Genomic DNA, 72,089 nt, shown 5'->3' with positions numbered 1-72,089 from the left:
TAGGTATGCCGTCGGAGCCTTGCGAGGGTTAACAAGCTTAAATATCTTACTCACATCGGCCACAAAGAAGGACAGCCTTAGTCCTTGATAGTGGGCCGCATCGGTGGCACTGTGCTAACCTCAATGTGGGCGAAGAAGGTGTTTAGCTTGTCCGGAAGCAAGGAGTCGGTGTCCGCGACGTGGCTGGTTTTTCATTCTGATGATACATTTTGAGAATTGCTCTATCACTTACACCGATCCATTCCATAATGAGTCTTTCCACAGTAATCCTTTTTTAGTCCGAAAAATATGACATATTCCTAATTTCTAAGAACACTGTTTCCTGTTGGATAATTTTTTTATAGGGGGTTTTAAAGTAAGAGTATTATTTCAAAAATTATATTAAATGGCCAAAGACATCTTTTTGGTGTGTTTTTCCCCTGATACACAAATAATAATAATAATTTATTGAAATTTAGTGGACACCTTTTTAGGACAGTCAAGAATGTTACATTAAAGTAGGCCTACATAAAATTAAGTGTGATACATAAAGTCATAGAATCAAGTGCATCAATCAACAGTGCAATATAAAATTGAAACAATATAAAATCAAAGGTCCAGACAAAACAGGACAGATACATTGAGGAGGGAGGGGTTGGGATGAGGTTACAAGTCCAGTTTAGGGTAAAGGTTTGGTTTAAGGTGGTAGGGTTGGTTTAGGGTAAGGGTTTTGTTTAAAGTGGTATGGTTGGCTTAGGGAAAGGGTTTGGTTTGGTTTAAGGCGGTAGGGTTGTTTTAGGGTAAAGGTTTGGTTTAAGGTGGTAGGGTTGGTTTAGGGTAAGGGTTTGGTTTAAGGATGTAGGGTTGGGAATAGGAGCTAAAGGCCCGGGCACCCATGGTGGAAAGGTGGAATGGGGAGGAGACAAGGAGACCAGCAGAGGAGGAGTGGCCAGCTGGAGGGGGCATAGACTGGGAGAAGATCAGAGAGGCAGGTGGGTGCCAGGTTATGGAGGGCTTTGTAGGTGAGGAGTATTTTAAAGTTAATACAGGATTGCACAGGGAGCCAGTGTAGATGGATGAGGATTGGTTTGATGTGTTCAGTTGATCTAGTGCGGGTGTGGATTCTGACAGCAGAGTTCAGAACCAAGTCTATTGATGAGTTTGGTGGGGATCTGGTGAGGAGAGTCTTACAGTTGTCCAGTCTGGAAGTAACAAAGGCATGGATGAGGGTTTATGTACTGGAGTGTGACAGTGAGGGACGGAGCCTGGAGATTTTGCGGAGGTGGAAGAACGGGTGCTGGTTTTTATGTGGGGTTCGAAAGACAGGAAACTGTAAAGTATAATTGTAAAACAGATGTCACGCCCACGCTTTGGGTGGGTAGTCTACGTTCTATGTTCTATGATTTTCTATTTCTATGTGTTTGGCCGGGTGTGGTTCTCAATCAGAGGCAGCTGTCTACCCTTTCCCCCACCTGTTTTGTGGGAAGTTAATTTAGTCTTTGTTCAGGGCACATTTTTTTGTTCTTCGTTTTGTCTGCGTCATTTTTGAAGAAAGAGAAAATGTACGCTTACCATGCTGCACTTTGGTCCAGTCCTTCAGCCAGCCGTGACAGAACTTCCCACCACCAACGGACCAAGCAGCATGGTTAAGGTGGACTCCTGGACATGGGAGGACGTTCTGGACGGCAAGGGAGTCTACACATGGGAGGAGATCCTGGCAGGAAGGGATCGCCTTGCATGGGAACAGGTGGAGGCAGCTAGGAGAGCAGAGGCAGCCGGAGAAAGGAACCAGCGGTATGTGGGAACACGGCTGGCAAGGAAGTCCGAGAGGCAGCCCCCAATTCTTTTTTTTGGGGGGGGTTCACTCGGGGAGTGTGGCAGAGTCAGGAAGCAGACCTGAGCCAACTCCCCGTGTTTACCGTGGAGAGCATGGGACTGGCCAGGCCCCGTGCCATGGGGTGATGCTCACGGTGTCGAGGCGGAGCATTCACAGGCCGGTGTGCTCAGAGCCAGCAACCCGCATTTGCCGGGTGGAAGCTGGCATCCAGCCAGAACGGGTGGGGCCAGCTCTGCGCTCGAGACCCCCAGTGCGCCTCCAAGGCCCAGTGTATCCGGTGCCTCGGCCAAAGGAAGAGGCCTCCTGGATGTCTCCCCAGCCCGGTGAGTCCTGTGCCTGCTCCCAGAGCCAGGACTCCTTTGTGCCTCCCCAGCCCGGTGAGTCCTGTGCCTGCCTCCTGTCCAGAGCTGCCAGAGTCTCCCTCCTGTCCGGAGCTGCCAGAGTCTCCCTCCTGTCCGGAGCTGCCAGAGTCTCCCTTCTGTCCGGAACTGCCAGAGTCTCCCTCCTGTCCGGAGCTGCCAGAGTCTCCCTCCTGCCCGGTGCTGCCAGAGTCTCCCTCCTGCCCGGGGCCCGCTACAAGGGTCCCCTGTCCAGGGTCGGCGGGGAGGGTCACCTAAGTGGTGCCGAGCCAGAGGTGGAGCGGGGTCTAAGTCCCTTGCCAGAGCCGCCACCGCGGAGAAATGCCCACCCAGATCCTCCCCTATAGGTTCAGGTTTTGCGGACGGAGTCCTGACAGCCAGAGATCCTTATTTATTCTCTGTGTTTGGTTAGGTCGGGGTGTGACTCGGGTGGGAGAATCTATGTTTTCTACTTATTTGTTGTTTTTGCCTAGTGTGGTTCCCAATCAGAGGCAGCTGTCTATCATTGTCTCAGATTGGGGATCATATATAAGTTGTGATTTTCCATTTGGGTTTTGTGGGGGGTTATTTTCTATTAGCTGTTTAGTTGCCTGATAGAACTGTGCGCTTTTGTTTTTTCTAATTTGTATTTTTGTTGCAGGATATCCTGCGCCGGCTCTGCACACTGTGTCTCTGGTGCGTCTGCACAGCCCAGTGCGTCCTGTGCTAGCGCCCCGCATTTGCTGGGCGAAAGTAACCATCCAGCCAGGACGGGTTGTGTCAGCTCTACGCTTGAGACCTCCAGTGCTCCACGGCCCAGTGTATCCGGTGCCTGCTCCACGCATCAGGCTTCCAGTACGTCTTCTCAGTGCGGTGAGACCTGTTCCGGCTCCGTGTACAAAGACTCCAGTGATAATCCATGGCACGAAGCCTCCAGTGATGATCCATGGCCTGGAGCCTGTAGTGATGGTCCATGGCACGAAGCCTCCAGTGATAATCCATGGCCCGTAGCCTCCAGTGATGATCCATGGCACGAAGCCTGTAGTGACGATCAATGGCAAGGAGCCTGCAGCGACGATCCCCAGTCCGGAGCCTCCAGCGATGGTCCCCTGTAGGTAGCCTCCAGCTACGGTCTCCAGTCCGGAGCCTCCAGCGGCAATCTGCAGTCCTGAGCCTCCAGCGGCGGTCTGCGGCCCAGAGCCCCCAGCGGCGGTCTGCAGTCCAGAGCCTCCGGCGATGATCTACGGTCCGGAGGTCCCGGCGACGATCCCTGCACCGTAGGCGCCACCAAAGTGGGGGGAGCCTAAACCGGGGTGGGGTCTGCTTCCTGCACCGGAGCCCCCACCGAGAGTAGATGCCCACCCGGACCCTCCCCTATAGGTTCAGGTTTGCGGCCGGAGTCCGCACCTTTGGGGGACCTTAGAGATCCTTATTTATTATTTTTGTTTGGTTAGGTCGGAGTGTGACTCGGGTGGGAGAATCTATGTTTTCTATTTCTTTGTTGTTTTTGCCTAGTGTGGTTCCCAATCAGAGGCACACACACCTGTCTATAGAAGGTCACACAGTTGACAGTGCAAGACTCTTCCTGGAGCTGGCCACCCGGCCTAACTAAGGTATCGGGGGAGAAGGGCTTTGGTCAGGGAGGTGACAAAGAACCTGATGGTCACTCTGACTGAGCTCCGGTAATCCTCTGTGGAGATGGGAGAACCTTCCAGAAGGACAACCATCTCTGCAGCACTCCACCAATCAGGCATTTATGGTAGAGTGGCCAGACGTACAAGCACATGATCCCCATTGGAGTTTGCCAAAAGACCCCTAAAGGACTCTTAAATCTGAATGCCAAACGTCACGTCTGGGAGAAACGGTGAAGCATTTTGGTGGCAGCATCATGCTGTGGAGTTGTTTGTCAGCGCAGGGACTGGGAGACTAGTTAGAAATGAGGGAAAGATGAACGGAGCAAAGTGCAGAGAGATCTTTGATGAAAAGCTGGTCCAGAGCACTCAGGAACACAGACTGGGGCAAAGGTTCACCTTCCAACAGGACATCAACCCTAAGCAACAGCCAATACAATGCAGGAGTGTCTCTGGCCCAGCCAGAACCCGGACTTGAACCATGATCGAAAATCTCCGGAGAGTCCTGAAAATAGCTGTGTAGCGACACTCCCCATCCAACCTGACAGGGCTTGAGAGGATCTGCAGAGAAGAATGTGAGAAACTCCCCAAATAAAGGTGTGCCAAGCTCCCCAAATAAAGGTGTGCCAAGCTTGTTGCGTCATACCCAAGAAGACTCAAGGCTGTAATCACTGCCTAAGGTATATCAACAAAGTACTGAGTAAAGGGTCTGAATACTTACGTAAATGTGTATTTAATTTTTTTTAAATAAATGTGCAGAAATATCTAAAAAAACAGTTTTTGTTTGTTTGTCATTATGGAGTATTGTGTGTAGATTGAAGAGGGCAAAAAACGATTTAATCAGTTTTAGAATAAGGCTGTAACTTAACAAAATGTGGAAAAAGTCAAGGGGTCTGAATACTTTACGAATGCACTGTATGTTGTCCATGCCAAGCTCTCTGTGTCCTCCCTGTTAGATACATGTGGTGAAATGGTTGGTTCCCCTTCGCTATTTTGAGGAGGGGACCATCGTCATTTGATGTCTGGGCCATGAGTTAACCATCAAGCGACCATCATTTTTTGGAAACAATCAGCTGGAAGACATGGCAAAAGTAGTGGACTTATTATTAATGGCAGTAATGTCCTGTAACTTATCATTTTGCCTTTTTATTCAATATTCACATTTGATATTCATCTTTCAGATCTTTCTTGATAGCCTGTTAGACGTGGCAAGGAACAGTCTGGCCTCAGCCGACCTCCGGGCCCACCAGACCCCTAGTTCAATCTACATCTGATCGGCTGGAGGGTCGACATTCTCCCCTTTCATTTAAAAGTCTGTTCAAAATATGCTTTGCAACCACATTGCAGCTAGCGAAGACCCTGAAGCAACAACAAGAACAGAGTTGTTGACACCAAAATGTTCAGTTGAGGCCAATCATATTACTGTAGTGGAGGTGTTGAGGGGGCTGAGCTACAAAGTAGTAGTGCCTATTGTCTGTGAATGAAGGGGAAGGCTATGGGCCATATATAGCTGCTATGATGTATAATTAGCAATTTCACATTCTTTGTTTCAGACCTTTGTGGTTTCTTCGGGGGAACCTGTCTTGAAGAGTTTCCTAGTGGGTCCACTTCGCTGGTGGGTACAGTTTCCTCATCATCCTTGCTGGTTCAGCTTGTAGTCCACTACACCTGTCACTCATATAAACAACCCTGAACTCTTTACAAATCTTTGTATTCAAGACCAAACCTTGGCTGAAGTAGCCCACGGCGTCTGAATCTTCAAGTGGAATGCAAGTTGCAAAATAATAGAACATTAATTGCCGTGGATTGGAGGACAAGGTCTCTGTACCAGTAACAGTTGGTTGTATTCGTGCAGGTGATATGGGGTGGAAGCTACATCATATTATTATGGCTATAAATAAAAGGCAGTTGCTACATGATGAAATGGTACAAGAGTATACTCTGCTGGACAAAAAGTTTACAGCACTTGTTTTTTTCAGGCGATCTCCCATCTAAGTACTAACCAACCAGCGGGGGCCAGTCCTGTGTAGCCGTTGAACAATTTGGTGACCTTATTTAAACTTTTCTGCTGAAACTTGTTTTAATAAAGTTGAATCAGTTTTAGATTTTTTTATGTTCAATTCTTTATTAGAATAAAGTGTATTCCCTCAGAGCAAATAGTTTTACAGAAGAGGAGGGGCCCCACTTTGATTAACCAGTTTTACAGGAGAGAGGGGCCTCACTGTGATCAACTCAGTGCCTCTTCAGAGCAAGGCATATAGATCCTGTCAGATGTAAAGTTTTACAAAATCTGAAGATAAACACATAAAATGGAATGTTCCACTTTCAATATTCTACCTTGGCAGTTACATGCCTCTTGATCAACACCTATTTATTAATTTCTTCATGTCACAAACCTGGATAGTTGTTTTAAGTCTGCTTAGTGTAAACAGTTTGATATGTAAATGACTGCTTTATATTTTCATAAAATGGCAATAGTCTCTTTTGTTTTACGATCATTTAACTTGCCTTTGTTCTCTGTTGCTCCTCTATTGTTCAAATCAAATTGTATTTGTAACATGCGCCGGAATACAACAGTTGTAGACCTTACAGTGAAATGCTTACTTACAAGCCTTTAACCAACAATGCAGTTTTAAGAAAAAATACATGTTAAGTAAAAAAATAGATAAGTTAAACTTAAGAAATACAAGTAACAAATAATTGAAGAGCAGCAGTAAAATAACAATAGCGAGGCTATATACAGGGCATACCTGTACAGAGTCAATGTACCAGTACAGGGACAATGTGCGGGGGCGCCAGTTAGTCAAGGTAGTTGAGGTAATATGCACATGTTCAGTGCCTTGTAAATGTATTCACCCCCTTGGCGTTTATCCTATTTTGTTGTGTTACAACCTGTAATTTAAATGGATTTATATTTGGATTTCATATAATGGGCATACACTGAATAGTCCAAATTGGTGAAGTGAAATTTTAAATATTATTTGTTTTAAAAAATTCAACAAAAAAAACTGAAAAGTGGTGCGTGCGTATATATTCGCCCCCTTTGCTATGAAGCCCCTAAATAAGAGCTGGTGCAACCAATTACCTTCATTAACATAATTAGTTATATAAAGTCCACCTGTGTGCAATCTAAGCATGACATGATCTGTCACATGATCTCACTATCAAGACCAAGGAGCTCTCCAAACAGGTCAGGGCCAAAGTTGTGGAGAAGTACAGATCAGAGTTGGGTTATAAAAAATATATTAGAAAAAATGTAAAGAATATGGCATCACAACAAACCTGCCAAGAGAGGGCCGCCCACTAAAACTCACCAACCAGGCAAGGAGGGAATTAATCAGAGAGGCAACAAAGGGATCAAAGATAACACTGAAGGAGCTGCAAGGCTCCACAGCGGAGAATAGAGTATCTGTCCATAGGACCCCCTATAGCAGTACACTCCGCAGTGCTGGGCTTCATGGAAGAGTGGCCAGAAAAAAATAAGCAAACACGTTTGGTGTTCGCCTAAAGTCATGTGGGATACTTCCCAAACATATGGTCTGATGAGACTACAAATTAGCTTTTTAGTCATCAAGGAAAATGCTATGTCTGGCGCAAACCCAAAACCTCTCATCACCCGTGGAAGCATGGTGGTGGCAGCATATTGCTGTGGGGATGTTTTTCATCGGCAGGGACTGGGAAACTGGTCAGAATTGAAGAAACGATGGATGGCATTAAATACAGGGAAATTCTCGATGGAAACCTGTTTCAGTCTTCCAGAGATTTGAGACTGGGATGGAGGTTCACCTTCCAGCAGGATAATGACCCTAAGAATACTGCTAAAGCAACACTCAAATGGTTTAAGTGGAAACATTTAAATGTCTTGGAATGGCCTTGACAAAGCCCAGACCTCAATCCATTTGAGAATCTGTGTGTATGACTTAAAGATTGCTGTACACTAGTGGAACCCATCCAACTTGAAGAAGCTGGAGCAGATCCCAGTGGCTAGATATGCTAAGCTTCTAGAGATATAGTCAAAGAGACTTGCAGCTTTAATTGCTGCGAAAGGTAGCTCTACAAAGTATTGATTTGGGAGAGGGGGGGTGATGAATAGTTATGAATGGTCAAGTTTTCTGTGTTTTGTCTTATTTCTAGTTTCTTTCACGATAAACGTATTTTGCATCTTCAAAGTGGTAGGCATGTTGTGTAAATCAAATGGTACAAATCCACAAAAAATACATTTTAATTCCAGGTTGTAAGGTAACAAAATAGGAAAATGCCAAAGTGGAGAATACTTTCGCAAGCCACTGTAGGTAGAGTTAAAGTGACTATGCATAGATAATAAACGGAGAGCAGCAGCATAAAAGCGGGGGGGGGGGGGGGCTCTTGGACCTAAACTTGGCGCTCTGGTCCTGCATGCCGTGCGGTAGCAGAGAGAACAGTCTATGACTAGGGTGGCTGGAGTCGTTGACAATTTTTAGGGCCATCCTCTGACACTGCCTGGTATAGAGGTCTTGGATGGCAGGAAGCTTGGCCCCAGTGACATACTGGGCAGTACGCACTACTCTCTGTAGTGACTTGCGGTTGGAGGCCGATCAGTTGCCATACCAGGCAGTGATGCAACCAGTCAGGATGCTCTCAATGGTGCAGCTGTAGAACATTTTGAGGATTTGAGGACCCATGCCAAATCTTTTCAGTCTCCTGAGGGGGACAGCCTTGGTGTGCTTGGACATTGATAGTTTGTTGATGTGGACACCAAGGAACTTTAAGCTCTCAACCTGCTCCACTACAGCCCCATTGATGCGAATTGGGGCTTGCTCGGCCCTCCTTTTCCTGTAGTCCACAGTCAGCTCATTTGTCTTGACCACATTGAGGGAGAGGTTGTTGTCCTGGCACAACATGGCACCACAAGGTCCTCAAGCAAGGGGGGGGGGGGCTGATAACCACAGATTACCATTAGACGAACTCCATGAATGCCCTGGCCTGAAGTTTGCAGTTTTGTCTAAAAAACACTATTTTTCACAAAAAAAATGTTTTTCACACTTTAGTGTGTGCAATGGTGGAAAAGGTATCCAATTGTCATACTTGAGTAATAATAAAGATACCTTGATATAATTGTATATCTTTTTTTACCATTATTTAACCAGGCAAGTCAGCTATGAACAAATTCTTATTTACAATGAAGTCCTTCCCCGGCGAAACCCTAACTGGGACAATGCTGTGCCAATTGTGCCCCGCCCTATGGGACTCCTAATCACAGTCGGTTCTGATACAGCCTGGTTGTATCAGAACATGCTTTGTATAAGACCACTCGGGATGCCAAAATGACTGAAGTAAAAGTGAAAGTCATCCAGTAAAATATTACTTGATTAAAAGTCGGAAAGAATTTGGTTTTAAAAATACTTAAGAATCAAGAGTTAATGGCCTCCCTTGTGGCACAGTAGTCTAAGGAACTCCATCACAGTGCCAGCTGTGCCACCAGAGATTCTGGGTTCAAGTCCAGGCTCTGTCGCAGCTGGCTGGAGCGGCGCACAAGTTGCCCAGCGTTTGGCTGGTAGGGATGTCCTTGCCCCATTGTGCGCCAGAGACTCTTGTGGCGGGCCCAGTGACATGGTCGCCAGGTGTTCTTACCTCCGGCACATTGGTGAGGCTGGCTTCTCGATAAAGAGGCTTTGTGGTTCTTGGTCACCTCCCTGACCAAGGCTCTTCTCCCCTGATTGCTCAGTTTGGCCAGATGGCAAGCTCTAAGAAAAGTCTTGGTGGTTCCAATCTTCTTAGTGATCTTCAATGCTGCTGAAATCTTCTGGTACGCTTCCCCAGATCTGTGCCTTGACACAATTCTGTCACTGCGCTCTACGGAAATTCCTGCATTTAAATAAAAAAATGTAAAGACAGCCAGGGGTACACTCCAACACTAAAACATCAATTACAAACAATACATTTGTGTTTAGTGAGTCTGCCAGATCAAAGGCAGTAGGGATGACCATGTGTTCTCTTGATAAGTGTGTGAATTGGACACATTTTCTGTCCTGCTAAGCATTCAACGTGTAACAACAACTTTTGGGTGTCAGGGAAAATGTGTAGAGTAATAAGTACATTATTTTCTTTAGGAATGTAGTGAAGTAAAAGTTACATTTGTCAAAAATATCAATAGTAAAGTAAAGTACAGATGCCCCATAAAATGACTTAAGAAGTACCGTAAAGTATTTGTTCTTAAGTGCTTTACACCACTGGTCTTAGACTCTACATAGACACCACTGGTCTTAGACTCCACATAGGCACCACTGGTCTTAGACTCCACATAGACAGCACTGGTCCTAGACTCCACATAGACACCACTGGTCTTAGACTCCACATAGACACCACTGGTCTTAGACTCCACATAGACACCACTGGTCTTAGACTCCACATAGACACCACTGGTCTTAGACTCCACATAGACACCACTGGTCTTAGACTCCACATAGACACCACTGGTCTTAGACTCCACATAGACACCACTGGTCTTAGACTCCACATAGACACCACTGGTCTTAGACTCCACATAGACACCACTGGTCTTAGACTCCACATAGACACCACTGGTCTTAGCCTCCACATAGGCACCACTGGTCTTAGACTCCACATAGACACCACTGGTCTTAGACTCCACATAGACACCATTGGTCTTAGACTCCACATAGACAGCACTGGTCCTAGACTCCACATAGACACCACTGGTCTTAGACTCCACATAGACACCATTGGTCTTAGACTCCACATAGACACCACTGGTCTTAGACTCCACATAGACACCATTGGTCTTAGACTGCACATAGACACCACTGGTCTTAGACTGCACATAGACACCACTGGTCTTAGACCTTTTACATGTTTATTAAACTTAATATAAATTGTGACAAAATGAACAGTGAATTATTCAAAGAGAGAATGTAATGTGTTATTTCTGAAACAATCTCCATTCTTCATGTTAGCTGATTAATCCATTTACACAGTAATACTCTTATTTAAACATCCCCACACCCAAAAACAATAATCATGTTTTTCAATACAATACTCAACAATCCCGATAAAAAGTTCAAATACCATATAGTTCATAATGAATCACTTTGTGTTAGACATAACCACCAATGACGTCACTGAGAGTTGGGGTCAGATCTTAGTGGCAGTCACTTCAAGGTCACACTCAAGGTGTTAGCTACTGTAACCTAGTGCGTCAACTGATGATGTGCGACAACGCCTTTTGATTGTCAGATTATTTCATAATAATCACATTTGTTGCATTGAGTTAAGTGTTGATGAAAGTCTATGATCCACCAGTAGTGCTGGATGTTGGAGCTGCTGAAACGTTGAAAACATCTGGAATAGTAGGAACAATAGGTCAAACAATGGCACAATGTACTGTAGAATAAGGGCAACTTAATGTGAAGTTGTGCCCAATTGCCTAAGAGTATTGCTTTATACTATAGACCTACTTCTCCTCCGTATCCGGAAAAATCCCAAACCACTTGACGATGATGTTGCAGCACTTGTGGACTGAAACGAGAATATAATATAAAACATTCGATACTAGCTTAAAGGTAGTAAATTCCTGACATGTTCAACACAGTGATAAATACAATAAAATGGTCATATGAGTAAGCATAGACAATAGTGTAATAAACCTGTTGTGGCCAGCAACAAATCATTTAGATTTATAACAAGTTGTACTTAATTGTAAACATGATCATACTATATTATGCAGCCGTGTGGTTTGAAAAAGCCCTTACCCTTGTGCGGTTGGAGGACACTCGTGACCTTCCTGTCAGAGCTTCCCGGATCTGAAAGCACAGACAAGGAGTTCATCAAATATATTAATTGTCATTACAAAGCACATTCCAATATATACAGTAATATGAGAGGTATCAGTAAGTGGGTCATGAACATACCTTTTTGTCCAAAAGTGTTCCAAATACCAAGATGAACAAACCCTTTGAATGATAACATGGTGAAGGATGGAATTACTACACCATAGTCCAGTACATGTAATTGTAAACATTCATCCAAATCTTCACTTAGTATAACATGCCATTGGGAATTTAATGCATTTAAATAAATATGTCAATTGTATTTCACTGAGGACCAGTTAGTTACAAATGTTATTTAACTGAGTTAAATACCTGTAATGAATTGAAGATTGCAAACACAATATGGATTCCTAGATTGTTTGGTGTAGTCATGGTTCCTACTCCTAGTCCCCAGGTAGTACCAAAGAAGGGAGTCAGAATGGCCAGACACCTGGCGATGACCACCAAAGCATTTCTCTCATCTGGCTGAGTAACATCCCCCACGCCTCTCCTCAGCATTTTGAACAGAACCACAATCAGGATCAAAAGGTTGATGACCACTATGGTCAGGGCAGGGATCACAAAAGCCAGAAGGGCCTTTGACTCTGTCCAGTTGAGCCAGCAAACCCCATCATTATCTCTGATGTATTGTTTCCCTGGGGCTGTCACTGCGATAGTTATGACAGCAATGATGAGGGGAGCTCCATAGCCCAAAGAAAAACTGATGGCCAACATTGCTGGTTTAGACATGTGAGAGAACACCATGATAGTCCGGTAGAGCAGCAAAAGGCCTGAGACCAACATCCAGAAAAACAGAGCCAGGTAGAAAAAGTGGATGAAAAATGTTGCTGTGGAACACGCAGGTAGATCTTTTTTTTCATTGTCGGAAATTGCTGCACCAATAATGAACCAAATGTCAGCAATCAGAAGGGAAACGGCGATGTTCACTATAGAGACATGACGCATGTAAGATGTGTTGTTTCCAGTCACAGCATTCCATACCAACATCTCAATGATGAGACACACGACCAAGCAACCCATTGATATGCCAACTCCAATGTAAGTGATAAATTCCAAAGCGACACGCAACACAGCTGGAATGGAAGGCGACATCAAAATGGAGAAGGACGTCAGATGATTACAGTGACAGGTGACAGTGCCATTCTTTTCAGACTGCAGTTCACATCCTTTATCATCCCATCCTCCAAGGCCGTCAAAAAGGTTGAAGTTCCAGAAAACACACTGAGGATTGGCCAGTGCCTTGTTCAGTACATCAAAACTGAACGTCACATTCTTGATTGTGCCATTCACCTTCACCAGAACCACTTTTCCGTTGATGGTGTTGACACTGTTGACACTGTTGTTCAAACTGCTACTGTTTCTCGCAGGTAAAACATTATCCAAGGAGTCAAATGTTATTATGGTGATTGAATTGAAGGAAGCTTCAGATGCCGGTATTTCTATCAGAACAGACGAGTTTAAATTGAATAAGTTGTTGATTGAGTTGTTGACTGTGGTTTTGTTTAAAATAATCCTTGACGTTTCTATGTCAAAAAAGTCATCTGTAAGGAAATTGGAAAGTGTTTCAACGGTGCCCAGAAAGGCTGAGCTTTCGCTTTTGGTGAGGTTGCTGTTTAGAACACCCCAGGAATCTTTTGCTCCTTTGGAAGTAAGTACACCTGCCGTTTCCAGGAAATTCTAAAGATCAAGATAGAAATCAGAATTAGTACAGGATTATTGCAATCCTAATAAAAATGATGCTGTAGGGTTTAATAATACATTAGCATTAGAATATCTTTGAATGGATTTTTAAAAAACGATTTAAAGTGATACTGTTGATGTCAACATACCGTCATCAATGGTTTGTTTATTGGGGTACTTCGGGATACATTTGCAACATTTTTAAGAATATTAACAACAGTAGAAATAGTTGCAGGTGATGCAACTATTCTACCTAGGAGGTCAAAAGTGCTGTTGCGGAGTCTTTCCAAAAAGACTGGAAGACCAGTCCCCACTAAAGCCTGTGTGGATTTAAAGTGATGAAAGAAAGATAAAATACAAATGTATTTCAGGATTGATGCTAGACACAGAACTGTAACAAAGAATTACCATCATTACTAAACAATTTTTATATAGAGACTATTTTATATCCAGTGAAAATTGTAAATATGTTAACATATTACCTGAGATATAGAAAACAGGTTATCAATTTCTTTTAAGACACAGTTGTCCACACGATTTGAAAACGAGCCATTTCCTCGACAAATGGCAGTCTTCTGACCCACTTCATCCGGTTTGCAGTAAACTACAACTTTTTCATTAACTTGTCCATTGCCAAAGATCGCATCATTCAAGCAGATAAACTCTGATAGAAATGGAATAAGATTTGTGAAATCATGATGTGAAAAGATTACTCCACATACACCTTAAATATATAAATATACAATATTTTATAAAATATTTGGATTTGTAATTTTATAGATATTAAAACTGTAGATTACATGTCATGAATTATGTAATTACATTAAGGCAAATTTAAGTGAAATTCTTGATACAATATTTTTGAAGCACAGCAGACATATAAAAAAGTGAACAATTAATCTAAAATCAACTGACATGTACTGCTGCCACAGTTTAAACTGATCTAAATACTTTTTTGAATGTATTTCAGGACAAGTAATAACGAACTTGGTCCACCAAATCCACCAAATACTAACCTAATCAGGTACTTACTTATGTTATATTTTTCTCCAAGTGTTGAGACAATATCCGCTTTTGCTTTTGCAATTTCCACATTATCGACAATTGTTGTTATAACAGTAAAATCTGCAATAACACTTCCACTCCTATTCATGTGAGAAAGAAATATCAGAAAACATATCCACAAATGAATAGCATGCATGTGTACATTAGCAAAATTAGCCCATAGATACACTGTATAACATCAACCCCAAGTCCTTTTCATTTCGAAGGGATACTCTTGTCTCTGAGGCGTATACTGAAAATGTATTTATTATATTGGACATTGAGTGCCACAATTTAAATGGTTAGTATTTCAGCTTTGCTTAGCAGCCTTCAATTCGTTACATTTGTGCAACAAGTATTTTAGGGCCCATATATCCCTCAAAATCACTAGGGATTGAAATGATACATTATACTGAAAGTTGAGAAATTGGCTAAATTAAAGGAGACATTTAGTAGTTGAATTTTCAAATTACTAGCACATGAAATGAAGGCTTGAAATAACATAAAATGTAAAAGATTTTGAATAGAGGTAATAACACCGGGGCAAAACTTACTTTAAACGATTTAACTTTGCTGATATGAAGCCTCGCATGTTTCTCTTATATATGTCTACGATCTGTGTGAGACAGTGGATTATTATTGATCAACAGTGACTTAAAATAAAGACTTGAAAAGGACATGAAATGAAATCTCTCTGAAGTAAACCAGAAACGTGTTGGTGAATGCATTCATCAAGTGAAATGATGGTAACACTTCCAACCTGGTTTCAAGGACTAGACTTAACATACAGATGTAGGGTCTTAATTTTAGCCAGTTTGCTACAGCAGGAAAATAATCCTGTGTCAACAGGAAATGTGAAGTATTATGTGTATTATCATGAATGAACATTTTTGTAGGGGTTTATACAAGTCTGAAATGTCAAAATGTAAAGTAAAAACATCAGAAGCCTTTTCAAACCACATACTACAAGTTCTCCTGCTACAGGGTGATCAAAATAGGATCCTACTTATATATGTATACATGTAACACTCTAATTAGTATATGTCATATTTGGAATGGTTACATAATGCTGGGCGTACACGACATGACTTTCAAATTCCTAACATCTCTGAGCCTCTCACATTAACAAAGTAGTGTTGGGCACACTAAACAATGTGGCACAGCTGGGGGGGGGGGGGTCATACACTACAATATTCTTCACTTGGTTGTGATGAGGATTCTCTATATCACACTGTCTCGCCAAAACAATGATGTGATGATGTGATTAGATTGTTAACATTGCTAGAACGAGCTGTGGCTCAAAGTAGACTCATTACCGTTTTCAGTCAGACATTCATGTTTGTCATACAGAGTTAACATATTTAGCCAATCCATTTTGAATTGACTAACATTGTTTGTGAACTTCAGAGCTGTAACGATTTGACACATTGGCTTTGGTAAAGGCAATTTATAAATGCATACCGGTAGTAGTCATCGCTCTTGCTCGAGAGTCTACACATTCAGAGTGATGCAACACAACGTCATCATCTTTGGTTTCTTCTCTGGCGAGCTCTCATTGGTTACTGCTGATCACTGTTCTTAAAACTTGTCGTTGCACATCTCACACTACAAGAGCGTTACAGATTTTGCGCTGATAAAATCAAATGATTGAAAATATTGGGATGTCTGGGACAGCTCAAAGATGGGATCGGTAGTCCTCAGATTGAATCTCTGACCGGCTCACATTAAACGAGCGTAGGTGATAGGCAACGACTTGGGGATTTTGTCTCCGATCTCAAAAACTTTCCACTGGGCACAGACGCCAATTCAACATCTATTCCACGTTGGTTCAACGTAATTTCACTGAAATTACATGGCTACAACATGTATTCAACATGTGTGTGCCCAGTGGGTTTTCTGGGACAGTTAAATCGGGTCCAAAATCGTGTGTAGTGTACACCCAGCTTACAGCAAAGGTTCACCCATTTTGAATGCTTTATTGTTTTTGTGCATCTCTGACTGTTGTTCTATCTATTCCCTTGTTTGTTTCATGTTTATCTGAGTTATTGGCATTCAAGCAGGCAGAAATATGTCCGGTATGACGTAGCACCATGATAAAATTGTTCTCACTACCCTGGAAATTAATAGGAATATGACTTTCAGATTGCGAAAAAGTCTATAACACATGTCAGATTTCAATACTGGCCGATGTAATAATTTGGGAGGATGTCTTCTCTCGAATGAGCCATTGATCATATTTTTGAGATATTCATACCTCGAGGAATGTGTAATTCTACAGACGTTCTAGCACATTTTCCCTATTGGTCTGCCTCTTTAGTCCAAGGTGCATTGCATAGTGCTGTATATCACATTCACGTTGTCATGCTGCGTCACACGGTTGCTAAGCTAATCATCATGCAATCCCTTCTCAAAGTCAGTGTATATATTGAGAAAAGTGCCTATTTTACTAGAAAGTACGAAATGTCATGGTTCATGGGCCCATTGAACGTGTGGCCCATTGACGTAGCATAGGCAACACTTCCCATCACTTCAAAAGTATATCTGCAGGTTAAACATGTTGAGATTGTAGACTCCTAAACTGACAGTGCAGTTTGTTTAGGCGATTTTACAGCTAACTAGCTATGTTACATATTGATAATATCTTTGGTATTATTGTGTGTACCTACGTTTGCTAGCTAGCTAGCCAGCCAGCCCACAGAGAGTGCATTGCATCGTGGATTTTGTAGTCGACTTGAGCTGCAACAGATTTCTACAATGATGTTCCATGTTGCTACCAACCTTATTAAAATGCCAAAATTAATCACTTGTTCACAAATATATTGTTCTCATATTTTAGTGTTATTTAACACTGTCACTTTATTTAACACTCTTAATGATTTTATATATTTTTTCAATTTTCTCCTAAAATGACATACCCAAATCTAACTGTCTCTAGCTCACGACTTGAAGCAAGGATAACATTTGATAACATTTAAAAGGAAACCCTGAAGTTTGTGGAAATGTGAAATGAGTGTAGGAGAGTATAACACAGATCTGATGAAAGATAATACAAACAAAAAAACATGTGTTTGTTTTTGGATTTTTGTTCCATCTTTGAAATGCAAGAGTAAATATTTTCCCGGTTTCTGCCACCAGATGGAAGCAGTGTGTCTGCAAAGTTTCACACTGATCCAGTGAAGAACTACATTACTGCAAAATATTTTGTTATCAAGTCTATCAGAAGTTTGCTCAAATGTGCCGAATTGGTCAATTGATACATTTTTAAAGCAATGAGTGGTTTTAGGTGGATTTTTCCTTTAAGATAGAGGGGTTGGATTAAATGCGGGAGACACATCTCAGTTGAAAGCATTCAGTTGAAAGCATTCAGTTGTACAGCTGACTAGGTATTCCCCTTTCCCTTTTCCTTTCCCTTTAAACACAGGAGATTGGTCGGGTCATATTCAAATCACATCATCGACAACTTTTGCATTTTAGCTAATTAGCAACTGTGCAACAACTTAATACTATTTTAGCTACTTTGCAACTACTTAGCATGTTAGATAACCCTTCCCCTAACATTAACCTTAATCTGAACATGAACGTTAATCTTAAACCTAACATTACCCTAGTTTCGCAAAAATTTGCCAACTAGCCACCTAGCTAATGTTAGCCACAACAAATTGTAATTTGTCACATATCATGTGAATTGTAATTTGTCCTATATCATGTGAAATGAATAATAGATATCCACAAATTAATACATACAATACAACATGTATCACACTAAATGGAGTGAGACCTACTTACGTTTACTATGTTACATCAACCCCTAGTCCAGGTTGACACTTTACATTTCAACACATGGACATTTTGACAAGGATGAGGGAAAATAGTATACTCACAGTTTGATTAATATCTTTGAACATTGCACTATTTACATCATTAAAGATGGACTCAAAGGTGATGTCCATAGTAAATTGTAGGTTCAGTGTGTTTTCTAAAACATAAAAATAACAAAATATAAGAATGCGGAAAGTTGAAATTCTATTATATATATTTTTTGCATAACTGAGGTCTCGTACCGGGCGTCGTTGGAGTTGCTGAACTTGCTATTGACTGTTTTGTTGTTGGTACTAGGGCACAGTGGAACAGAAAAACAATATATTGAACACATTACTGTACCTGGAATATTGGTTATGTCAAACTTCTTTCAAACATGTAACAAGGAAATAGGTCAAATTAAATGAAATTATAGATTTGTATACTTGATGTGGTACTGGAGGGTGTCGTTGTAGTTGTTGAACTTTCTGTGTACTTTTTTGCTGTTGGCAAAGAGGCACAGTGGAACATAAAAACATTATATTTAACATATTGGTGTAACTGGAATATTGGTGATGCCCGACTCAATAATACCACAAGGAAATACCGTAGGTCCAATGAAATTACATTATTGATTTGTTTCTTTGATGTTGTACTGGAGGGGGTTGGAGTTATTGAACTTGCTGTGGACTGCTTTATTGTTGGCACTAACGCGTAAAAGTATTTATTTTACTGACATTGCTGTGTACCACTGAATGATTGCATTTTGATTAACAGAGTAGTTATGTACAGTAACTATTGTGAGAGAACTTTGTATTTACCTGATTTGTTTGATATTAATACTTAACAAATAGTAAGACATTTTTGTTCTACTAATGCTGTGGGCGTATGATCATTAGAGATAGCTTGAGCTGACAATTGATCTACAGCTAGCATTCCATAGACAAGATGTGGTGGGTGTAATCGAGATAGAGATAGCCTGGAGCAGTAGAACAAAACCATATTCATTCCTTATCATCCTGGCATCTGTGAAACTAATCCGGTTTAGGGGTAAAATCAACACCAGGTGCAGATTTGATTTAATTTTGAAATTTAATTAAATTTATTTTACCTTTATTTAACTAGGCAAGTCAGATAAGAACAAATTCTTATTTTCAATGACAGCCTAGGAACAGTGGGTTAACTGCCTTGTTCAGGGGCAGAATGACAGATTTGTACCTTGTCAGCTTGTCAGCTATTTGAACTTGCAGCTACACTGCCGCAAGATAAACCCAAGGTGGCTTACCAGGCCCCCAATCTGCCTGGAAAGGGTGGAACCAGCCATGACTATTTTTAGTGTCAGCTATATAAGAACCAGCAGTTTCTGTGAAGGTTAAGCTCTCTGCAACACACTCAAGAGTGTGGGGTCTACAGTTTCATTATTGCAATAATTAATCAATTAATCAAAATAAAGATTTTAATTAATCAAAATAAAGATTGATTGTTAGAATAATTGTAATTGTCCATTTTTGACACGGTTACATATATTTGAAATACATTGAATATTGTGTAAAACCAGTACTTGTTTCCTCTTCTACTGGAAAAGTTGTGGTAGCAGAGAAATGTGAGATGATTATGATGCTGGCTGGTTCTCTAATCTGTTTTACAGCTTGTTGTCTTACAGCTGTAGGTCTCAAGTGAATATACAGCTATGGATAACACCATGGCAAGTTGATCTTACTCTAATTAGTACAATAACACTGTTGTTAATTACATTTTCATTAGTAACGGTCTCATACCTGGTGTTGGAGATGGTGTTGGACAAGCCGTCAGATCTATGTGGTAAAGGAGATAGGGGTAAGCTTAGAGTTTAAATGTTGCTGAACAAATACAGAAACATTGGTTAAACTAGCACAGTGGAGGTGGTAAGGAAACAGTTACTTGTGATTGGCTGACAAAACTGTCCATAAGAAGGAATGGCTTTGATACATCCACAGGAGTCATCAGTGATGTTGTCACAGGATCCATCAATGACCAACCATAGACACTGGTCACATGACCAACCATACTGATCCTCACATCTGCATGTGCTGTTTGGGTAGCATGCTGTGAATGAAAGGAGAGTGGATTGAACATCATCATATCAATGTTTTCTGTGAAACCAACTATTTGAAAATATCTGAACCAGTTGTTGAATATATTTTACAATGCAGGAATTAAAACTCAAATGAGCAACAGCAACAGAAATCTCTTACCAGTAGTGAAGTTCACCTCTGTTACACTTAACACATTGGAGATCAGGACAGGGTAGGTCAGGCCACTCACACTTGCCCTAAGTACATCTATCAATGTAGCTGAAATATCTGTCATGTCCAACTCAATTTCAATAATTTCCCCATAAGTGGTTGATGGCTCTATGGAAAATTACAATTGAATAAATCATGACAAGCATGTCTATTATTTTCAGTAAATGTAATCTACTGCTTGAGTAACTTTTTGGAATACCTGCTGTTGTAGTTGGACTTGGACAAGCAGTAAGATCTGTTGGGATTAGGTAAAATATGTGTCACCAAGAAGAACTATGCAGCTGGGAGACGTTGCCAAAAACAACTACATACAACTACAACACCATGTCAAACACCAAGTAGATGTGAGAATCAAATAGTTACTTGTGATTGGCTGACAGAACTTTCCATCAGAAGGATAGTCATTGAGACATCCACATGTTTTGCCATCAACGATCTCATCACAGGACACATTGGAGGAACACTGGTTACATGACCAACTATACTGGTCCTCACACCTGCACCTGAATCCACTGGGGTCTGAGGAGCATTCTGTGAATGGAGGGGAAGTGGATTGAACATCCTCAACATGGAGATTTTTTCTGAGACCAACAACGTCCAAGTTAGTTTTTTAAATACACTATTTACTAACACATGAGCCCTGTAGGTCTTGAACCTTTCATAAAATGAAGAAAAAAAGAACAATTAAAAACTCTTACCAGTAGTAATGTTTATGTCTGTTACATTTAACACACTGGAGATCAGGATGGGGTAGGTTACACTTTTCACATGGGACTTTAGGTAATGTATGATTTCAAGTGGAATATTATAGACGTCAAACTCAACTTCACCAACTTTCTCATATATGGTTGCTGTCACTGTGGAAACAATTAAATTCAAGAGATCTTTATGGTCCCCGAAGGACAATTCTTGTTGACCATAAAAATAAATGTATATACATAAAAACATGCACACAGCAAATATTCCGCACAGAGCAAATGTCCTCCACACAGCAAATATCCAATGGCAAAGAGCAGTGACATAAATAACGACGTTAGTTGCTAAGAAAATTGTTATATTTGTTTTGGATTTGTGTGAGAAAAAAAAACATCTATTTTCTAGGGTGCCTTCAATGTTACGCTCGTCGTTTGAATGAGGAGACCAAGGTGCAGCATGGTAGGCGAACATCATTCTTGATTAGATGAACACCAAATATATATATATATATATATATAAACAAACGTAATGTTCTGCAGGCTACACAGTAACTATACAAAAATCAAGATCCCACAAACTAAGGTGGGCAAAAGGCTGCCTAAGTATGATCCCCAATCAGAGACAACGATAGACAGCTGCCTCTGATTGGGAACCATACCAGGCCAAACAAAAAAATAGGAAAACTAGATTGCCCACCCTAGTCACACCCTGACCTAACCAAAATAGAGAATTCAAAGGATCTCTAAGGTCAGGGCGTGACATTCAAGCACATTGGGGGGCGGAAACGTAGGTTTGAGCAGACCAAGTGAAAACGAAACAAAACAGCTGACTCACCCTCTCGCTTTTCTCTAGAAGGAACTTGTGATCCATCAGTGGGTGCTTCCTGGAAAAGTTAGATTTAATCAGAAAAACGATTTGTATCATTGCGTCAAAAGAAGTAGGTGTTTTAACACTCAAAGTCCCCTTATCTATTGAATTGGTAGATATACAGGGATGTGCAGTGTTATTACAATGTGGATACAGTTACAAAACTGTGCTGTTTGTGTAATTATAATGTATACATGCTGTAGTTACACCAATGGAACGAACAAACAAATCTGTTTTGAAACATATTATGTTAATAGTGATACACCTAAAGATATGTAGTTCAAACAATATTGTAGTTCTCAGACATTGCTAAATATTGCCTTGTGAACATTGCCTTGTGAACAAGTTTTTGAAGTGTTTGAAGTTTATTTACTGGCCTCTTACCTCTGATGTTACATTTGGAGTTTCCAAGCAATCTTGCTTTTCCAGACTAGAGCAAAATACCAAGAGGACACTTAAGTACCAAACTGTCTTTGGTGAGGCCATATCTGTATGAATATAGCATAAGATATACAAAACAAAACATCATACAGTCAGTATTACACATTTGAGATTTTTACCCCAATGGAACACCAGATGGTGTACAGATTGTGAGATAGCATGGTTGCAAAACAAATTATACAATAAAACACAACTAAATAAGCACCAATTATGGTGACAGCTGAGGTATTTATGGGCTGTTTTCTTAATTATGTTACTAATATTCATTATCCTGATTGGAATGCTAAGAAGAACATTGTTGCGGTCTGATGAAGAAGGAAACATATGACTGACCAAATGGTTGGTCACGTCTCTGCTGCATTTTGGTGACTATATTAACTTATCTTTTCTGTACATACTGATCCAATCGCAATAAATGCAATTTAATTAATCTGCTCAAAATGATTCATGCACTCTGGAAAATGATGCACATAGCATGCACTCCTGGATCTGTATACTACATATGTACATATAAGAGATGAGAAAGATGACTTATTATGATAATTGTGACACAGTGTCACAAACATCATATGTTGTCTAAGAGTCCTTCATTTACTCTTCTGTATTCACATTGTTAAACCTTTAACAAATATTACATTTAAATTTATACCTGAACCCTGTGAAAGTTCACACTTACAAACAAACTCAATCAAATCATTTACATAATTTCAACATAAAATGTGAAAGTACAATTATAATCTTACCCCTCCGACTCTCTAAATTTACTTCTCAAGGAAGAGCAAGCAGTTTTCTCTGTGTCTCTTGCCAATTTGCCACTGTACTCTGATTCAGAAGGGTTGGGTTTTTACGGAAGAGACATTTCAGTTGAATGTATTGAGTTGTACAACTGACTAGTTATCTTCCCTATCCCTTTCGCTATCCACATTCCACATTCCACATCAAAACATGTCATTAAAGATAATAAGGGCACTCACTGTGTAAGACACCTGCTTGACAGGTTTAGACGTCTCTTCTTTGTCCTTGAACTGTGAGAGCATAGTTGAGTTGAGTCAGAATCTTGATTAGAATCCAAAAATGTGATCATATTACTCCAGTGCTAGCCTGATGAACTCAGAAAGTGCATGAAATGGATGGAAGGGGTGGTTGGGGGGTGAAAGGGAGGTTGAATTAGGGACGTGACTACAGGTTTGGTGTATTTTGAGGTGTTAATAGAAAGAGGGGACTGGGGGGACAAATTGATATATGGGAGAGTGGGGAAAGAAATAGGCTGCTTTCCAATACCCTTCATCCAGAAGTGCCTCACCATTTTTTTTACTTTTATTTAATTAGGCAAATAAGTTCAGAACAAATTCTTATTTACAATGATGACGGCCTGCTAAAAGACAAAAGGCCTTGTTTAAAAGCATTGGATTGGTGCAAGCATAATGGGGAGACATTCCACCACAGCATAAGACCACTGGACAACCCCAGGCCAAGTGTTTGCTTTCCTAACCCCCTGTATTATTTGAATATTGTGAAAAAAATAATCAACAATTCACCACCAAAAACACAACAGAGTAAAATCATGTTTAGTTAGAGTACTGCAAATGGCATTTTATCGACACAGAAGTAATACTGTGTAATACTGCTCAAATGTTTTCAGTTGAATTACACTACCAACCTTTATTTTTTATATTTTCTACATTGTAGAATAATAGTGAAGACATCAAAACTATGAAATAACACATATAGAATCATGTAGTAACAAAAAAAGTGTTACACAAATAAAAAAATATTCTATATGTGAGAATCTTCAAATAGCCACCCTTTGCCTTGATGACAGCTGTGCACACTCTTGGCATTCTCTCAACCAGCTTCACCTGGAATGCTTTTCCAACAGTCTTGAAGGAGTTCCCACATATGCAGAGAACTTTTTGGCTGTTTTTCCTTCACTCTGCAGTCCAACAAACCATCTCAATTTGGTTAAGATCGGGGGATTTTGGAGGCCAGGATATCTGATGCAGCACTGCATCACTCTCCTTCTTATTAAAATAGCCCTACACAGCCTGAAGGTAGGCCTTAAAATACATCCACAGGTACACCTCCAATTGACTCAAATGATGTCAATTACCCTATCAGAAACTTCTAAAGCAATGCCATCATTTTATGGAATTTTCCAAGCTGTATGAAGGCACAGTCAACTTAGTGTAAACTTCTGACACACTGGAATTGTCATACAGTAAGTTAAATAATCTGTCTGTAAATAATTGTTGGAAAATGTAATTGTGTCATGCACAAAGTAGATGTCCTAACCTACTTGCCAAAACTATAGTTTGTTTGTCACATCCTGACCTTTTTTAATGTCTCTATTTTAGTTTGGTCAGGGCGTGAGTTGGGGTGGGCATTGTAGGTTTTGTATTTCTGGTTTTGGCCTGGTAATGTTCCCAATCAGAGGCAGCTGTCAATCATTGTCTCTGATTGAGAACCATACTTAGGCAGACTGTTTTCCCACTAAGGGTGGTGGGTAGTTTTCTTTCTGTTTTGTGTGTTGCTGCACCTTACAGGACTGTTTCGTCTTCATTTCACTCTCTTTGTTATTTTGTTTAGTGTTTCTGTTCTAATAAATATAACATAAACACTTACCACGCTGCGCATTGGTCCAATCCATCCTATTCCTCATCAGAAGAGGAAGACAATCGTTACATTGTTAAGAAGAAATTTGTGGAGTGGTTGAAAAACAAGTTTTAATGACTCCAACCTAAGTGTATGTAAACTTCTGACTTCAGCTGTAACTAATTATGTGGCTTCTGAAGGTAATTGGTCGCACCAGATTTTATTTAGGGGCTTCATAGCAAAGGGGGTGAATACAAGCACCACTTTTCTATTTTATATTTTTTCGATTTATTTGAAACAAGTTCTTTTTTTCATTTCACTTCACCAATTTAGACTTTGTTTAGACTAAATTTAGACAATTTAGATTTTGTGTATGACCATTACATGAAATCCAAATAAAAATCTATTCAAATTACAGGTTGTAATGCAAGAAAATAGGAAAACCGCTAAGTGGGATGAATACTTTTGCAAGGCTCTGTATGGCGTTGTGTGGACGAGCGGTTTGCTGATGTCAAGCACTCATGGTGAAGGTGGGTTTATGTTATGACAGGCATAAGCTACGGACAATGAACAGAATTGCATTTTATTGATGGCAATTTGAATGCACAGAAGATCCTGAGGCCCATTTTTTAAAGCTATCTGTGACCAACAGATGCATATCTAAACTCAGCAAAAAAAGAAACGGACCCTTTTAAGAACCATGCCTTTCAAATATAATTTGTAAAAATCCAAATAACTTCACAGATATTCATTGTAAAGGGTTTAAACTCTGTTTCCCTTTCTTGTTCAATGAACCATAAACAATTAATGAACATGCACCTGTGGAACGGTCGTTAAGACACTAACAGCTTACATACGGTAGGCAATTAAGGTCACAGTTATGAAAACTTAGGACACTAAAGAGGCCTTTCTACTGACTCTGAAAAACACCAAAAGAAAGATACCCAGTGTCCCTGCTCATCTGCGTCAACGTGTCTTAGGCATGCTGCAAGGAGGCATGAGGACTGCAGATGTGGCCAGGGCAATATATTGCAATGTCTGTACTGTGAGACCCCTAAGACAACGCTACAGGGAAACAGGACGGACAGCTGATCGTCCTCGCAGTGGCAGACCACGTGTAACAACACCTGCACAGGATCGGTACATCTGAACATCTCACCTGCCCGAGTTACACCAGGAATGCACAATCCCTCCACCAGTGCTCAAACTGTCCACAATAGGCTGAGAGAGGCTTTACTGAGGGCCTGTAGACCTGTTGAAAGGTCCTCACCAGACAACACCGGCAACAATGTCGCCTATAGGCACAAACCCACCGTCGCTGGACCAGACAGGACTGGCAAAAGTGCTCTTCACTGATGAGTCGCGGTTTTGTCTCACCAGGGGTGATGGTCGGATTCACGTTTATCATTGAATGGAATGAGCGTTACACAGAGGCCTGTACTTTGGAGCGGGATTGAGTTGGAGGTGGAGGGTCAGTCATGGTCTGGGGTGGTGTGTCACAGCATCATTGGACTGAGCTTGTTGTCATTGCAGGCAATCTCAACGCTGTACGTTACAGGGAAGACATCCTTCTCCCTCATGTGTTACACATCCTGCAGGCTCATCCTGACATGACCCTCCAGCATGTCAATGCCACCAGCCATACTGCTCGTTCTGTGCGTGATTTCTTGCTAGACAGGAATGTCAGTGTTTTGCCATGGCCAGCGATGAGGCCGGATCTCAATCCCATTGAGCATGTCTGTGACCTGTTGGATTGAAGGGTGACGGCTAGGGCCATTCCCTCCAGAAATGTCCGGGAACTTGCAGGTGCCTTGGTGGAAGAGTGGGGTAACATCTCACAGCAAGAACTGGCAAAAATGGTGCAGTCTATGCGGAGGAGATGCACGGCAGTACTTAATGCAGCTGGTGGCTACACCAGATACTGACTGTTACTTTGATTGTGACACCCCCTTTGTTCAAGGACACATTATTCAATTTCTGTTAGTCACATGTCTGTGGAACTTGTTCAGTTTATGTCTCAGTTGTTGAATCTTGTTATGTTCATACAAATATTTACACATGTTAAGTATGCAGAAAATAAACGCAGTTTACAGTGAGAGGACGTTTCTTGAGTTTATTTTCCCAATCTTGCGAAATCCATAGATTAGGGCCTAATGAATTTATGTCAATCGATTGATTTCCTCATATGTAACTGTAACTCAGTAACAGCTTTGAAATTGTTGCAATTTGTGTTCATATTTGTGATCGGTATAGATACCGTGCATTAGGAAAGTATTCAGACCCCTTCCCTTTTTCCACATTTTGTTACGTTACAGCCTTACTCTAAAATGTATTTAATTATTTTTCCCCTCATCAATCCACATACAATACCCCATAATGACAAAGCAAAAACAGGTATTTAGAAATGTTTGCAAATTTCGAAAAACAGAAATACCTTATTTACATAAGCATTCAGACCCTTTGTTATGGGACTCGAAATGGAGCTCAGGTGCATTCTGTTTCCATTTATCATCCTTGAAGATGTTTCTACAACTTGGTTCTACAACTTGGTCCTACAATTTAATTGATTGGACATCAATTGACAGTGCATTTCAGAGCAAAAACCAAGTAATGAGCTAGAAGGAATTGTCCACAGAGCTCAGAGACAGGATTGTGTCAAGGCACAGATCTGGGGAAGGGTACCAAAAAATGTCTGCAGCATTGAAGGTCCCCAAGAACACAGTGGCCTCCATCATTCTTAAATGGAAGAAGTTTTGAACCACAGAGACTCTTCTTTGAGCTGGCCTTTGTCAGGGATGTGACCAAGAAACCATTAGTCACTTTTACAGAGCTCCAGAGTTCCTCTGTGGAGATGGGAGTACCTTCCAGAAGGACAACCATCTCTGCAGGACTCCACTAATCAGGCCTTGATGGTAGAGGGGCCAGACGGAAGCCACTCCTCAGTAAAAAGTACCTGATACCCCGTTTGGAGTTTTTGAAAAGGCACCTATAGGACTCTCAGACCATTTATTTTATTTTTTATTTATTTCACCTTTATTTAACCAGGTAGGCAAGTTGAGAACAAGTTCTCATTTACAATTGCGACCTGGCCAAGATAAAGCAAAGCAGTTCGACACATACAACGACACAGAGTTTCACATGGAGTAAAACAAACATACAGTCAATAACACAGTATAAACAAGTCTATATACGATGTGAGCAAATGAGGTGAGATAAGGGAAGTAAAGGCAAAAAAAGGCCATGGTGGCAAAGTAAATATAATATAGCAAGTAAAACACTGGAATGGTAGATTTGCAATGGAAGAATGTGCAAATTAGAAATAAAAATAATGGGGTGCAAACGAGCAAAATAAATAAATAATTTAAATACAGTAGGGAAAGAGGTAGTTGTTTTAAATTATAGGTGGGCTATGTACAGGTGCAGTAATCTGTGAGCTGCACTGACAGTTGGTGCTTAAAGCTAGTGAGGGAGATATGTGTTAACAGTTTCAGAGATTTTTGTAGTTGGTTCCAGTCATTGGCAGCAGAGAACTGGAAGGAGAGGTGGCCAAAGAAAGAATTGGTTTTGGGGGTGACTAGAGAGATATACCTGCTGGAGCGTGTGCTACAGGTGGGAGATGCTATGGTGACCAGCAAGCTGAGATAAGGGGGGACTTTACCTAGCAGGGTCTTGTAGATGACATGGAGCCAGTGGGTTTGGCGACGAGTATGAAGCGAGGGCCAGCCAACGAGAGCGTACAGGTCGCAATGGTGGGTAGTATATGGGGCTTTGGTGACAAAACAGATTGCACTGTGATAGACTGCATCCAATTTGTTGAGTAGGGTATTGGAGGCTATTTTGTAAATGACATCGCCAAAGTTGAGGATTGGTAAGATGGTCAGTTTTACAAGGGTATGTTTGGCAGCATGAGTGAAGGATGCTTTGTTGCGAAATAGGAAGCCAATTCTAGATTTAACTTTGGATTGGAGATGTTTGATATGGGTCTGGAAACAAGATTCTCTGGTCTGATGAAACCAAGATTGAATTATTTGGCCTGAATGCCAAGCATCATGTCTGGAGGAAACCAGGCACCATCCCTACAGTGAAGCAAGCATGGTGGTGGTACCATCATGCTGTGAGAGAGCCCAGACTTGAACCCGATCGAACATCTCTGGAGAGACCTGAAAATAGCTGTGTAGCGACGCTCCCCATCCAAGCTGACAGAGCATGAGGGGATTTGCAGGCTGGCTGACGGCTCTGGCGGCTCAGGACAGACGGGAGGCTCTGGCAGCTCAGGACAGACGGGAGGCTCTGGCGGCTCAGGACAGACGGGAGGCTCTGGCGGCTCAGGACAGACGGGAGGCTCTGGCGGCTCAGGACAGACGGGAGACCCTGGCGGCTCAGGACAGACGGGAGACCCTGGCGGCTCAGGACAGACGGGAGACCCTGGCGGCTCAGGACAGACGGGAGACCCTGGCGGCTCAGGACAGACGGGAGGCCCTGGCGGCTCAGGACAGACGGGAGGCTCTGGCGGCTCAGGACAGACGGGAGGCTCTGGCGGCTCAGGACAGACGGGAGGCTCTGGCGGCTCAGGACAGACGGGAGGCTCTGGCGGCTCAGGACAGACGGGAGGCTCTGGCGGCACAGGACAGACGGGAGACTCTGGCGGCTCAGGACAGACGGGAGACCCTGGCGGCTCAGGACAGACGGGAGACCCTGGTGGCTGAGGACAGACGGGAGACTCTGGCGGCTCAGGACAGACGGGGGACTCTGGCGGCTCAGGACAGACGGGGGACTCTGGTGGCTCAGGACAGACGGGGGACTCTGGTGGCTCAGGACAGACGGGGGACTCTGGCGGCTCAGGACAGATGGGAGACTCTGGCGGCTCAGGACAGATGGGAGACTCTGGCGGCTCAGGACAGACCTGTAGGGATGAGACGGAGAGACAGCCTGGTGCGGGGGGCTGCCACCGGAGGGCTGGTACGTGGAGGTGGCACTGGATAGACAAGACCGTGCAGGCGCACTGGAGCTCTTGAGCACCGAGCATGCCTAACCTTACCTGGTTGAATGCTTCCCGTAGCCCGACCTGTGCGGCGAGGTGGAATAGGCCGCACTGAGCTATGCTGGCGAACCGGGGACACCATGCTCAAGGCTGGTGCCATGTACGCCGGCCCAAGGAGACGCACTGGAGACCAGATGCGTAGAGCCGGCTTCATGGCACCTGGCTCAATGCCCACTCTAGCCCGGCCGATACGAGGAGCCGGGCTATGCACCCGCACCGGGGACACCGTGCGCTCCACAGCATAACACGGTGCCTGCCCGGTCCCTCTCGCTCTCCGGTAAGCACAGGAAGTTGGCGCAGGTCTCCTACCTGGCTTCGCCACACTCCCAATATTCCCCTGGCTGAGCCCAGGGTCCTCTCCCGTCGAGAATTTCCTCCCAAGTCCACGAGTCTTGTGTTCGATGCTGATGTGGCTGATGCTGCTGCTGCTGCCCGTTACCACGCCGCTTGGTCCTCTGTTGGTGGGTGATTCTATAACAGATTTCCTCGTCTTCGTCTGAAGAGGTGTAGCAAGGATCGGACCAATATGCACCGTGGTAGGTGTCCATGTTTTAATAGAAAAGACTGAACATGACACAAATACAAAATAACAAAGTGAAATGGAAATGAAACAGTCCCGTGTGGCACAAACACTGACACAGGAAACAATCACCCACAAAATACCCAAAGAATATGGCTGCCTAAATATGGTTCCCAATCAGAGACAATGATAAACACCTGCCTCTAATTGAGAACCGATCTAGGCAACCATAGACCTACCTAAAAACCTAGATGGAAACAACCCCATACATCTACAAAAAACCCTAGACAGTACAAACACCCTAGATGAGACAAAGAACACACATATCACCCATGTCACACCCTGACCTAACCAAAATAATAAAGAAAACAAAGAATACTAAGGTCAGGGCGTGACAGATATTTATTGGAAAGGAGCATCAGCTCATCACCTTGCACTTTCACCACATTGTAAAGTTCATCATAACTTATTTAATCTGTAGCCTAATAAACTGCATGCTTTCCAAGACTTAGTGGGAGGACCTCACAACATACTGTATCAATGCGTGACTCCAAGTTTGCTTCGATATAATGGATATTTGATCAATATTTGCACACAAAAGCATTTCCACCACAATTTCTCAAATAATACATTTTACTGACACAAAAATATCCCATCTTTTGTCGACATTTGGAAAGTTTACCAACAAATGTACTGTTTTCATCAGGCTTGTCATTACATTTTTATCTGACATGTACTTTACTCGTGTCACACCTGTTCTTGTGCTTGTTTCCACCCCCCTCCAGGTGTCGCCCATCTTCTCCATTATCCCCAGTGTATTTATACCTGTGTTTTCTGTCTGTCTGTGCCAGTTCTTCTTGTTGCCAAGTCAACCAGCGTTTTTCTCTTAGGTCCTGGTTTTCCCCAGTCTCTCTTTGTCTTGTCCTCCTGGTTCTGACACTTGCCTGTCCTGACTCTGAGCCCGCCTGCCTGACCATTCTGCCTGCCCCTGCCCTCGAGCCTGCCTGCCGCCCTGTACCATTATGGAATCTGCCCTGGCTATGAACTCTTGCCTGTCCCCGACCTGTCTTTTGCCTACCCCTTGAACTATAATAAAGATCAACTCAAACCATCTGCATCTGAGTCGCCTTGTGTCGTTATAACTACCATAAAAAGGTTACATGGAAACATGTTTACTGTAACAAATTCTTGCTGAAAGAGAGATACAGTAAGTATGACACACACTCCACATTATGACAAAAGTTTGAACTTTAATTGGTTGATTTAAGATTTTACATAATAGTAAATGTACTGGTTACACGTGTTATGTTTAAAAACAGCCACCAGAGTACATGTACAGTATACCTCAACTTCAATGTTTCATACTCGTTCTACATGCTTACCTTCACACACCTACATTAGACCCAACAGCGATGTGGACAGCTCGAACAACACTTCAATTCTGTCCAACAAAGTCCAGAGCAGCTGCATCTATTTTACCCCCTGCAAAGTCCAGAATACTTTAGTAGCGATTGTCCTGAAAGCCGCCCATATCATCCTGGTATTATGCCCAACTAGAGAATTTCAAGTCTAGCACCAGAATAGCTTGATACGATTGGCTTGGCAAAAAGTCAGTCTGTGTTCCTTTCCTAACATCTGCGAGTTGAATACTGGCACTTCACAGCAACATGTTTTTGGTGGTGCTTTTTCTTATTTTTTTTTAAGATGTTGAATTTAAAAGGAACTATAGTTGCACATTGTTATTTTTTAATCAAGTACCACAATCCTGAAGATGACTGTCAGATTCAAGTAGAATATGGAGCAACTATGCATATCTTACATCCAGTAAGATGGTCTCATTACACCAAGCTGGGACATATCAGAATGCCATTGAAATCAAGACAAATAATAGTTGCAAAGAAATCAAAAAGCTAAAAAACTACAAATGATAATACTCAAACTAAATGTTGAAAAAAACCAAGTGTGACATGTAAGTAAACACCATTTCAAAGAGACATTGAAGCACATATGGCAGAATGCATACAGATGAAATGGTTATGTTACTCAAAGAACAAGAATTAGTGCATCAATCATATTACATACTGTTAGTGTAAGACATTGTGCATCATGAGTGTGTGTCGTAGTGTCCCCCATAAAAAAATACTACAGTTTATTCTAGAATACTACAGTATATAGAAGTATGTAGTAAACTGTAGTATACTATACAATTGTATGCACTGTAGTATCCCTCAATCATGTGTAGGACTTAGTATAGAATTTTGTAGTACTGTAGAATACTATAGTAAATACTACAGTATTATCCAAAAAATAAAAACACTAGTAAATAGTACAAAAATGTCTGCAAAAATACTACAGTCCACAAAAACTTTTTTTAAACTATAGTAAATACTACAGTATATAATTTGTACATACTGTACCCTGCCCATTCCCCTCCCACAAGTCCCAATTTGGGCCACCCGTAAGTTTGAAACCTACATGCCAAGTTTAGACCATATATTGTGTTCCCTATGGTTATAGAAAAGAGTAGAAGGTCTGAACTCTCCGTGTCAGAACCCAGCACTACCTACAGGATATGGAAAATTTACTCTGAGTATTTCTCCAGTAGGTTTCTTCAAGGAGAATGCCCCCCACTTCTATGTCAAAGATAATTGTAAAGTGACTGTTCCACTGGATGTCATAAGGTGAATGCACCAATTTGTAAGTCGCTCTGGATAAGAGCGTCTGCTAAATGACTTAAATGTAAATGTTAAATGTAAATAATAAAACAAAAACACTACAGTAAATACTACAGTATACTACAGTCTGCAAAAACATTACCGTAATTAATATAGTATACACTACTGATTGTTTTTACTACAGTATTTATACTATAGTAAACTGTAAATACTACAGTATACTATAGTAAATACTACAGTAAAGTTAGCAAAAACACGACAGTGAATACTGTAGTAGTCCTACCATAGTGCAGACTATAGTATTTTTTCATGTGGGATGTTTGACATTTATAGACATTGTGCATGAGACTGTGTTATTGAAGTTTGCTTGCATGAATATGGGTTTATAATCTCAAAAATGTAAAGAGAACACTTGTTTAATGCTACATTGACACAAGGGCAATAGCTATGGTTTAATAAGCATAGTGGTGATGGTGGTGCTATGTCTGCCCAGAACTCCAGGCTGGCCACTCTGTCCTGCCCTTCCTCCAGGCAGGCAGGCTCACCATGGGGGGCTGTGTGTGGGGGGGAGCCTGGACCCCTCCCCTCAACATGGGGGGAGTGATGGAAGGAGACTTCAAGAGGTCAGGCATGTGGCTGTATGGTCTGGCCTGGGGGTGAGAGTGTGCAGGATCATAGAGAGAGAAGAGAGAGAATTTACAACTGCCAGGTCGCAGTTGTAAATGAGAACTTGTTCTCAACTAGTCTACCTGGTTAAATAAAGGTGAAAAAAGGGAGGCTCCCTGACCCTGGTATTATTAGGGGATTAAGTCAGGCTGCTAGGAATGGAGGATAGCCGATTGGCAGTCATGAAGGCGTGTAGACGACTATCCAGAATCAAGCAGCATCTCACTAGCGTACCTCAGAGTATTTTTTTTGGGGGAGCCACACCCAAGTAGCCACACAGAAAAGGAGGGGTTTGTAGCAGAAGGAAGTGGGGTGTCCCCTGACCACAGTATAGGTCTGTAGCATCACAGCAGTGTGCCTATAGGAGGTCAGGCAGGTGGCTGTAGACCGAGTCCAGCAGGGTCTGGCTGGCCTCCTGGCTCTTGACCCCGGCAATCTCGAAGAGGCGGTCCAGTTTGTCCTCTGCCATGGGGATCGCCTCGATGACATGCAGCTCGTCAAGGTTTAGGATGTGCAGCATGTCGTCGAAGATGGGCTGCAGGTCACACGGGTCCAGCCGGACCTGTCGCAGCACCGTGTCTTTCTTCTCTGGAAGTCACAGAGGAGAGGAAGAAAATGTCAGAATGAGGAGGAGGATAGACTGCAACATACTGTGGATGTTAGCTACAGCTTGTTGTTGTCCATAAAATAGGAAATCGTGAATGACTAAATTAGCAGTCACGTTCTGCTGCTGGGAATAAAAGCCTAGTCATCCTTATGAGAACGAAGACGTATTTCTCAAATATTTCATAGTTGATGACTTGCTATAATGGAGTATGAAGTAAATACAAATATGTCACCTCTGTAGGAGCCAGTTGCTTAGCATAATTACTGAAACAGAACTGTGTCATAATGTGTGGTTACCTTTGGTGATGAATGAGCCGTTCCTGCTGAGGGCGGAGTCTTTGCTGGAGGTGGAGTCACAGCGGAGCAGAGGCTCTGATTCGTCGGGGAAGAAGCCCTTGGTCCGGTCCACAGGAGACTGCTCCACCACCACCCCAGGAGACTCCAACGACTTGTGTACAGGACTGTGGCTCGGGGTTACATTCACAGTCATCAGCTGGTTCAGATTAAACTGCAGAGAGGGAGAGGGGAGGAGAGAAAGAGAGGGATATGGAGAGAGAGAAAGGTATATTATCTACTTCACTTGCTTTGGCAATGTTAACATATGTTTCCCATGCCAATAAAGCCCCTTGACTTGAATTGAGAGGGAGAGGGGAGGAGAGGGTCAGTGTCAGTGTTGGAAACCAATGGCTGAGAAAGCAGTGTTCTGAGTCACACTGTTGTCCGGACAGACCACTGCACAAAATAACCCAGTTTCGTACTCCTAGTTATCCGTACACCTCTGAAGGCACTTGTATCTTGCTTGCCACTCTGAGGATTTAAAGTATGGTATCTGTGATGACTCAAAAGCGATTTACGACTGTTTGATAGTAGGAACACCACTTAATGGTGACTTTGATCCTGACTGCAATTGTGAGAAGTGCCAACGCTAAAGAGATTGCTAGATAGTTGGAAGATATCCTGACACTCGCACCTCACCATTGTCATGAACTATCAGCATTTCAAGAGCTGAGTGCTCAGGCTTTAGCAATTGCTTACTTTTGAATCCTTTACACATCACGACTTATGCCTACTATGGTACAAGTGGTTATTATTAGACTTTTGGATACACCTGCACAAGTTTGGAAACAGGCCATTTTACGCGGTGCAGAGAGAGGACAGGGAGCTCCTGTGTGCCCAGCCCCAGCCCAATGCAGCCCACATCAGGTGACACAGCGGGCCAACCCACAGCCCCAGACCACCCACTCCCATCCGTGACTCTCTCTCCTTGCCTCAGGGAGCGTACACAACCGACCAGACATGAAAGGGATTCTGTGGACATGGACAGAGCAGGAATGTACTGCCCAAAGACCACATGGGCCCAGTCACACACTACCAGTTATAGTACACCACTGTGCTTGCCCTGGGGCTCAGGGAAAACATAAATAACAGTCTTCTTCGGTATGGTAATGTAGTGAACTGGTGGTGACCGGCCAGATGAGCTCTTGAGAGACTTACATTTTGACTTCGGTACTGTAGAAAAAAAGGCCTTGCTGTGAGTGAGACAGGAAGGAAATGGTAAAGGGCATTTCATACAGTCGATGGAAATGCCATGGAAAACTTTCAGGGTGCTGAAAATCCAATAGAACACAGTTCAATATGGCTTCACAGAAACACAATAGAATTTCATGCAGGTGACGGGAGTCTAACGGAAAACTTCTGATGCGAACATAACATCCCATATAAAACAGCTTGATGTGGCATCAGACAGACCTCACTTACTTCTGTGTGTGTATATGACCCATATGCGGCCCCTGCTATCTCCCCTATTTGATAAAAAGTTCCTCTGTGCACTAGGCCAGATAGGCAGGCAATGACACGTCCACGAAGACTGGAGCACTACACCGCCCTGGCCAAATTATGTTACAAACAGCTGTTACAAAACCTACCAACTAACCCTCCAGAGAAACCCCTGAAGACTGAAAATACTTGAACTCAGATCGACTCATCATGGAGAATTAGGAGAAAACAGGGGGAAATGGTGTCACCGTTCCAGATGGTTCTCTGAGTTGTCAGTAGCCAGTGACTGAGTCATTAGAGGAGAGACAGTGATCTGGCTGAGTCACTGACATAGCCTGTCAACACACACACAGCAGACCCTAGGGTAGGGACATTGTCACGCATCACACACACACATACACATACTCACACCAGGCAGCAGGCACACACAGGCACGAAAGCTCACACACAATCACGCACACACTCAAACACACAATAAACACGCTAGGGGTCTGTCCCTGTGTAGGGAGGAACTGCTGAGGCATCAGAGACACAGAGAACATCCACATTTTAATTAAATCACAAATAACACAGATATTTTACTGAATCTGCAGAGTATCGACAAATTTTGGCGCTTAGGAGAGATGTGTTGCATGTTTAGTCATAAACCCTGTTCAGCAGCAAAATACAGCAGGCTATGGAAAAACTGCAATATCATAAGACATTGTGGGTCAAGAGAGCCTTGACCACTAAAGTGAATCCTCATATGTTAACACTGAGAAATTTCATCATCACTACTGTTATGTAGGACACTGGGGGTGTTGTTTAATAGGCAGCTCTTTTCTCTGCTTCTCCCTCATAGACAGTATTCTTGTGACGCTGCAACCACTGTTACAGCTGATACTAAACATCTTCCCCAACAGATGTGATGAAGGGCCTACCTGAAAGTACACAGTGATGAGCTTGATGCTCCTTTCCAATAAATATCCAGGGTCTTATTCTGGTGACATGAAGATAGATGCTTGCCTGCAGTTTGACAAATAAAGATCATCTCACTCTTTTGTCCATAATAATCTCATCATGTAGGCTATACGTGCACTGTATCTGCCAGCTGTTGGCTAGAAAGCATGTGCCAAGACCAGAGTGGGCACATTCGCTATATAGCGCAACATTTTTACTGACAAAACCAGTTGAAAAAGCGATGGAAACTCATTTAACTTGTATTTTTTAATCGGTACATGGGAATTTAATGGCAAAAGTTATTTTTATGTGCACTATGTCACCACGCACAGCCTTTTATGTGAAACAAGGCAATTTGATAGAAACACATTCATTAACAGCATTCTTACAAAGCTATTCCTCTTGTCCAGATGGGATAGAGCCGTGTGTAATGCAATGGGGATTGCGTCATCTGTGGATCTGTTGGGGCGTCATGCAAATTGTAGTGGGTCTAGGGTGTCAGGTAAGGTGGAGGTGATATGATTCTTAACTAGCCTCTTAAAGCACGTCATGATGGCCGAAGTGAGTGCCATCTGGGCCGGCAGCATTATGAGGGTTAATGGGCAAAGTAGGTGTTTAGCTTGTCCGGGAGCGAGGTGTTGGTGTCTGCGACATGGCTGGCTTTCCCTTTATAATCCATGTCTGGAGTCCCTGCCACATACATCTTGTGTCTGAGCCATTAAACTGTGTCTCCACTTTGTCCCTACATGGTTGTTTTGCCTCTTGGATTGCCTTACGGAGGGCATAGCTGGTCTGTTTGTACACGTCCATGTTCTCAGTCACCTTGCAGAGGTTAAATGCGGTGGTTTGTGCTTTCAGTTTTGTGCGAATGCTGCCATCCATCCACATTTTTTTGTTTGGATAACATCCTCTATGCACTTCCTGATGAACTCAGCCCCTAACTAAGTTTATACGTTTGATACTATTCTCTGAGGCAACCCGGGACATTTCCCAGTCTGCGTGATCAAAATAAACTTGAAGCATAGATTCTGATTGGTCAGACCATTGTTGAACAGTCCTTACCATGAGTGCTTCCTGTTGAAGTTTCTGCTTATAGGAGGGGAGGAGCAAAATTGAGGCATGATCTGATTTGCCGAAGGGAGGGTGGGGGAGAGCCTTGTAGCTGTCCCGGGAGGAGGTGTAACAACGGTCAAGAATGCTCGATGAGCGAGACGCACAGAATATGTGTTGATAGAAGTTTGGTAGTGTTTTCCTCAGATTTCCTTTATTAATGTCCCCAGCTACAATAATTGCAGCCTCAGGATATTCGGTGTCTAGTTTGCATAAAGTTGAGTGTAGTTCCTTGAGAGCCAGAAAACTCTCTTGGGAGGTAATGCGGTCAGCATTTGATGATGAGGTATTTCAGATTGGGAGAACAAAAGGACTTGAATTCCTGTACATTACCACAATCACACCACAAGTAGTTAGTCATGAAACATACACCTTTCTTTTTCCTGTTCGTGCAATGGACAGAGAACCCTGTTGGCTGAATGGTAGGGGACAGTATATCCGCCGGAAAGAGACATGATTCTATAAAATAGAGTATGTTTCAGCCCCTAATGTCTCGCTGTAAGGAGATCCTTGCCCTGAGCTCGTCTACTTTATTGTCCAGGGACTTAACGTTAGCGAGTAACATACACGGAAGTGGTGGATGGTATGCATGCCTCCTGAGTCTGAATAGGAGCCCACTCCTTATTCCTATTCTCCAACAGCGGAGTCTTGGAGCTGCCCCTGGGAAGAAGGGAACTGTCTTGGGGAGTTCAAACAAAGGATTAAATTTAGGGAAATATAATTTCTGGTCGAATTGCTGGTTGAGTGATCTCCAATCTAATATCCAAAAGTTATTTTTGGCTGTAGGTAATAATGCAAGAAATGTTCTGAGCAAATAATATAAGAAATAATATTTTTTTAAATACTGCAAAGTTGCCTGGGAGCTAGAAATAGGCATCATCTTCCTGTGCAGACCGGAGAATGCACCTGGGCCTCTGAACGAATGAATGGACATTTAATGGGAGTAGTAAACACTTAATAATGTCTGAAATTGGATTCCGTGTGTAGCATTGTGCCTGCCTGAAGGGGAGGCTAGAACTCGTATTATGAGTAGTTGCCTTGGTGTGGATGGAAAAGCTCCTACTGGGAGTAGAGGACCAGAAGGAAAGAAGAAGAAAACAGACAGAGACAGCTGGCTAGGACCTTTGGGACAAGACTTTTTCCCAAGCGAGGATAAACACAACAACCACTGAAGCACTAAGAGAGAATCTTCATTCTGTTAAAGCAGCTTGTTTACGAGGAGTTGACCTGAGGTCTTGCGTGCCACAGAGAGTCAATGTGTTGTGATGTTTAATCTCTTCCTCTAAATGCATCATTCAGATGACTGAGTGTTTTTTTTGTGGAGTAGGCTAAAACGTGTCTGTCTGGGGCACAGAGGAGAGAGGGAGGGTGCCCCAGAAATACCTGACATAGAAAACACATATCCTACAGCAACAAAACATGCTGAGCAGATTGGTGCTCCAACTGCACTCATTTCACTTTATGGGGGAGGGTGTTTTGTCTGACATAACGTCATGTAGGTCAGGTTCCTTGCTGACTGAAGCATCATAACACGTGGGCCTAGACTTTTGCAGCTGCAAAGAAACAGACAGTGAGAAGTAAAAACACGTTATTTTGACCATATGCTGCGGCAAAACTGTTTTTGTTGCGGTGACATTATCAGTAAAAGGGTCTATCACTGTGTCCTAGGGTAAACTACTACAGTGTGCCAAGGCCCTTCAGTATCAGTGGTCTATGGCTAGGCCTCATTTAACACTGACAGTGCAGTGACTCCATCAGTCAGCCCTAACCAGCTGAGACCGAGGGCAGGAGGAGAGACACAGCTCAGCTCACACTGCAGCTATGGTCATCTGCAAGATTAAACAGGAGGACATGCTCCACATGCATACCAACACACGCTGACACAGACAGTACATGCTGACACACACACACACGCGCAAACAACAACAAACAACTCAGCCTCTGTCCTTTCTGCTTCAGGCTCCGTGCCTTACAGCTATGATGAAATCACACTATTGGAATGAGAGAATATCAGCTGGGGAGGCAGATTAGCAATGTTTGGGGCTCACCACCTGTGGTTTGTTTAAAAACAACCCAGTCATGGAGGATAGCTCCAAGCTGTGTCTTAATGAATTAACAAAACTGGGGTGGCAGCAGGAAACAGCGTCCCCTCCCTCTCTCATTTCCTCTCTCCTTCGCTCCATCCCTCCCATACATAAGGCAGCCAGCCCACTCTGGTGGAATCGCCACACACAGACACCTCATTTATGAATCACACGGATGGGGAAGTCTTACGTCAGTGGAACCACATGGTTGTATATTATACCTCTAAGGAAGAATACCATATGTGTACACCTACAATGCTGTCTGTCTGCAGCATTTCTGTCTGGTACCAATAAGAGGCCCACTGCATGATGAATGGTCATCCCTCCTTACAGAGTATCCCTCATGAATTACCATTTCCTGGTGGTTTACCCTGAAGTTATTTATAACACATGACCCAGTGCTGATTCAATGGAATGAGGAGAAAATCTGAAGAAATGGCCAAGAGTGTACTGAGGAAAAACAAGGGAGGGAGGGAGAAAGGGGAGAGAGCAGCCTCCAGCACACTATGTTCCCTACTCATATTGTGCTTCTGCTTCCCTGTTCTCTCCCTCACCAAATGATTTATTACCTGCCATCTCCTCCACCATCGATTGAGACGAAACACCCTAGATATTACCATCATCCAAGGATTATTAAGTAGTGACGACAAGCAGAATTACAATAGGCAGCCTGTTAGATAGATCTCCGGGTCTCAATATCTCTCATAAGACGACCATAACAAGCCCTTAACTGTAAGAATCTAACTTTGAGCAGAGAAGGTCACTGGACATGGGGATAATATGATATGTATCTGAGAGATGGGAGGAAGTTAGGAGAAAAGTGGAGCGTGATGAATGATCCACTTTCGCAACTGGCCAGTCTCTCTACATTGACCTCTGTACTGTACAGTAGCGCTAGGCCACGCCAGGACAGTCACGGGGGCCCTTCCCTTAAGGCAGGAGGGCTGGTCACCACTCGTGACTTGTTTAAATTAACGTTGTCAACCCATATGTCATTTCTATGTTTGCGTTCACGTTGAGTGACTTTGTGAGTGACTTTGTACTCTAGAGATTTGGTGAGATAAAATGAGGACCTGAAGGCTCATTAGTGAGGAGTGCCATTTAGCCCAAATAGCCCACCTGTGATTCAAGATGGGAGAGTTCACTGAAGGACAGAACAGATTCTCTTTGCCAGTAGGGCTTACCTGAGGATTGTCTTCCATGATGCCTCGTATCTTCTCCACCACGTCTATACGGCGGTGGCGATGCAGGGCATTGATGAGCTTAGCCAAGTTGGCGTCCCCATCGCGGATGGTCCAGTGCTGCAGGGCAGCGTAAGCACGCTCGTGGTCCGACAGGTAGCCGTTGGAGAATGCTGCCACTTCACGCTCCGTGGCATTGGCCAGGGATTGGTACATGTCAATCCAGTGGCTGCCAATCTGAGCTGCCACCAACTTCAGGATGTCCACACCTGGGTAAAGAGAGGAGAGAACAGGTACAGTTTATGCCATGTCTGAAATAGACTGGAGCCATTGATTAACAATGGATGTCACTCTTGACTAATAAGTCAATCCCTAATTCACATGGACTCGGTTGATCATGAGACATGATATGATAATTTACCCCTTCAGACTTTTCAGCCCTTCCTTCATTTATAGTAATTATGCCCATTAAGTACTTAGAAATCAAATTAAAAGAGCATACAATTATATTACTTTATTTCTCCTTAATTGTAAGGTTGTGTCAGTTAAAAGCAATAATCAACACTATGACTAGTACAGCAACAAAACATGGGTCCTCTTGAACCACACTGAGCCATTGTTCCTTTCTTATAAAATGCTATTAAGTGAACACAGTGAATCTAAGATTTGTGTTGTAGAGATGTAGAGAGTGAGTTTGTATGTGTGTGTTACATAAGGGTTATGACCTCTCAGTCAACCTAAGCCTTAGGTCTCAGTTAGGGGATAATCAGAACAGTTTTAGCAGACCTGCACGTCTGGTTGCTGCTTATGAGCGATGCACCGTCATAAACTAGTGGATCCAGGAATACACTCTCTGAAAGTGATCTCTCATCAAGCTTTACCTCAGCAGATGCATCTGAAGTTCTCCACTACCCTCCACCTCTCCGCACCCCAGAATTGGCAGCCCATCTGTTCCCTCTGCACACCCTGTCCAGACAGACTCAGCGTGACTCATAAAGCTGAACTGGTCTCAACCAGATGGAGGAAGTGTTACTTTCAGTATATGAAGACAACCTCCTGATGGGTTCAAAGACCCTTGAAGAACTGCCTACCTGTCCTCCTGTCCGGCTTTTTGTGCTTTAAAGTAACACTGCCTATGTAGTTGAAGTAGTAGTAGTAGTTGAAGTATTAGAAGTAGTAGTAGTATTCGAAGTAGTAGTATCAGTAGTAGTATTAGAAGTAGTAGTAGTAGTAGTAATAGTATTAGAAGTAGTAGTAGTATTAGAAGTAGTAGTAGTTGCAGTAGTAGTAGAAGTAGTGGTAGTAATAGTGGTAGTAGTTGAAGTAGTGGTAGTATTAGAAGTAGTAGTAGTATTAGAAGTAGTGGTAGTATTAGAAGTAGTAGTAGTATTAGAAGTAGTAGTCGTATTAGAAGTAGTAGTGGTAGTAGTAGTGGTAGTAGTACAACACTGCTGATCTAAGATAAACACTCCATTGAAATTATGTTGAGAATCCTCTTTCATAATCTCTCTCTGATAATCACAATAGGCATGTGTGAGAGTAGCTGGTGCTGAAACAAAGGTCCTTAGTGCCAGTATGGAACATGGTTAGGCTCAGCTGCAGACTCAGCAGGTTGGTTGTCCTTTTCAGCCAGGGCCACTACCCAGGTATAAGACACTGCCTAAGCTCAGAGATAGGGCCAAGAGTTTTTCCTGACCATGTTAACTGACTGAGAAATAAACCCAGTGCCCTATAGCTTATAATTAGGGAATAGGGCCTGTTTTTTCCCTGATGGTCTGGAAAACTACTGGACCTACTCATAAATAACTGTGGGTTTTGATAGGGCAATATTGTTGTGAAACTGTAAATGGAAAATGTGCATACTGTAAGACATTGGATCATCTCATGCCTTGACATATGCTTACTTGCTTAAGGTCCACGCAATAGCATGGCATGCTATAACTCCCTGCTGTTAATGGCATCTGGATAACAAACAATGCATAAATCCATCTTGCGGTCCCCTTTGGTCTTTCATGCTAGAAATACCTCTCTTTATTCCTTACGTCATGGTCTACTGATGAATGTGTAATGATAGGTTTGAGAAAATGCATACTCGTTGGTTTTAATGTATAAATAGTACTAAGCGGCCTCAATTTGTTGATTGTGAAACGACACAAGTGGAAAAAGAGGACATGGGGTTCTCCTCCTCACCCAACCATAGCCTTTCTGAAGCTGTAGGACCTTATCTGAAGGATATCCTACACCACACCCTGCCTGGCTGGCTCCAGTCACACTTCTGAGGGATGCAGCAGAACATGTTGACTTGCAAATACAAGCCAAGTGGCAGAAATATGTCGGGGGGGGGGGCATTTGTCATAACAGGAAATGTCCCAGACGTGAATAGCCTAACTAATATATATTCAGACTGCCAGGCAGACACAAACATCCCCAGGTGTTAAAACTTCACTCAGTCAAAACAGAACATGTTCGCAAACAGGTGCAGAAAAACCCCATGTCTGTGTGCCTGTGAAACTGTGCCATCCCTGCAGGCATAACCATATTCAACTGAAAGATAAGTATAATTAAACTTGAATAAATTAAAATTGAAACAAAACCTTCATTAAAACATGGGGGGATTTCCAATTGACTTACTGAATGTAACATTCATTCCAATTCATTAATTGAATTGATGGAAAGTTAAATGGAATTGACCCAAACCTCACTCCCCAGACTACAAGAAGCCACATTATGCAGGCTGAACTATAATGTGCAGAGAAACATCATTAATAATTACATTTCGATAACGACCACAGTGATCCCTGATCAATATCTTCTATCAAAGCCCAAACATCCAGAGTGCTTAATAAAGGGTCGGTTTGGAGAGATGGTAGCTGGGAGATTGACTCGCTGTAAACCGGCGGTGGTTGGCTTGTGATCTGGTCGAGGCCAAGGATACACTACGGTTGTCCTGCCCTGAGGTCAGAGTTGTGCCACGAAGCGACTTTGTGATGAACGATGAGACCGACACCTGAAGCCTTTTGTGACAGTTCCTATCAAGCCTGCCTACTGTCACCTTCTTTAGAGAGAATTAAAACAAAGTGACAGAGTTAGGCTAGGGGGAAATACAATCTCTGTTTTAGTTGGATATAATAGATGACCTACATGTATAATTCAGTATGCTAGCGATGGTGTACAATAGTCCGTTTCCTTAACCTCCTGGCATGGTTGCAGTGGTGGCAGATTGAATATAAACAAATTACTGACCGAAAATGGCTGCCAATCAGTAAATAGTAACGGGACGCTCAAAAGTAATGAAGACTCCAAATTTAATCTGTTAGTTAGATGTAAAACATAGATTGAGTTTTCACATTGATGATGGTGCATAGAGACGAGGCGACAAGTTGTGTCACAGTTATAACCCACCGTTCCCCGGCAGGCTGTCATTTATATAAGAATTTGTTCTTAAATGGCTTGCCTAGTTAAATAAAAGTTCAATAAAACAAATGTACAAATAAAACAGTTTGTTCACAGCAATGTAACGTTGCCTGCAGAGCAGAGAAATGTAGCTACTGCAAGGCTTTTCAACAGGTTACTCAGAGTCAACACAAACATACTGTCACGTAGTCTCCATCTGTTACAAGTAGATCCTCTGAGAGGTGGTGAGACAATGTGGAATGTGGTTAATCTCTTACACACTCTTACACAGACCCTAATGGGAAGTGGGGGCGCTGTAAAATTTTCATTCGAAAACTCGATTGAGACAGCAGGTCTGAGTTGAGAGGGCTGCATGACAAAGAGGCCACAATAGCAGCCTTTCCCCTCCAGTCCAGCTGCTCTGATTCTCTCTGGGGATTCCTGCTGGTGACAAAGTAAACTTGTCATTTTTATTTATGTAGGCAAGTCAGTTAAGAGCACATGGTCCCGATGGGACTCCCAATCACAGCCGGTTGTGATACAGCCTGGAATCAAACCAGGGTCTGTAGTGACACCTCTATCACTGAGATGCAGTGCCTTAGACTGCTGCGCCACTCAGGAGCCCAAGTCATCCTAATGGAAGAGACAAATTGGTCGCATAAGACCAGCTTGCTGCTCAGTCAATTTCATTGTTTCAATCTCTTTGACTCCCTAGGGTTGTGAAGTCTTGCTCAGTTTTTCTCATTTTGTAGAACACTATCATTCAAAAAACACGAAACAAAATGAACGTAAAGTATCATAACCCAATCCGTCTGCATGAAAATTTTAATAATACAAAATCCACAGCAGGCCCAAATGACCCACAGCCACAGTCCAGGTCCTATCTCTGCTTCCCTGCCTGTCCCTGTGGCCTGGCCCACCCTGGTGCTGAGCAGCACGGCCTCCTATGTACTCCACCACCCCCCCGCCTGGGCGTCGTAAACAGCAGGCTCACACGGCGGATTCATTTCATCTGCACTATGTATACCCTGCTCGCCCTTCACATCACTTTCTGGACTCGTATGAAAGAATTGGCTATTTGTATGACCTCGTCTTCTTTATGTTTCCCATTCCACGTTTTATTAGGAGTGTTTTAACTACTCTAGTAAATAGACATTAAAGCCTTCAGGGTAGCCAATTATACACCTTGGACGAATTAACAAACTGTTTTGTTCGAAAGAGTAAACAGCTGTGTAATCACACACACAAACACACACATGGTCTGAATGTAAAACTTGGCATCCACTTGATAAACATTCTATAATCCTTTTTTAAAAAACATGCCGTAAATTCACTTGTTGTTTGAAGTTTAAAATACAATTAAATTCTCTTTTTTTGGAACTGAATGTAGACAAACATCGCCGTAAAAATGCAGATTATTTGTGTATCTGGACATTGTTAATAAAAAGCCTACTACTACTACTACTATTTTGAGACAACAGTAAAGAAAGATATGTGAAAAATGTCAGTGCACTTCATTTCTTGATTGCCATTAGTGTGTGTGTGAGAAATGGACAAAACATTTTAAATGCTGAAAATCCGGAATCCATGTAAATACCAAAGCAGTTTATCATGGACTTTCCTTGAGGACTTTCCTTGAGGACTTTCCTTGAGGACTTTCCTTGAGGACTTTCCTTGAGGACTTTCCTTGAGGACTTTCCTTGAGGACTTTCCTTGAGGACTTTCCTTGAGGACTCAATTGTTAACAGATTGCTCTCTCTAATGCTTTCAAAATGCCTTTCGTGAGTAACACAAAAGGGAAGTTGAATAGACAATTGTATGTAGTCAGGCTGAATATTAATCACGGTTAGACTACTGATCATGTTTCAGTTGTCCATTTCTATCTTCATAATGTCCACATCCCTACTATACACTAAGATTCCTGGAACATTCTCACGTGGTGTGAGCGGACAGGTACAATGTGCTAATCTCTTCACTTCACACAGTGAGAGCCCTGACACACGACAACCCCCAGACACCCTACCCATTTTCGACTTGGATAGTTCCATCTGTACCACTGACTTAGTCTGGCTTGTTAAAAGTTAATTTGTGCAACGTCTTTCCTTCTTAATGCGTTTGAGCCAATCAGTTGTGTTGTGACAAGGTAGGTGTGATACCCTATTTGTTTTTTTTTCTTATAAATTTGCAAACGTTTTTAAAAGGCTGTTTTTGCTTTGTCATTATGGGGTATTGTGTGTAGATTGACGAGACAAAAAAAAACAATGTAATCAATTTTAGAAAAAGGCCGTAACCTAACAAAATTTAGAAATACTATCTGAAGGCACTGTTTGATGTGAAAATGATACCAATTTTGAAGGGGCGGTGAGACATTTGTGTTTCGGTAATGAGGAAATGGCCGCAAGATGAAGGATCAAGGCCTCGCCTGGCATGTACGTCCTAGATGGCTGGGAGCTCACCCCCAGGGATGCAGGAATGCGCTGGGCCGTCCGCACCACCCCTCGGTAGGGCCTTCTGGTCAAGGGTGGTGCAGTTGCCATATTAGTCGGTGATACAACCAGTGCTCTCGATGGTTGCGTTGTCAACCAAACACAATTCAATATTACTTTTGTAATACACTAAATAGCCTAAACTTAAGGCTATCTAACAAACTAACATTCAACCTTAAAATGAGTAACACATCCATGGCCACATTTTTAAGTTACTGTTACTATACATTTATTTTTCTGCAACCATATAAAGCATGCATGTTTAAGAAAACATACATAGGTCATCATAGGTTTGTGGAGATCTTCACAATTGCTATAATAATCTGTGCAGAATCTCAAACAACATTGGTCACTTGCACCGTGTACTTTAACGTAGTCTCAACTGCAATTCAGGCCATTTACATTTACATTTACATTTAAGTCATTTAGCAGACGCTCTTATCCAGAGCGACTTACAAATTGGTGCATTCATCTTATGACATCCAGTGGAACAGCCACTTTACAATAGTGCATCTAAATCTTTTAAGGGGGGGAAGGGGGGTGAGAAGGATTACTTTATCCTATCCTAGGTATTCCTTAAAGAGGTGGGGTTTCAGGTGTCTCCGGAAGGTGGTGATTGACTCCGCTGTCCTGGCGTCGTGAGGGAGTTTGTTCCACCATTGGGGAGCCAGAGCAGCGAACAGTTTTGACTGGGCTGAGCGGGAACTGTACTTCCTCAGTGGTAGTGAGGCGAGCAGGCCAGAGGTGGATGAACGCAGTGCCCTTATTTAGGTGTAGGGCTTGATCAGAGCCTGGAGGTACTGAGGTGCCGTTCCCCTCACAGCTCCGTAGGCAAGCACCATGGTCTTGTAGCGGATGCGAGCTTCAACTGGAAGCCAGTGGAGAGAGCGGAGGAGCGGGGTGACGTGAGAGAACTTGGGAAGGTTGAACACTAGACGGCCTGCGGCGTTCTGGATGAGTTGTAGGGGTTTAATGGCACAGGCAGGGAGCCCAGCCAACAGCGAGTTGCAGTAATCCAGACGGGAGATGACAAGTGCCTGGATTAGGACCTGCGCCGCTTCCTGTGTGAGGCAGGGTCGTACTCTGCGGATGTTGTAGAGCATGAACCTACAGGAACGGGCCACCGCCTTGATGTTAGTTGAGAACTACAGGGTGTTGTCCAGGATCACGCCAAGGTTCTTAGCGCTCTGGGAGGAGGACACAATGGAGTTGTCAACCGTGATGGCGAGATCATGGAACGGGCAGTCCTTCCCCGGGAGGAAGAGCAGCTCCGTCTTGCCGAAGTTCAGCTTGAGGTGGTGATCCGTCATCCACACTGATATGTCTGCCAGACATGCAGAGATGCGATTCGCCACCTGGTCATCAGAAGGGGGAAAGGAGAAGATTAATTGTGTGTCGTCTGCATAGCAATGATAGGAGAGACCATGTGAGGTTATGACAGAGCCAAGTGACTTGGTGTATAGCGAGAATAGGAGAGGGCCTAGAACAGAGCCCTGGGGGACACCAGTGGTGAGAGCGCGTGGTGAGGAGACAGATTCTCGCCACGCCACCTGGTAGGAGCGACCTGTCAGGTAGGACGCAATCAAGCGTGGGCCGCGCCGGAGATGCCCAACTCGGAGAGGGTGGAGAGGAGGATCTGATGGTTCACAGTATCGAAGGCAGCCGATAGGTCTAGAAGGATGAGAGCAGAGGAGAGAGAGTTAGCTTTAGCGATGTGGAGCGCCTCCGTGATACAGAGAAGAGCAGTCTCAGTTGAATGACTAGTCTTGAAACCTGACTGATTTGGATCAAGAAGGTCATTCTGAGAGAGATAGCGGGAGAGCTGACCAAGGACGGCACGTTCAAGAGTTTTGGAGAGAAAAGAAAGAAGGGATACTGGTCTGTAGTTGTTGACATCGGAGGGATCGAGTGTAGGTTTTTTCAGAAGGGGTGCAACTCTCGCTCTCTTGAAGACGGAAGGGACGTAGCCAGCGGTCAGGGATAAGTTGATGAGCGAGGTGAGGTAAGGGAGAAGGTCTCCGGAAATGGTCTGGAGAAGAGAGGAGGGGATAGGGTCGAGCGGGCAGGTTGTTGGGCGGCCGGCCGTCACAAGACGCGAGATTTCATCTGGAGAGAGAGGGGAGAAAGAGGTCAGAGCACAGGGTAGGGCAGTGTGAGCAGAACCAGCGGTGTCGTTTGACTTAGCAAACGAGGATCGGATGTCGTCGACTTTCTTTTCAAAATGGTTGACGAAGTCATCTGCAGAGAGGGAGGAGGGGGGGGAGGATTCAGGAGGGCGGAGAAGGTGGCAAAGAGCTTCCTAGGGTTAGAGGCAGATGCTTGGAATTTAGAGTGGTAGAAAGTGGCTTTAGCAGCAGAGACAGAGGAGGAAAATGTAGAGAGGAGGGAGTGAAAGGATGCCAGGTCCGCAGGGAGGCGAGTTTTCCTCCATTTCCGCTCGGCTGCCCGGAGCCCTGTTCTGTGAGCTCGCAATGAGTCGTCAAGCCACGGAGCGGGAGGGGAGGACCGAGCCGGCCTGGAAGATAGGGGACATAGAGAGTCAAAGGATGCAGAAAGGGAGGAGAGGAGGGTTGAGGAGGCAGAATCAGGAGATAGGTTGGAGAAGGTTTGAGCAGAGGGAAGAGATGATAGGATGGAAGAGGAGAGAGTAGCGGGGGAGAGAGAGCGAAGGTTGGGACGGCGCGATACCATCCGAGTAGGGGCAGTGTGGGAAGTGTTGGATGAGAGCGAGAGGGAAAAGGATACAAGGTAGTGGTCGGAGACTTGGAGGGGAGTTGCAATGAGGTTAGTGGAAGAACAGCATCTAGTAAAGATGAGGTCGAGCGTATTGCCTGCCTTGTGAGTATGGGAGGAAGGTGAGAGGGTGAGGTCAAAAGAGGAGAGGAGTGGAAAGAAGGAGGCAGAGAGGAATGAGTCAAAGGTAGACGTGGGGAGGTTAAAGTCGCCCAGAACTGTGAGAGGTGAGCCGTCCTCAGGAAAGGAGCTTATCAAGGCATCAAGCTCATTGATGAACTCTCTGAGGGGACCTGGAGGGCGATAAATGATAAGGATGTTAAGCTTGAAAGGGCTGGTAACTGTGACAGCATGAAATTCAAAGGAGGCGATAGACAGATGGGTAAGGGGAGAAAGAGAGAATGACCACTTGGGAGAGATGAGGATCCCGGTGCCACCACCCCGCTGACCAGAAGCTCTCGGGGTGTGCGAGAACACGTGGGCGGATGAAGAGAGAGCAGTAGGAGTAGCGGTGTTATCTGTGGTGATCCATGTTTCTGTCAGTGCCAAGAAGTCGAGGGACTGGAGGGAGGCATAGGCTGAGATGAACTCTGCCTTGTTGGCCGCAGATCGGCAGTTCCAGAGGCTACCGGAGACCTGGAACTCCACGTGGGTCGTGCGCGCTGGGACCACCAGATTAGGGTGGCCGCGGCCACGCGGTGTGGAGCGTTTGTATGGTCTGTGCAGAGAGGAGAGAACAGGGATAGACAGACACATAGTTGACAGGCTACAGAAGAGGCTACGCTAATGCAAGGAGATTGGAATGACAAGTGGACTACACGTCTCGAATGTTCAGAAAGTTAAGCTTACGTAGCAAGAATCTTATTGACTAAAATGATTAAAATGATACAGTACTGCTGAAGTAGGCTAGCTGGCAGTGGCTGCGTTGTTGACTTTGTAGGCTAGCTGGCAGTGGCTGCGTTGTTGACACTACACTAATCAAATCGTTCCGTTGAGTGTAATAGTTTCTACAGTGCTGCTATTCGGGGGCTAGCTGGCTAGCTAGCAGTGTTGATTACGTTACGTTGCGTTAAAAGAACGACAATAGCTGGCTAGCTAACCTAGAAAATCGCTCTAGACTACACAATTATCTTTGATACACAGACGGCTATGTAGCTAGCTATGTAGCTAGCTACGATCAAACAAATCAAACCGTTGTGCTGTAATGAAATGAAATGAAAAATGTGATACTACCTGTGGAGCGAAGCGGAATGCGACCGGGTTGTTGAGTGCAGAAGTTCTATTCAGTAGACGTTGGCTAGCTGTTGGCTAGCTAGCAGTGTCTCCTACGTTAAGGACGACAAATATCTGGCTAGCTAACCTCGGTAAATTAAGATAATCACTCTAAGACTACACGCTCTAAACTACACAATTATCTTGGATACGAAGACAGCAAAGACAACTATGTAGCTAGCTAACACTACACTAATCAAGTCGTTCAGTTGAGTGTAATAGTTTCTACAGTGCTGCTATTCGGTAGACGGTGGACGTTTGCTAGCTGGCTAGCTGCTGGGCAGATAGCAGTGTAGCCTACGTTAGGACGACGAAATACGAAGTTGCAATAGAAGTGCTGACTGTTTCACTTTGTTGTCCTCTTTCTTTTCCTTTTTCTTCTGTCCTTCTTTTGTCCTTATTTTGCCTTCCTTTCTTCTGTTAACTAGATATTTTTTGTTGTTATTCTTTGTAAGCTAGCTAGCTTCTTCCAGGAGAGTCCCTAGCAACTGCTTAGCAACAAGTAAACAATTCTGCTAGCAATTCAGCTAGCTAAGATAACTGTACAATTCTATGAAAAATAGTTAATTTTTCAAAAGCCTGTCTTTTTTGGTTTGTTCCTTGTTTTGTCTTCTATTGAGTCTTGCAGTTTTCTCTTGATTTTTTCGATGTACTTCACTCTAAAAAAACATTTAAATCTCAATATATACAGAAGCTCATTTTTCAGCAGCTGCTCAATTTAGAACTCCGGAATAGATATATAATAACAAAATATCTGACATTGTATATCCATTTGAACATTGCTGTGTTTTTAAATGGTTGAAAGCACAGTGATAGACATTTGGGTGACAACTAAACCAAAATCCGACATTGTTTTTCTATTGGAATTTGTTTGTAATTTTAAATGGTTGAAAGCATAGAGATGATAATACATTAGAAATTCAACTAACTTTTGGCTGTCTTTCTGAGTGGGGGAATATAGGTTGTAATCTCATTGATTAATGTCTCAACCAAATATTACCCAACACACCACGTTGAAAATACATGGTGTGCCCAGTGGGACATATCTCTGAAAGCAGAGGCCTCTCCAGCCCTCCCTTCACCCTCTCCAGGGTGGCATGTGTCTGTGCAATGATAAAGTTGAGCTTCTCTTCAACCACAGAGAACTGGAAAAATCTGGTTTGAACTGAACTGCACTGGGTTGGAGCTCTCCCTCTCTCTCGCTTACAAGCGGATGGATATCTGAGGCTGACATCAGTCTGTGGCAGCCGGTGCTCTTCCTCCTGCCTGCTACAGTACTGTGGTTTCACTACTTTAACTGATCAGCCCCATGCGGCTACCCCGGCTCCCATGGTTACACACAACCAGACACATCAGGGAGACAGAGAGAGAATGAAAAGAGGAAGAGAGTAAGGCGTGAGGAGAGGGGGTAAAGAGGGAAGTAGAAAAAGAAAGTGAGACAAAAGAGGATGGGAGAGAGGTAGAGAAAGAGGAGATACGTGTGAGGAGAGTGAGGTGGCAGTTACCACTTGTTGCAGACCATGCCCTTGCTTGTGTAACTGCCATTACTGTCCTGCTATGTGTAGTGTTCTCTGGCGCAGAAAGAATTGGATTTAGATTCCCCCACTGGTGCTACAACAGATCAACAGATGTTCGGTCTTTTCGGCTGAGAGTCACGCAAATATCTCTTTGTACCAAAAATATATGTTTTTCTGTTTTATTTTTTCTGTCTTTATAAAGTATGCGGCTACATAGAAAAATACTTATCACCAAAGTTGAATTTCTTTCTATAAACCTTTGAGAGGTAAAATAAAGCGCCCACTCACCCTGTCCGTTGGAGTAGTAGATCCACTTCTCCTTGGTCTGTGTCGGGGGGCAGGTCTTCTTCTGGATTGCCTTCTCAATGATGCTGCTGGGGTCCTGGACTGGACCCTTCTTCAGAACTCTGGAGCTCCTCTTCACGCTGCACACCACGATCACCACCAGCACCAGCAGCAGCAACAGAACGATCATCCAGGGCAGGTGCTCATTGATGTCAAAGTGCGTATGAGTGCTGGGTCTGGGGGAGCCCCTCCGCGTGGGCCTGTACCCTGAGCTCTGCACCCATCTGCCCACTCCCACACCAGCTCCATCCTCCATGCCATCCATGGCCCGGTTGTTGGCCGCCGGGTGGGTGCGGTGGTTATCACTGGGAACAGAGTACTTGTGGTGTGGTAGAGTCCGTGTGGAGTCCTGGGCTTCAGGCGTAGCGGCTAGGTTCAGGACCTCTCCATTGTCTTCGGGGCTGGCTTCGGAGGAGCCTGCTGGGGGGGAATCCTGGCCATGGCTGGGTAGAATCCCTGTGGCACTCAGTAAGAGCTCTAAGTCCTCAGCACCTGCTGTCAGTCTGAAGTTGTCTAACCCACAGAGCCACACAAACACAAATAGAAATGAAAAGAGAGAATGAGGGAGGAGAGGGAGAAAAAGCAAGAGAGACAAAGGGGGAGGGAGATGCAGAGAAAGATAATTAAATTCAGTCCAAAGATGGGCTAAATCCAGACTACAACAACACAGAAGGGAGAAATTGTCAAACTTTAATCCCACAGGCAATCTGCTGGACAGCTGTGGAAGGGAAGGTCCCCGCCCTGGCCAAGCCCCAACTAATCTGACACGAGAAGAGCACTAGATTGCTCCTTCTACAGCTACCACATTGGAGCAGCAAGTAACTAACTTTAGCTAGCCAAATGATGGCAGGTAGCCTAGTGGTTAGAGCATTGGGCATGTCACCGAAAGGTTGCTGGATCAAATCCCTGATCTGAAAAGGTAAAAATCTGTCGTTCTACCCCTGAACAAGGCAGTTAACCCACTGTTCCATGGTAGGCTGTCATTATAAATAAGAATGTGTTCTTAACTGATTTTGCCTAGTTAAATAAAAATACAAAATTCATATAGTGTCCTACTAAAGTTGGAGTAAATTCAATTACAGCTCCGGTCTCAGCAGGAAATAAATGAGATTTTGAGTTGAAAAGAAGTCAACGATATATGCGTAAACACATTCATGTGGCAATTAGTCCATTGAGATTGAACTGGATATTACTGTTGCCCCATAACAAAAGAGCAGGCCCAAATGTCAAACTTACACTGCCTTTATAGGCTACTGTAGAAACAAAAACAGCCAATCAATAGGGGAGATGTGTTTACTTCCACTGAGCCTGAATCAATACTGTAAAAACTTGCTAACCCTGAACTGGAATACCCTTGTCTACTATAGTACTAAACAGATTAGATTAGAATTTCATAATGGCATCATATTGGGGGATGCTTTTGGGATTGGCACCCGGATCATTGGTAATCCTTGGGATCCTATTAACAGTGTAATCAGGTAATCCAGAAGTAAGATGTGTTATTGGCATATTCATCTCAACTGCAATGCTTTCAGTTCTTCACTGCATGGGGACACACTGTCATGTCGTGGTGGTTCTTGTGCAAAAGCCTCTTCCCAATCCCATCCCATTGAGACTGAGGCATGGGAATCTCTGTAGTACATGTGGGACTGGAACACCCCTCAGCCATTCTCACTGAATGAGGGGGCAAATTAACCAAGTGAAATGCTATGAATCTACACACAAGACAAATAGCAGTGGAATTGATGCTCCTCTATGGGTGGTTGACATCGTGAAATACTGCAGGCGAAACTGGGATGAAACTGTGGACAAAAGCAGTAGCCGATAAAAAAAGACTTGTAAAGTCCTGCGAGGGGCTGTGGCATTCATTCAATTTTGTTTGCTGGTTATTGTCATGCAAAAGACTGCCTATCGCACAGTAACTGATTGTTAATTAACATAAACACGTTTAGCATCTCCAGGCCTCCACGCCTACAAGCCGCTGATGAGCGCCTTTGGAACATATGCATTTAAAAAAGTATAATACATCAATTGAATATACACCATCACAATAAGCCCATTATTTATTTTAGGCAGGATATATTGAACTCAGCTGAATAAAATAGAAAGGATATTTTTGCCATTCCGGAGCTATGTTGAGTAGGAGGTTGCGGCAGGTACCATAGTGGTTAGAGTGTTGGACTAGTAACCTAAGGTTGGAAGAACGAATCCCCGAGCTGACAAGGTAAACATGTGTCGTTCTGCCCCTGAACAAGGCAGTTAACCCACTATTCCTAAACCGTCATTGAAATTAAGAATTTGCCTAGTTAAAGTGATAATTTGAAACGTCCTTATATGATAGATTTACAGTTATTTGGCAACGTCAGTTGTGAATGATACAAACCGTTGAATGCCTTACAAATAAATACATATATGGGCTGCATGAAGAGACTATAGTCTATTGATTACTTTAGCGGAAAAAGCTTGCGCTCTGTTTCTTGCCTCAGGCTGCACACGCTGTTGTTTTTCACTCATCAGTAGGCTACTCCGGTCATTTCGCTGCGCGACAGGGGATATTCCGCCCAAACTCTGTATGCCATGGGCTCTCCAACCCAGTTCCTGCAGCTAACCAGTGCTTAATTTGGGAAACCAAGTGAAATCTGTTCGGGAACATCGATAGTAACATGTTTTCACAACGAAACATATTTCATTAAACTGTTGACAGCCTTTCTCTCTGCGCGCTGGTGAAAATAATGAAGGAGAGAGGGGAAGAGATGGAAATTTACGGTGGTGAGATATTCTGTAGCTAAAGGTAATGTGTCCGCCTATTAATTATGAAAATATAAAAAACGACCTATTACTATGCTATTCAAAATCAAATACAAATTCACTAAAATCTGCATTTGTTCAATTTAGGCTAGACCAATTATGTACCAAATACATCTTAAATCTGTATATATATATTTTTAAATGTTTTTCTGGCATGTGTTTTATGCGGTAGGTTATGTATTGTACACTGGCACAATCATTATTTTAATTCCGTTTTTTGGGGTCGGGCTTGGACTACGCATAAACTCTAATATGCATATGGGTGTTTTTAATGAATCATCACCTTAGAAAGCGCTGTCCATTTGGTTCTGTTAGGCTTTGAAACAACATCCACAACAACCATGTTTTCCACTGAGTTTCAACTTGTTGTAGAACTTCTTTTAAAATCACATACTGTGCTTTAATTGATGTCACAGTGGTTCGAGAGACAATAGAGCGATCTGATGATTGAATAACAAAGAATAACAAATTCTTATTTTCAATGACGGCCTAAGAACAGTGGGCTAACTTGTTCAGAACGACATATTCTTTATATTCTTTTGGGGAATCGATTTTGCAACCTCTCGGTTACTAGTCCAACGCGCAAACCACTAGGCTACCTGCCGCCACAGCGAGCTGGGTACTACTAATGAGTGCATAGGGATCACCACTGCGCAACTGTCATAAGTATTTTACTGCGGTCATGAGTCGGGTGTGGAGGTAATACTGTCATCAACTAAATAGTTAATCAGTCTCCGAGAACTATGTTGCCATGGTAACATCATCAGCGAGTGACTACTTGTAGCGTTTCTGGAATGTGTAGTATCTTCTCTGACCATCATTTTTTATATATATATATAATTTATAGGAGACATGAGAATTCCCTTCCCTGCATTTAGACAGCCTAATATTTGGTTAGTATAAAAAAATAGGAACCTTTGACTTGAATGCTTTTATCTGTTTCAGATGAGCATCCTTTGTGATCATTGTCAATATGACCTGTTACATAACACTTGGCAGGGAGACAAATTGGGAAGAAATAACAACAGCCCCTACAAAGGAATCTTTCTCTCTCTTGAGCCCCAATGGCTTCCCCTTGTCTTCCTATACATGTGATGTATTTAAGTAAAAGGGCAACCGTTTACCCAGGTTACTCCCCTTTCCCCTCTACAAGCAATTACAATTTTTTTTTACAGACATGACCTTTTACGGACCAGAGTGAGAACAAGGAAGTGAGTAGTCTGGGAAAGGTTTGGAAACAACAACATGTTTTCCACCAAAGCAGTGTTGTCTGTGACAAGACCAAACATGTCACCTTATCACTACAGTACAGTACCTGATAGCCGGACCAATGTTTGACATGCCAGACCAAATAGGGGAGAATAATAGCCATCTGGGGACAGGTATTTTAGGAACACAAGTCTGTTCTACAGTTTGGGTTACCTCTAGAGTTTCTACATGAGAATTACAATCCCCTGAGGGCATATCTAGGGCGATACTGAAATGAAAAACAAAATAACCTTGGTGGGGGAGCAACAGATGTAAAGTAGTTGAGGGAGTCTGGTCCACTGCCCCTTACCTTTACGTACTGGGCCAGATGAGGAGGAGGAAGAGGAGGGCTCTTGGACGAAGGCAGACTGTGCAGGTCCCAAGAGGGTGGGGGAGGTGGGAGAAGCAGGTCCACAGATGTTGTCTGTCTCTCTAGTGCCCGTCGCCAGTAGGGGCAGACCGTGGGTCAGGCAGTCTGTGTGTGTCCTGCACCTCAACACACTGGAGGCCATATCAGAGAAACTCCCCCGTGCGCACGCCTTACAGCGCACATCCTCCACATCGTTGCCCCTCTTCTTAACCCCTGAGCCCACAGGGCACAGGGAGTGAGCCGTGCAGCTGTCCCCCTGGGTGAAGGTGTCCGGAGGGCAGGTGCAGATCCGGTCCGAGGTGGCCGTGCAGGGGACCTTTTCAACGAGGGGGGCGTGGCAGGGCCTCCTGCAGCGGTGGCAATGCTGAATCCCGTTCTCTCCGTGAGTGAATGTGCCCTCGTCACAGCGGTTGCAATCCCTCACACTGGTCTGGGTACAGTGTCTGGAAACAAAGGTGCCCGCGGGGCACTTGTCACAGACCAGCTGAATGCCTGTGCTGGGGTCTGTGTGGTAGTAGTGGCGGGCAGACAGGGCCTCTGTCTCAGTGCCTCGGCTGGGTGTCAGAGGCTGGCTGGAGGCCTCACCAACTACACTGTACAGTAGCTGAGAACAGAAAGAAACGACAACAGAGACAGTGTTGGGCTTAGACAATGTACTGCAGACAAGACAAAAACACATAAGAGTCGCTGTTAGAGACTCAGCTGATTTACCAAATAAATTGACATGTGAAAACAACCACAGCTCAGGCAAATTCACCCCTAGAAACCCCCAAACTGGCTATAGTTAAAGGACAGTGAGTCACAAACAAGGGCATTGACTCAACATTACAGGACACAATCTCACACCGAGTGCTTAGCCACCTACCGTACTGGCTTCCCCACATACTGTAATATGACAGAAGCTAGGCCATGGCCAGGGCGCATGCTCTAACAGTGACATCATCATGGAATGGAGAAGTCTATTATGTCATCAATAAATATAATTCCATAGGTACTAGAAGTGTTAATTTTTTCCGGTGTTGTTGCTACAACCTTTCATAGATCCAATAAACTAATTGAAATAACTTATTCAAGTTCTCTATAAAGAAACTAAATATATATTAGTATATGTTTTAACACGGCATGGTTGTATTTTTTTTTTTTTTTTTTTTTTTTTTTTTTAAATATTTATGTTAAGGCAATCCATCCAAGGAACACAAAAATATTTCATATTCTCAGTAGCGAGCACTTGAAAATTCATTCAAATAACTGGTACCACAACTTGGCTGATGTTCTAAACAGCACAATGAGGAATTTCATCAAGATAACATCTGGTGAAAACACACAGTACCCAATGTTCTGTTGATGTGTGATGTCCTTCTGTTTGACTTTCACTGACAGTCATTCTTTCAGCACTAGTAAACACTTCCATTCTGAAGTGATTATGGCTTGAATGTGTTCCATGGCAGTGAAATGCCATCCGCATCCACAACAGCCCTCCACTTCTTTCACTGAATTTACATCCAGTCTAGCCCTATGCAGATCCTACATAAAATCCCTTCTAATGGTAGACCACATGTTCTATTTCCTCTCTTAAATGTGGGGCTGGATGGGAAGTGACTCTGTTGATCTCACTTTTTTTGTCCAGTGTGCCAATTCGCCACAGAAATATGATGTTTGAGGCTATAACCACCGATATATAGGGAAAGAAAGGAGAGCTGCATCATCACTTTCTGAACATGCAGAGCCCTGTTAAAAGTTGTGGTCAAATCCAGTGTTTTTAATGGTTTACATACTGCAGTAGACCTACCAGAGAAACGGGAGTGCCCTGATTCATCTCAGAGATGTGGGGTGGGAGGTATTAATATTCTCAGAGCAATCTCATCAGGAGCGGGACAATAAAATACCAGCCTCCTCCGCTGCTGCTCCCCGTTTGGCTCAGAAGCACATGTTGTTCTCGCTGATGTGAGGGCCGGGGACCTGGCGGGACCCTTTCACAATTTTGAGGGGAGGGGGAGTGAGACCAAACTCTGCTGAACATGAATAGAGATTAGCAGTTTTCCCACATGCCTGATGTCCTAAACTGAACCACAGCAAAACAGACTTTAGAATTGAATCAACATCCCTGAGTTTGTAGTCAGGGGGGGTGTATTAGCCATACTATTAGCCGCTACACATTGACTATATGCTTGTTGAGTAGCTTGGATGAATAAGGTGCCCAGGGGTGCCCAGAGTAAACTGCCCGCTCCTCAGTCATAGTTGCTAATATATGCTTATTATTAGTGTATTTGGATAGAAAACACTCTGAAGTTTCTAAAACTGTTTGAATGATGTTTGTGAGTATAACACAACTCATATGGCAGGCAAAAACTTGAGAAAAAAATCAGACCAGGAAGTGGGAAATCTGAGGTTGGTTGATTTTCAACTCAGCCCCTATTGAAGATACAGTGGGATATTGGTCATGTTGCACTTCCTAAGGCTTCCACTAGATGTCAACCGTCTTTAGAAACTTGTTTGAGGCTTCTACTGTGAAGGGGGGCTGAATGAGAGGGGAATGAGGTCTGCCAGCAGCCACGAGCTGGTCACGCGCATTCACATGAGAGGTAGCTCTCATTCCATTCGCTTTTCTGAAGACAAAGGAATTCTCCGGTTGGGACATTATTGAAGATTTATGTTAAAAACATCCTAAAGATTGATTCTATACATTCTATACATCTTTTGACATGTTTATACGGACTTTAACGGAATGTTTTGACATTTCGTCTGCAACTAGTGAACGCGCTTTGTGAGTTTTGATTTGTTTACCAAACGTGCTAACAAAAGTAGCTATTTGGACATAAATGATGGACATTATCGAACAAATCAAACATTTATTGTGGAACTGGGATTCCTGGGAGTGCATTCTGATGAATATCATCAAAGGTAAGTGAATATTTATAATGTTATTTCTGACTTCTGTTGACTGCACAATATGGCGGATATCTTTAGGGCTTGTTGGGTCTTTGAGTGCCGTACTCAGATTATTGCATGGTTTGCTTTTTCTGTAAACTTTTTTGAATTATGACACAGAGGTTGCATTAAGGAGAAGTTTATCTATATTTCCATGTATTTTACACTTGTATTTTCATCAACATTTATAATGAGTATTTCTGTAAATTGAGGTAGCTCTCTGCAAAATCACCGGATGTTTTTGGAACTACTGAACATAATGTGCCAATCTATACTGTCAACATCATGGCAAATCTCATGCGAGTGCATTCCATCTATTGGCACAATGGACAGTGTTTAACATCTCGTCCCATGTTTTATGATTCTGATTATCTGGACCAGTCCAGTGACTGCTGTGAAAGGACAGCTGACAACATAGGAAAGTCTGTGTGACAGCTTGGAGAGACAGCTGACCGGAGGGAATAGACCCCACTGGGGCTGTCATGGGTTAGCTACCCAGGTTGGCAGTCTCCGACGCTGTTTCAGTATGTTGGAGACACCCGCTAAGTGCTACTGAAAGTCAACAAAGAAACATACCCCTAGAGCCTGCGAGAGCTGGGGCGCAAGATGGCTCAACGACCGATCACACGGTTACGGACCCAGGAACGGAAACGACTACGAGTAGGAACACAGCACATGAGACAACCATAACAGCAGCAGGACACACACTTCAGGTGTGCAGCTGTGGTTGGGAGAGAGTAACATCGGCAAGGGGGTTAAGGATCCATCAAGGGAGGAAAAGGTGCTTGTTAGAGAAGCAGAGACAGGGACCTCGCATTGACCAGTACTTCTTACGAAGCAGCCAGTCAAATCAGTCGAATGAAGCACAGCGACGGGACGCAATGTTATGCTGGTGAGTGAGGACCCAAAAGCGATATAACAGAAACAGAGTCTTTTAATGTCCAAACAGGGAAAATATAAATCCTCAATCATAACAGGGGAAGTCCAAACAGGGAAACACAAATCCTCTAGTATAACAGGAGAGTCCCCCTTCTAGTTGTTGAGGAGAGTTGCAGGGCTAGCGGCAACAGACTGCAGGTCCCTTCGGGTAGGCGCGGGCCATAGAGGATAGAGACACCTGCTCACACGCAGTATCTGATGACGAGGCAGAATACAACAGGACGGAACAAAGGCAAAGCAAACAAGAATCCGACAAGGACAGAAGCAGAAACAGAGAGAGAAATAGAGACCTAATCAGAGGGCAAAATAGGGGACAGGTGTGAGAGTGTAAACGAGGTCGTTAGGAGAATGAGGAACAGCTGGAAGCAGGAACGGAACGATAGAGAGAGAGAGGGATAAAGAGAGAGAAAGAAACCTAATACGACCAGCAGGGGGAAACGAAGAGAAGAGAAAGCACAGGGACAAGACATGACAATACAATACATGACACGCAAACCAAAGTTCGCAGAGCATCAGCACCCCTGTAACTGAGGAGGATAACACAAGCACAGAAATGCCGGTGGATGAACTCACCCAACCACAGAGACCTCTAAAAGAGGAAAAGATCAAAGGGCACAGACCGAGTGTGAAGTGGCCCAAAGTCGTTGAAAAGAGAGAGTGGGAAACAATCAACAACGACCTGACAAAAATCTTGGAACAACAGGTAGGAACAGCAGAGAAAAAGCTTGAAAGGATGGGAGACATTATCTACCACTACGGAGAAGAGCGCTTTGGCGTAAACGAAAGGAGAAGTGGCAAGACACCTCCCGCGCCAGCCAAATCTAGGAGACAGCAGGAGATCGAGATACTTGTCAGAGAGAGAAGGCAGCTGAGGAAGCAGTGGAAGAAGGCCTCTGATGCAGAGAGAGAAGGTCTCATGCTACTCCAAGCAGACATTAAATGTCGGCTGGCAACCTTGCGAAGAGCGGAAAACTTAAGGAAACTTCGTAGGAAGAAGGAACACTCAAGAACACGGTTCTATAAAAACCCCTTTAAGTTTGTCAAAGATCTCTTCGCAAAGGAAAAGTGCGGAATCCTAAAAACTACAAAGCCTGAACTGGAAGAACATCTGGAAAAGGTCCACCAGGACATGAAAAGGCATGAGCAGATAATCATCCCACATGACATCCCACCTATTCAACCACCAGAATTCAATCTGGACACTGACCCTCCAAAATGGAGGGAAGTAGAGAACGTTGTCCGAAGAGCAAGAGCGGCCTCGGCTCCTGGGCCTAGTGGAGTACCATACAAGCTCTACAAGAACGCCCCGGATGTTCTACGCTTTCTTTGGAGGCTCATGAGGATAGTGTGGCAGAAGGAAATAATACCAAAGGCATGGCGAAGGGCTGGTGGTGTGCTAATCCCGAAAGAGAAGGATGCGACAGACATCAGTCAATTCCGACCAATCTCCCTTCTCAACGTCGAAGGGAAGATCTTTTTCAGTATAATAGCACAGAGGCTGTCCACTTATCTGGAAAGGAACAAGTACATTGATACATCTGTACAGAAAGCAGGCATTCCTGGTTTCTCTGGTTGCCTGAAACATACTAGTATGATTTGGCACCAGATCCAAACAGCTAAGAAGGACAAGAGAGACCTCTATGTCATCTTCCTCGACTTGGCCAATGCCTTTGGCTCAGTTCCCCATGAACTCCTCTGGGAATCCTTCAACATTTTCCACGTACCAGAACCCATCACTACACTGGTAAAAGCCTATTTCCAAGACCTGCAATTGTGTTTCACAACACCTGACTTCACAACAACATGGCAGCGCTTGGAAGTAGGCATAATGGCAGGCTGTACAATTTCTCCTCTGGCCTTCACTATGGCCATGGAAGTCATCATCAGGGCATCGAGATGGGTGGTCGGCGGTGAGAGAACTAAGGAAGGGCTCCGTCTCCCACCTATCCGAGCATACAGGGATGACATGACTACACTGACCACCACTGCAGCATGCACCAGGCGGCTACTTGCAAAACTGCAGGATAACATCAAGTGGGCACGGATGAAAATCAAGCCAAGCAAATCTCGAAGCATCTCCATAGTCAAGGGACAGCTTAAAGATGTGAGGTTCTGTATTGGAGATGACCCGATACCAACGGTGTCTGAGCAACCCATCAAGAGCCTGGGTAGATGGTACAACGAAAGCCTCCGGGATAAAGATCAAGTGCAGCAAGTAAGGCAGGACATCGCCGACGGTCTTGAGAACATCAACAAGACCCTACTGCCTGGGAGGCTCAAGCTCTGGTGCCTACAGTTTGGACTTCTCCCCCGGCTAATGTGGCCACTCACCGTCTATGAGGTCCCAATAACAACAGTGGAGAAGATGGAGCGAACCATTACCTCATACGTGAAGAAATGGCTGGGTGTCCCACAATGCCTGAGTAACATCGGCCTCTATGGCAAAGGAGTCCTTGAACTACCTCTTACAAGTCTAACGGAGGAGTACAAGTGCTCTAAAGTAAGACTTCAGATGACATTGAAGGACTCCAAAGACCAGACCATTAGCAAGGCTGCACCTCCCCTACAAACTGGACGGAAATGGACATCATCCAAGGCTGTGCAGCAAGCAACATCAGCCCTGAGACACCAAGACATTGTGGGGAATATCCAGCATGGAAGAGGAGGCTTTGGCCTGGCAGCAAGCAAACCAACGTTCCATAAGGCAACAACATCTGAACGCAGGAAGCTGGTGGTCGAGGAGGTGCGCAGACAGGAGGAGACTGCAAGAAGTGCAAAGGCTGTCTCTCTTGCTAAACAAGGGCAATGGACGCGGTGGGAAGGCCTGGAGAGGAGAAAGATCAACTGGAGTGAGCTTTGGCAAATGGAGGCAAGCAACATCAGCTTCATCATAAGAGCTGTTTATGATGTGCTTCCATCACCAAAAAATCTACATCAATGGTATGGCGAGGACTCGACCTGCCCCCTCTGCCCAGCTCCAGCGACTCTCAGGCATATAATGACAGGTTGCAAGACCAGCCTCTCACAAGGCCGCTACACCTGGAGGCACAATCAGGTCCTCAAGAGCCTGGCTGCAGCACTTGAGACCAAGAGGAGTGCAACCAATTCATTACCTCCAAAAACAAGCAATCCCGTCAAAACAACAACATTCATCCGGGAGGGACAGAAAAGGCCCAAGTATCCTCCTACAAAGCCAGAAACTGGACACCTAGCCATGGCCCGGGACTGGGAGATGCTTGTCGATATTGGCCAGCAACTCATTTTTTCACCTGAGATTGCTTCTACCAACCTTAGGCCAGACATGGTACTCTGGTCCCCTTCACGAAAGGCTGTGTACATCATAGAGCTCACAGTCCCGTGGGAAAACTCTGTTGAAGAGGCCTACGAGCGTAAGAAACTGCGTTACACAGAGTTGGCAGCAGACGCAACTCAGCATGGCTGGAATGCAAAAGTCTGGCCAGTTGAAGTGGGATGCAGAGGATTCGTGGCTTCTTCCATCATCAGGTTGCTGAAAGAACTTGGAATCCATGGACAGGCTCTGCGGCAGACCGTCAGAGCAGTTTCTCAAGCAGCTGAAAGAGGTAGCCAGTGGATCTGGATCAAACGGAAGGACCCTTGCTGGGCTATAACTTCATGACCCCTCACCCCCACCTGAGAACTCAATTCAGATCCCTCCAACTTGAGGAGGGCATATGAGGTATGCGGTCAGCTGTATGGCTGGCTCAGGGAAGAGGACGCCCCTGCCTTGCACAGTCCTGTGGGACATCTTAATTGGGCATGGGACACAAGCTAAGGCTTGATCACCCTTTAGCAGGCCACCTTTGATGAGGGTGTTTAGTGATTAAAGGCCGAAACACCCACTGATTCGAAGGCACACTACTGAGGATGTGTCCCAAAAATTGACATCTTACCCCAGTCTAAGAAATAAACCTCCCATGTCACTCTGTCAACATCACGGCAAATCTCATGCGAGTGCATTCCATCTATTGGCACAATGGACAGTTTTTAACATCTCGTCCCGTGTTTTATGATTCTGAGATTTGTTTTATATAAATAAGAACTTTACCAAACAAAACATATATGTATTGTGTAACATGAAGCTCTATGAGTGTCATCTGATGAAGATCATCAAAGGTTAGTGATTAATTCTATCTCTATTTCTGATTTTTGTGACTCCACTCTTTGGCTGGAAAAAAATGGCTGTGTTTTTCTGACTTGGATCTGACCTAACATAATCGTTTGTAGTGCTTTCGCTGTAAAGCCTATTTGAAATCGGACACTGTGGTGGGATTAACAACAAGATTACCTTTAAAATGGTATAAAATACTTGTATGTTTGAGGAATTTTAATTATGAGATTTCTGTTGTTTTGAATTTGACGCCCTGAACATTCACTAACTGTTGTCATATCGATCCCGTTAACGGGATTTCAGCACTAAGTTAAATAAAGGTGAAATAAAAATAAATACAAACATTAACTAAGCACCGGGATTAAAAAATATGATTTAATATGTACAGAGGGATCTGTTAGCAGCAAAAGTATTTTATTAACAAAAAGTAAACAAATTAGTTAGATTTGTTTGTTGTTGCAGTTTTATAGCTAATTTCCTGCAATTCTACTATTGTAACTCTCAACATTAGGTTGATGGGCATCTTTCTTATTCCTAACGCAGTTAAGCCAAACCCACTCCCTGTTATTCAGAGAGGGTTTCTACAACACTTTGAGCGCTCTCCAAGTCTCCAAGTCCGGAAGTGAATATCCCCTAGTGTGAAATTTCAGTCACTGATCAATAACATTTGCCCTTGTATTTCAAGATCGAAAAATATAACAACATAATGTCATGGACAGAGATAGCCATTACTTTCCCTTAATGCTCAAAGGCAGATTCAATGGCTGTAGCATAGCGTGTTCGACTGAATGATTAGCTAATAAATATTTGAGAAATTATGAATAATAAGCATATGCTTTTACATGATAATAGACTGCTAAATATAATATAACTTCAAATACGGAGCTAGTAACGTTATGTAGCCTAGGTAAACTTAGCTTACCTTAAATTGAGGGAATTCAGCAGAGTTCTGAGACATTTTTACAACTCATTGAAACTCTGAAAATAAATACATGGGCAAATGTTACCAAACACGATGATAATAATAGGCTCTGCATTACGGTAGGCAGCTAATTGTAAATGACACTTTCCATCCTTACATGGAAGGCCACTGTCTCTGCGCAGATCGCCTGTGAGTGAGACCATGCTAGCTAGCCAATGGGAGCGTGATTTTGGCTTAACTGCGTAGGGAAAAAGAAAGACGCAGTTGAGACACTGACTGAATTCCAAAAAACATATCTAGTAACAACTATCTGTTCGTGTCATCATGTGCAAATTGACCCCTGGCGAACGATGGACATTTGAAGATAAGTAAGGTGCAACTAAGCGCAACATCACTCAAACAACGTTATTTTCAGCCAACAGTCAACAGTCTTTTGATGATATGTCATGAGGTACAAAATGTTCCAATTCCAGTCTTATCACGTTTACCCAATGAAAAACAAGTGTGAAACTGGTTATATTCAACATGTGATACACTGCAGGGACATTAGTTTGGTGGTCTGACAGATATTGACGGTTTGGGGTGTGAATTAATGTGTGCATGCGTGCGAGCGAGCGAGCGAGAGGGTGAATGTCCCTCCCTTCTAGCTCAGATAAGAGAGTAGGCTCCTGTCACTGCATTTCCTGTATGAAAAAAACACACCACTGGCATCCTGTCATGAGACTGCTGCTGTCTGAGGGACTGCCCACCATCACACCACACCGCCTGTGAGTGGCCATGAATCCCTGATAATTACCCATTACTCTGAATCTACCTCAGCCCTCTTTAGCGTTTCATACCTGCCATGCAGGATAAAAAGAGGAGAGAAATACTATAGTCTAATCTGGTTTGTAGATATTGTATACAGCAGTATCCTTTAAATCTAATACATTTGATACATGATGAATGTGTATAGGATACATATAGAGTATATCTGTTGATAGAACATCATTAATACTAAAGCCATAGCAAGGCTCGTGCTATTACAACTCATATGTTTAGAGCTGAGCTCCAGGAGGTTAGTGAGTGATATCAGGATGCTCCCTCCCTGGCTGGAGGACAGAGGGAGGAGAGGACAGCCAGCCAATCTATTCCGTGCCACTGCAGTGCTGTTGCAGGGAAACCCTGATCTGGAACAGGGGTATTCAACTCTTACCCTACGAGGTCTGGAGCCTGCTGGTTTTCTGTTGTACCTGATGGTTAATTGCACACACCTGGTGTCCCAAGTCTAAATCATGCGAACAATTAAAAAATACAGTGGAACTAGCTTTGAGGTCCAGAGTTGAATTTGATGGGTTTAGAACATCCATCTTAGAGCTAAATAAAGGTTAAATAAAATCTAATAAAAATTCAGCTTAGAGCCTAACTGTGGTGTTTTAGGCTACATGGAAGGCATGGCTGTGCAAAAGTAACTATGTGTGTGTTTGTTGGACAACACTGAGCTTCCCATAAGACAGTACCAGATAACAACCAACCCAGCACCTGTTGCAACATGTCATCATGCAACTAAACGGTGAGGAAGAGGGAGTGTGTTTGGTGCAGTCATGCCTCGTTTATCACTGACAAACACCAGTGGTGCTGTCTCCTTCATGGGCCAGTGAAGAATATTCATGCTAATGTCAGAATGTACTGCCAACAACACAAGCACAAACAAGCAGTGGACCTCGCCTGAGTGGAGATGCACAGAGGGGCCCAAACCACAGAAAGGACTGACACACAATTACATTTTAGAATGGAAAAATATAATTTTGTTATAATATCTGTTCCATGGTGATACTGGAAGATAAGGATGTCTCCTTTTCTGGTTAAATGTCAATAATTGATTACAGTGGATGATGGACTACTGTATCTCTAAGGTTGGCTAGATAGAATTTTGCCAAATAGTACTTTAAAAAATTGGTAATAAAACATGCATAGATTCCTAGATGGTATGTTCTCTCTGGCTGAGAGCACTCATATAAATATTGCCCTGCACTGTATGAAGTGTCGATATTAGACAAAAATACATGGATCTATGTATAAATGAGAACATTACTTAAATATTAGTGTTAAATTGGATTGAGGCAGGGTGGGTCAACATCCACTACAGCATTTCAATGCCGTCTGTTTTCCCTAAGTTTTTCTCCAGCATTGGAAAAACAAAGCCTGAAGTATGTGAGACTTTGTATTGGATGATTCCAGTAATACATATAGGACCTCACAGGTGATAGTCCCATACAAGCCGTTTGAATACAGGGACAGGGATACTTAAGATGACATATGTTACAATACAATTGTGTACAATTAAATAATGTTAGCTAATAACAAGCAATAAATTACATTTACAGGTAGCCTGCAATAAGATAAATAGTAGTGTCATTCTCATGGGGCAAGTGTCATAGCACATAGGCCTATGTGCTATTGTTCATCCATCCTACCATTCTGTTCTGACAATAGATATTTTTTTATTTCAAAAAACGAATCGATATTGTAGCCTATTATACAAGATTACCTGTAAAATTCACGAATTATAGAAGAGTCAAAGTTAACAATATCTTCATTTGGCTAATTGCCGATAGGTTTAGAACAGAACAAACGCAAAAATAAAAACGGTCTCTTTAAATCGAGAACCTGCCGGGAAGCACCCCTATAATAAGAACAATACCAAAGACAAAGGTGTCTGGTACTTACCGCCATAGACATACAGAGCACTAAAATTGTCCAGAGCATTTTCCCAAAATCAATTAGGACAATTTAGAAAATGCCCATCTCCAGTTCTGAGAAAACGTTAGGCTACTTCTCATCGCACAAGGTGGTTTATCATCCCTGCATCAGCAGGAAGCATATTCTGTAAATGCTGTACTGGCTAAAGCAATAATAACAATCTACTGCTGGTGTTCCTTCAACCGGCAGTTTTTATAGTCTGTGTCTCGAAGTGGACTGGCTTCAGATAGTATGGGATAAGAGCTTGGTTCTGAAAGAATGGTATAATTCCCATATCGATGATGGATAAGCAACTGAAATTCCGCCTCGTTTGGTCCAGGTTCCTGCGCGGTCTATGCAGCAAAAGCAGGGCGATAACTGAACGGGGCGGGTACTGGCGACAGACGTCACCAACGAAACTCGCCCAAACCAGAGATACTGTATATAATGACTAAATAGTATTGTCTCCGCTTTGATGGGAGTGGTTGTCCCAAAGGCGGAAAGGTAGGTGGTCTGTTTATCGGTCTGTATATTGTGGACAAACAGGACTAAACCATCTCGCTTCGTCTCTTCTACCCAAACGCAGTTGACTCGGTTTCCCGGAAGAAATTGCATAGACGGGATTATAGTGGTAGACACTATACAGGTGAACATGTACGTAGGCTAGGCTTTATATCTCCGGTACGTTTAATTGAAAATACACAAGGAAAAAAAACCTAACAGGTTAAAACTGAGGTTAAATTTGGATGTTGATAGAGTTATACATATATTATAGATAATTCAATATCGAAATGTTGATAAATAGTCTATATGTTACAGTTTAGGGCACAGGTGAGGGGATTAACCATGTCCAGTGTGCTTTAGTTGTGCCATCCCCAGGCATATTTAAACTAGGCCAAAGCAAATACAATTTCCCTATGTTTGCCTCCTTATAATGTCAAATTGACAATTAGTCCATTGTGGAACACAGAGAGGAGATGTGAATGACCCTATTTTATCATGAATAAAAAAAGCAAAAATATCCTCTATGGAACGGTGGCTTCACCCATACTTGATATTTTGTAATAGAGGATTTGTGCATGTTTTTGCATGCCATTCAAACAGTGGTGTTGGACTCATATTGGCACAGTCATGTGGATACTGCACATTTTAGGAATGGAAGTTCCCTATTTAATCCCCAACATTGGCCACCATTATTACCATGAGAATGCCATATAAATGTTCTACTAAAAAACAGAAGGAATGGTTCACTTCATGTGTGTCAGTAGACAGAAATGGCTCAGGCCCAGCATCAGTGATGTAGGATATTGAGCTTTGCCCAGACTGTGACTCCAAATAAAGTCAATTGATGGATTAGCACAACACACCATCTGGCATGTATGTGGAGGTGCCACTCTGTTTTCTGCTGTGTGTGTGTGTGTGGGGGGGGGGGGGGGGTCAGTCTAAGTGGGTTAGTGACTCAGCAGAGGGATAGAAAAGGCAGAGATAGCGCCAGATACTGGCTAGTGATTTGCCTGCCTGCCTGGCCAACATTGCTGTGTACTCAAGCTGAGATGTGACTTTCAACATGGATAGCATTCCCTTCGCCTTAAGGGAATCTCTGTTGCTCTCAGATCAGAGTTACTGGATTGCCTTAAATAAAACCATATTTTGGAAGGGGAGAAGTTCTGTGCTCAAATGAAATGTTTTAATCAAGTAGAAAATCATGTTATGGAGACTGCTATGTGCTCAGTATTTGTTGAAATAATAATTTTAGACCCTAAATGGCTAAGCACATGGCCCATGCTCAACACATATATATGCCATTTAGCAGACGCTTTTATCCCAAAGCGACTTACAGTCATGTGTGCATACATTCTACGTATGGGTGGTCCCGGGGATCAAACCCACTACCCTGGCGTTACCCTGGCGTTACAAGCGCCATGCTCTACCAACTGAGCTACAGAAGGACCACATATGGAATCATGTAGTAACCAAAAAAGTGTTAAACAAGTCAAAATATATTTTATATTCTTCAAAGTAGCCACCCTTTGCCTTGATGACAGCTTTGCACACTCGTGGCATTCTCTCAACTAGCTTCATATGGTAGTCACCTAGAATGCATTTCAATTAACAAGTGTGCCTTTTTAAAAGTTTATTTGTGGAATTTCTTTCCTTCTTAATGCGGTTGAGCCAAACCGTTATGTTCTGACAAGGTAGGGGTGGTATACAGAAGTTAGCCCTCTTTGGTAAAAGACCAAGTTCATATTATGGCAAGAACAGCTCAAGTAAGCAAAGGGAAACGACAGTCCATCATGACTTTAAGACATGAAGTTCAGTCAATACCAAAAAGGTTCAAGAACTTTGAAAGTTTCTTCAAGTGCAGTCGCAAAAATCATCAAGCGCTATAATGAAACTGGCTCTCATGAGGACTGCCACATGAGAAGGAAGACTCAGAGTTCTCTCTGCTGCAGAGGATAAGTTCATTAGAGTTAACTGCACTTCAAATTGCAGCCCAAATAAATGCTTCACAGAGTTCAAGTAACAGACAGATCTCAACATCAACTTTTCAGTGGAGACTGCGTGAATCAGGCCTTCATGGTTGAATTGCTGGAAAGAAAACCACTACTAAAGGACACCAATAAGAAGAAGAGACTTGCGTGGGCCAAGAAACACAAGCAAAGGAC

At 43.3% G+C, this 72,089-nt stretch overlaps 2 protein-coding genes across 2 annotated transcripts; both read right to left on the bottom strand.

Annotated features, from left to right (window-relative positions):
• Positions 1-10,624: 10,624 nt before the first annotated feature.
• LOC123995142 (adhesion G-protein coupled receptor F1-like) lies at positions 10,625-23,250 on the bottom strand. Its single transcript, XM_046298525.1, has 18 exons — positions 23,166-23,250; positions 22,366-22,411; positions 21,949-21,997; positions 21,117-21,275; positions 20,782-20,949; positions 19,912-19,947; positions 18,580-18,636; positions 18,397-18,447; positions 18,217-18,311; positions 14,890-14,951; positions 14,324-14,436; positions 13,774-13,955; positions 13,441-13,611; positions 11,924-13,288; positions 11,693-11,734; positions 11,534-11,584; positions 11,240-11,300; positions 10,625-11,123 (listed from the first exon to the last, which is right to left on the bottom strand). Exons 9-18 carry the CDS (start codon positions 18,283-18,285, stop codon positions 11,071-11,073), a joined length of 2,169 nt encoding a protein of 722 aa, XP_046154481.1. The 5' UTR covers positions 18,286-18,311; positions 18,397-18,447; positions 18,580-18,636; positions 19,912-19,947; positions 20,782-20,949; positions 21,117-21,275; positions 21,949-21,997; positions 22,366-22,411; positions 23,166-23,250; the 3' UTR covers positions 10,625-11,070.
• Positions 23,251-31,805: 8,555 nt separating this feature from the next.
• LOC123995141 (tumor necrosis factor receptor superfamily member 21-like) lies at positions 31,806-69,969 on the bottom strand. Its single transcript, XM_046298524.1, has 6 exons — positions 69,412-69,969; positions 57,725-58,388; positions 53,302-53,871; positions 41,616-41,881; positions 34,820-35,030; positions 31,806-34,504 (listed from the first exon to the last, which is right to left on the bottom strand). The coding sequence occupies exons 1-6, from the start codon at positions 69,448-69,450 to the stop codon at positions 34,275-34,277; spliced, it is 1,980 nt and encodes a 659-aa protein (XP_046154480.1). The 5' UTR covers positions 69,451-69,969; the 3' UTR covers positions 31,806-34,274.
• Positions 69,970-72,089: the final 2,120 nt, after the last annotated feature.

The sequence above is a fragment of the Oncorhynchus gorbuscha genome, linkage group LG14 (assembly GCF_021184085.1).
Source record: "Oncorhynchus gorbuscha isolate QuinsamMale2020 ecotype Even-year linkage group LG14, OgorEven_v1.0, whole genome shotgun sequence".
Taxonomy (NCBI): Eukaryota; Metazoa; Chordata; class Actinopteri; order Salmoniformes; family Salmonidae; genus Oncorhynchus; species Oncorhynchus gorbuscha.
This window is presented reverse-complemented; position numbering and strand designations above follow the sequence as displayed.

Excerpts from the sequence above, each read along its gene's own strand:
- LOC123995141 (XM_046298524.1), bottom strand. The coding sequence starts at position 69,450 with ATGCTCTGGACAATTTTAGTGCTCTGTATGTCTATGGCG. Across the intron at positions 58,389-69,411 it reads TGCTCTGTATGTCTATGGCG|CTACTGTACAGTGTAGTTGG; the intron begins GTAAGTACCAGA and ends TTCTGTTCTCAG. Across the intron at positions 53,872-57,724 it reads ATCTGGCCCAGTACGTAAAG|ACAACTTCAGACTGACAGCA; the intron begins GTAAGGGGCAGT and ends TCTGTGGGTTAG.
- LOC123995142 (XM_046298525.1), bottom strand. The coding sequence starts at position 18,285 with ATGGACATCACCTTTGAGTCCATCTTTAATGATGTAAATAGTGCAATG. Across the intron at positions 13,956-14,323 it reads TGGAGAAAAATATAACATAA|AGTTTATCTGCTTGAATGAT; the intron begins GTAAGTACCTGA and ends CATTTCTATCAG. Across the intron at positions 13,612-13,773 it reads ACCTGTTTTCTATATCTCAG|GCTTTAGTGGGGACTGGTCT; the intron begins GTAATATGTTAA and ends AAATCCACACAG.